The following is a 71,903-nucleotide window of genomic DNA, read 5'->3' as shown; positions in this document are numbered from 1 at the left end:
CAATCCCCCTAGAACACAGAAGGCAGTTCTGAATTTTGAAACACCGAGAAACAGCTGTTCCTATCTTTAATGAATTCTCTTTGCCATGCGACAGAGATCATGCCTCGGTAATTACAGCATCCATCAGATTATTTCACTGAAATCCTTAAGTATGGTTTCCATTCTGAAGGAGAGAGGACTGCACAGAGGATTTCTCGGTGCATGTTCTGACTAATTTCCCACTTCCACAGGAAATGCAGATCTCACCTCCGAACGATTCCATGGTGCGAGAAAAAGATGGCTAAGTGAGATTGCTGTGGAATTATGGGAAGGCTCACTTTCCCATGTCAAAGGGCCAGCAGGAGCCTCCGAAACACACCCAGATACAAGTATTTTGTTGTTGTTGTTATTATTCTGGCTCCCTTCCTTTCTTTCCTCCCCCTCCCCACTTCCCCTCCCTTCTTGCTTGCTTTCTTTCTTAAAACAGGGTCTCATGCGCCAGGCCATTGTACTCACTATGTGGCCCATCGCGACCTTGAACTCTGCCTCTATTCCCCAAGTGCTGAGGTTACAGACATATACAACCACACCAGGTTTTATGCCGCGCTTGGGAGGAAACCTAGGCTACGCGTGTGTGTTAGGCAAGGCTTCTCTCAACTGAGCCATATCTCCAGTCCACAAATACTTCACTTTATACCCCAGAAAACACTCACCATTTAAACATTAGTTCTTACTCAAAATTATTTCAGCATTTTTCAAGTGGCATCTGGAATATTCTATTAAAAGGCAATTAGCCTTTTCCTTCAATTTCCAATACTTAATATAAGCGAGATGGTTCTGTTTCGATTTATTAGGAGCTGGCTGAATGACGCTCTGAGCCGTCAAGACAGATAATCACAGAACTATGTGAAAATTAGTCTTTTTTCACTTAAAATATTGTCTGGCATGACGCTTCAAAAATACATTTGAAAAAGAAACCCCAATCTATGAAGGTTTATGATTCCTTCTGTAACTGTGATAACAGTTAGCTAAACAAAGAGCGATTACATTCGCCGGCTGACGCTTCAGGCGTGCGAAGCCACTTCCAGAAAACGTGGGAGGCTCTAGCGGCAGCATATTGCTAAAAATTCCCCCATCGTGGTTGATTCCCAAGTGTGTGGTCGGTAAGTGGCAGATTATATGTATGACTTTTGTTTTGAAAGGAAGTCAACTTTTGTTGATAAGGAGCTCTGAGATGTGGCTTCCTGTCTTGCAACCCGTTTACGTAGCACAAGCAGAACTCATGGATCAATTCTATAGCCAATGAGCGTTGGATTTAAACGGTAAAGGGGACTGGGGACCTGGCTGAGTGCAGAGGACCTGCTTAGAGCAATCTCCCGGGTCCCAGGGAGTGCTGAGGGGACAGAGCTCAGTGGAACAGTGTCCTAGAATCCCTCAGCACAGAGTGAGGGGCTCAGAGCATGGCTCAGAGGTAGAATGCTCGCCTAGAATGTGAGAGGCCCTGAATTCCATACTAAGCATCGTCAGAGCATCGGGCATGCCTGTCATTCTAGAGCTTCAGCAGGTGGAGGCAGCACAGATAGAAATTCAAGGTCATCCTTGGCTACACAGTGAGTTCAAGGCCAAGGTCAGCCTGGAATACTAGAGGCCTTGTCTCAAAACAACACCTGAAGCAGGAAAGGTGTGTCGGGGAGAATTAGGAAAAAGGGGTATTAGGGGAGAGACCGAAGAAGGTAAGGGGGTTGTCTGGATGGCTCAGCAGGTAAAATGCTTGTGAAGCACTCGAGCCTGAAGACTTAAATCCAGTCCTACTCAAGTGGTGGAAGGAGGGATTTGATTCTGACCTCCACCCGTGAGCTGTGGTTGTGGGGCGCATGGCACACATGCACCCATGCACCCTTAAAAAGAAAGGGATATGGAGAGAAAAGACTTAGACAGAGGGGAACAATGTTGCACTGAGTCTGAAGATTTTTTGGTTTTTGAGGTAACCTCCCACCAGGTAGACTAGGCTAGCTTTGATCTTGCAATCCTCCTGCCTCAGCCTCCTCAGTTCTGGGATTACAGGCATGTCTCACCAACCCACAGTCCATCTTGGTACTTTTGACAACTTGTTAGGGTCGGTACAATTCCCCCCTGGACTGTAAGGTCCCCACCTCACATCTTTGTCTTGTTTGGGACGAAAACTCCTGAAAGCGCTTTGGGCTTGTCAAAGTTAAAAGGGAAGAAATTAAAATATCAAGGCGGCAGAATGAGTATTTAAAGCACGAAGTGTACCCAAACATCAGTCTGAGGCTGAGAATCAAGTCTGACTTTCTTGAAACTGATGTTAAGAGCCCGAATGCTCTCCTTTCATGAAGGGGCTGCTTAAATATTGCATGCTAGGCCCCTCTCCTTAGGAATCACAGCCTGCTGCATTTCATCTCTCGCCTCCATCAAAGGCTGATGGCTTCATCACAGATTCAGAGGGTGCGTGTTGTGGGCCTCCTGGGGGACAGCTGGAGGAGTTAACATTTTCATCACGCAACTGATGAAAATGTAGGATTGAAAATAAGACAGACATGACAGAGGCAGAACACGTGGCTAAAGCAGGCAAGCTGGCGACCCACTCTGTGGCTGGAGCCAGGATGGGCTTCCAAGAGGAAGTGGGGGATTGGCCCTACTTAATAATGTAAGGCCCCCACGAATGGAGGATCTCACCCAAGCCTCGGGAATTCGAGGCCACCCATTAACTGTAAGACACCGAACTTGATGTAATCAGCAAGAGGTATATTTTAATCAGTATACTGAGGTCAAGACCTGTAGCCCACGCAGGGGCAATGGGGTCTGACCCCCGGGCTTTAGAGACAGAGAGAATTTAAAGCCCAAAATCACAACTCAGGGGGGAAACCACAACCCAGGGGGAAACCACAACCCAGGGGGAGTAAAGGAGGGCTATTGGAGAGCACCTGTGGAAAGTCCCAGCCCATTATTCCTGGTATCCAGGAACAAGTTCCCTGGTATCCAGGGTGCACAGGCACGCTAACTTGAACTCTCAGCTCAAACCCTATTCAATCTATCTTTTTTTGTTTTTTGTTTTTTTTTGTTTTTGTTTTTTTGTTTTTTTTTTTTGTTTTTTTTGAGACAGGGTTTCTCTGTATAGCCTTGGCTGTCCTGGAACTCACTCTGTAGACCAGGCTGGCCTCAAACTCAGAAATCCGCCTGTCTCTGCTTCCCAAGTGCTGGGATTAAAGGCGTGTGCCACCACCGCCTGGCCTATTCAATCTATCTTATGGTCAGTTTTTAGTTCCTGGTACCCATAGCACTTGGTCACACTGTCCTGAACTCCCAGCTCTGAACTCTTATCTTATTTATTTTGTCTTGTAGATAGCTAGTTTCCTAGGACCCAGAGCACAGAACAAGTTGATCTGCACTCTTGACTCCATCTGTGGAAGGTTTAAAAAGTTTTAACTCTTTCAATAACAGTCGTTAATAACGATGATGGTGTCTGTTGCAGGCTCAGTGTGGAGTGTCTCCCACTGGCTGATGTGTTTAAACACTTAGTCCCCAGCTGGTGGCGCTGTTGTGCGAGGTTGTGGAATCTTTAGCAGCTGAAACATCGAGGCAGAAATAGGTCCCAGGGAGCGACTTTTGGGGCCGGGGTTTCCAAGACAGGGTTTCTCTGTGTAATAGCTCTGACTGCTCTGGAATTTAATTTGTAGATCAGGTTGGCCTCAAATTCACAGAGATTTCCCTGCCTCTGCCTCCCCAGAGTTAGGATTCAAGGCTTATGTCACCATGCCAGGAGTGATCTTCAAAAAAAGAGATTTATTTTTTAATCTCGAGTCCGTGTCTGCATCTGTGTCCTTCTGTATGGGTATGTGCAGAGGGTGCACAGTGCCTGTGGACCCCAGGAGCTGAAGTTACAGGTAGGTGTGAGCCACCCAGTGTGGGTGCTGGGAACGGAGTTCCAGCCCTCTGAAAAAGTCATCTGACTCCACGAGCCATCTCTCCAACCTAGGCTTTGAGCTTTTAAAACTTTGGCCCCGTTTTCTATCAGCCCCCGGCTTCCTGATCAGCCCACGTGTTAGTAATCAGCTTCCAGCTCCTGCAGCCACAGTGAATTGTATCCCCACAGACTGTGAGCCAGAACAAATCCCTTTTCCCTTAAGTTGCTTCTTGTCAGGTATTGGGTCACAGCAAGGAGTAACACAATATCTTCATTCAGCTTTCTCGAATCAGCCCTTCTGTGAGGGTGTGTTGTTTCTTGTAGAGCATCAGAGAATGCCTAAATAGCAGTGTGGGGAAAGAGACAGAAAGGGTGTCCGATAAGATTGGTTGGTAACAAACCTGAAGTGGAAACGTCTAATTCTTTGGAAAGTTGGTTATGTCAAATGATGCTTTGCTGGGGCACACAGTTGAAAGGATGTCTTGCTAGAGCAAACATGTGAAAGACTCTTTTCCTGAAGCAGACACAGGCGAAAGGATATTTGGATATAACAAATAAGTGATAGAATGCTGTTGGGTTAAGTGTGTGGGTCCTGAGTCTGTCTTGCCACTGGGCTAGGGCCTCTGATGGAGACAGAGGCGTGGGAATTTGACTGTGTTTTCTGCACCAGCACTGGGCAGGCATCAGGCTATGTGACACCTGCAGGACCCTGCTGGGGGGTGGGGAGCACAGTCTGAGGTCCCTAGGGAGTCAGACCTAGCTAGTCTGGCTCTCGGGGTCTTGGGCTCCCAGGTGCCGCTGGAGGAGTGTGGAAGGGCCGAGAATGAAGTGGGGACGAATGGGCTGGATTGCCCGAGGCTGAAGGGGAGAGAAAGAGAGGGCTCCAGCTGCACCCCGAGGGGAGGGGAGTTCTTGGTTGAGGTGGCTCTCTTGGCTGGGTCACAGCTGGCTCATCTTGTTTGCTTGGGCTGGTGGTCTCCATGGCTGGGAATTCGGAGAGCTCTTCTTTGGAAGATTAGATAGACAGAGGCCTGCTCTACTATTCCCCACAGCGGATCCCGAAAAAGAGAAACAGTCCATGGTCTTAAGATGTTTATTGTCATGGTGGAAAGTAGATGAAAAACTATTTGTGGGGAAGAGGGTCTGGGAAGGAATGTTTCATTGGCTACGCCCCTCTGGCCTTTAGGTACCTCATTAATATGGAGATCTGTCTTGCCCTCTACCTGTGGAGGGGTTAGGGGCATTGTCCTACGTGACTGAAAGGACCCAAATCTATGGAGGGCTGTGGCCTCCTGTCAGGAGCCTGAAGTCTGGGAGCATGGCAAACGCCTACCCTGCAAGATCACCTGCTGGGTCACTGGGGTTTCAAACCTAGCTCAACCAGAAATCAGGCTGCCTTTCACAGTCCTACAGGACGCTTAATGAGGGAGTATAAATGTGACCCCACAGACAGTGGGAGACGAGCACTGAGCACTGGTTTGATTTGCTCCACCTCACTATTTTTCCACTAAAGACGCATGTATTGATTCACCTTACACAGCGTTGTGGAGCTCAACTTGTGATAATGCTGCCATCGAGAGAAACTTGCCCAAGAACTAATTGCTCGTGAAGGTCCTGCGGCAGCTTGCCACTTCCATGGCCTCGCCTCAGGCCTGTTGGCAAGCCTGGCGTTTTCTTCAGGATTGAACTACAGCTGCCTGGTGCCTGCCTGCCAAAAGGACTGGGCTGTAGCTGCTGAATTGTATTTGGTGTTTGCTACGGGACTGAACTGCTGCCCAAGAAGATCAAGCTCGCCCCCAAAGAACTATTGCTGAACAGATCCACTTCCCCCATGTCCTAATAACTTGTCTCTTTCACTACCAATGCTAGGTGGTGGGCCAGAGGAAAGGTTAAACCCTTATTAAAAATAGGTTGCAAAAAAGTTTATGCCTACACAAACCAGCCTCTAATGTGGACAATGGGGGTTTCCCTCCCACTGGGCAGCTAGGAAAGTCCTTAGAACAGTTAAAGCACTTAGTTACCTCACCTAGGCATGAGCAAGCCCTGTGTCTGTGAGCAAGCAAGGCATTACTATACAATTGGTCAAGCATTTTAGGGCTTAGTTTGGTTTCTTTATTGTTGTCGTTGTCATTGTCATTTTTGAGACAATGTATCTCGAAGTCACTATGTAGCTGTCCTAGATTTTGTTGCTGTGATTAAACATCCACCAAAACCAAGAGCAAAGTGTTTATTTCATCTTACAGCTTGCAGACCATGACGGAGGGAAGCTGAGGCAGAAACTGAAGCAGCCACAGTGGAGGAAGGCTGCACACCTGCTTGCTTCTCATGACTCATTCGGCTACCTCTCTAATACAACCCAGGACCATCTGCCCAGGGGTGGCACTGCCCACGGTGGGCTGAACCCTCCTGTGCCAATCACTAACAAGAAAATGTCCCACAGACAGGCCACTCTGATGGGGCGATTCCTCAGCTGAATCATCCTTCTTCCCAGGTGTCTCTGCATCTGACCATTCCACCGCAACCTCGATGCCAGCGTTCCTGGCTATGTGCTATCAAGCCCACTTTTACACAGCCCTGGGGGATTGAACCCAGGGCTTCGTGCATGGGAATCAAACACTTTACTAACAGAGCTACATGTCCAGCTGGGGTTACTTTCTTCCTTTCACTCCTATCTTGCCAAAGAGCACCACCGCCTACATGCCCCAGCTGTCGAGGAAGATCCAGATAAAAGGCCAGCAAGATGGTTCCGTGGATAGGGATACTTGTTGTCAAGCCTGACAGCTGACCTCTGTCCCCTGTCTGTGCACCGTGGCACACATGCTTGCATATGTGAATGTGCAAAAACAATAATAAATGCAATCTTCCTTCCTTCCTTCCTTCCTTCCTTCCTTCCTTCCTTCCTTCCTTCCTTCCTTCCTTCCCTTTCCCTCCCTTCCTCCTTCCTTGCCCTCTCTCCCTTCTTTCTCTCTTTCTTTCTTTCTTTCTTTCTTTCTCTCTTTCTCTCTTCCTCCCTCCCTCCTCTTTCTTTCTTTCTTTCTTTCTTTCTTTCTTTCTTTTCTTTCTTTCTTTCTTCTCTCTTCCTCCCTCCCTCCCTCTTCCCCTCCTTCCCTTCCTCCCTCTTTTCTTTTCTTTTCTTTTCTTTTCTTTTCTTTTCTTTTCTTTTCTTTTCGACAAGAGCTCACTGTGTAGCCTTGGCTGGCCTGGTATTTGCTCTATAGGCCAGGCTTAAGCTCACAGAGATCCACCTCCCTCTGCTTCTACATTGCTGGGATTAAAGGTATGACTAGTAAACAAACAACAACAACCTGAAATGAGCTGAGTGGTGGCATCACAAGCCCAGCACAGTGCTCTGGAGGCAGAGGCAGACAGATCTCTATGAGTTTGAGACCAGCCTGGTCTACACAGTGAGTTCCCAGCCAGCTAGGGCCACACAGAGAGATTTTTGTCTCAAAACAAAGACCAGATAGAGGGATGCAGATGGTTCGAGGAAGAGGCACGGTGACAGCCTTGCACCAACGGCTGGCACTCAGTGAGCGCCCAGCAAGGACCAAAGGCTAGACTCAGCTCTCTGCCTGTGCCTCTATGGACACCTGAGGGCACCCAACCTGGAAGCGTCACGTGGGGAAACTGAAGGTCTTAACCAGGAGGGAGAGTGAGATCGTGAAGCTCTTGTGCCGGCATGGAAGGACTGCCAGGTGAAGGCTCTTCCTTCTGTCCTCCATCATCATCCTCCCCCCATCCCCTGCCTTCCTTCATCCTGCACCTCTCCCTTAGACCATCTAAGAAGTCTCGGACAGATTTTAAGTCCTGAATGGGGAAACTGGGCACTCTTCTTGAGAGAGGACAGACACAGTCTTTAGACTTGAAAAGGCTAGGGACAGAAAAGGATGGACCAGGCCACATGTCAATCATCATGTATGGATAAACACAGAGCAGGGTATTCACAAGTCTGGGAAGTCTAGGCTCAGGAGAGGAGATGGGTGGTGTTCTGGTGTGCTGAGATCAGCAGGTGCCAAGTGAGGACTTCCTTCAAAGTTCCTAAATTACTAAATTCTACACACAGAAAAACCCTGTCTTGAAACCCCCCCCCCAAAAAAAAAAAACCCTAAATTCTACATTTGCCAAAGAAGACCACACTGCAGTCAGGTTTCTGATTAAACGTTCCTAAACAATCTTATGTCACAGGTGAAGCAAAAACGAAACGCCACATCTCACATCTGGAGAACTGCGTCTGACAACACATGCATGCATGTATCTGTGTTTATGTGTGTTTATTTTTTTTTTTTTTTTCCTGTGCTGGGACCTCTGCAAGCTAGACAAGTGCCACTGAGCTTCACTCCCAAAGCCTGTCCCTGGGGGATTCTGGGCAGACACTGGTTAAATTATGGCCCTAACTCCTCAGTGGCAGAGGCTAAGCTGGTATTTCCCCACTGTGATGGCTATGCTTGGTTGTCCCCCTGACTACATCTGGGATTGACTAAAATCCAAGCGCCTGGGTACACCTGTGAGGGGATTTTTCTTAATGAGAATAATTTGAAAGCCTTTATCTGGATCTTTAGAGGTGGGAAGAGCCACCTTTAATCTGGACCATACCTTCTGCTAGCAGCCTAGATGAAGGACGAGGAAGAAGGATGCTTGCTCTCTCTTCGTCTGCTTGTTCTTGCTCACACTATCACTTCCTTCACTGACATTAGAGCCTACTTCTTCAGGATCCCAGCTTATACTGAAGACCAGATGAGATACCCAGCCTTGAGTATTGAACAACTGGATGCTTGGACCTTCTGTTAGTAGACAGCCAGTTTTGGGCTATTTGGACCACAGACTGTAAGCAACTCTAATAAATTGTGTGTGTGTGTGTGTGTGTGTGTATGTGTGTATTTGTGTGTGTGTGTGTGTGTTTGTATATGTGTGTATTTGTGTGTGTGTGTTTGTGTATGTATGTATGTGTGTGTGTGTGTGTGTGTGTGTGTGTGTGTGTGTGTTTATGTGTATGTATATGTATGTGCATGTATGTGTGTGTGTTTGTGTGGAACTTTCTGTATAGCCTAGGCTGGCTTTGAGTTCACAGTTCTCCTGTCATCTCTCCCACAGTGCTGGGATTACAAGCATGCTCCTTGTGGTGGTTTGAGTAGGTATTACCCCCATAGACTCATGTGTTTGAATACTCAGTCTTAGGGAGTGGCACTATTAGGACTGTAGCCTTGTTGGAGTGGATGTGATTTTGCTGAAGGAAATGTGCTACTAGGGGTGGCCTTTGAGGTCTCAGAAGCACAAGCCAGTTCTCTTCCTGCTGCCTGAGAATCTGATTGGGATGTAGGGCTCTTGGCTCCTCCAGCACCGTGTCTGCCTGCATGTGACCATGCTCCCTGCCATGCTGATCATGGCATCTCTGAAACTGTAAGCCAGCCCCAATTGAATGGTTTTGCTGTTGTTGTTTGTTAAAGATTTATTTGTTTTACTTATGTGAGTACAATATCACTAACTTCAGACACACCAGAAGAGGGCTTTGAATCCCATTACAGATGATTGTGAGTCACCATGTGGTTGCTGGGAATTGAACACCGGACCTCAAGAAGAGCAGTCAGTGCTCTTAACTGCTGAGCCACCTCTCCAGTGTTGTTTTTTTTTTTTTTTTTTTTTTTTTTTTTTTTTTTTTTTTTAAATAAGAGCTTTCATGGTCATGGTATCTCTTCACAGCAATAGAAACCCTGAGCCACTTCCCCTATGCCTCGTTTCATTGTTTATTCTTGACGTTCATTTCTTTCCCTGAAAGTCATTTCTACCCTCCTAAATTGCCCACAGCCTCTCTTTCCTGGTGTCTTAAAAAGAAGAACATGTGTGTCTAAACTTTTACTGGGTTATGAGATCCTGAAATAAATTTCATTTGATGTTGTTTGCGATCTGACTGTTGCTGGTTTATTTCAGCAGATTCAGAGACTCACGGCTTCTGGGGGGGAAAGGGAAAAGGGCATTGGTTCACTTCTGCACATATGATGAAATATTATCCACCCATAAAAAGGAACGAGGGACTGGTTGATACTGCCATGTATATCAACCTTGAAAACATGCCACATGAAGGGCGACAGACGTACAGGCCTCGTAGGGTATGGTTTTGCTTATGTAAACTATCCACAACAAACAGAATCATTGTGAAATAAGGCAGATTTCAGGCTACCAAAAGCTCATAGAAGAGCTCGGAAGTGAGTTCGTGCCTAGCAGAAGGGGTGTGTGTATGTTTGTTTTGAGATAGGGTTTCATGTAGCCCAGGCTGGCCTGAAACTTCTTATGTTGTCAGGAATGACCTTAAACTCCTGATCCTCCTGCCTCCACCTCCTAGTCCCTTCGTCAGATGCTGTCACCACACCCACTGTCTGTGGTGCTGGGGATGGGATCCAAGGTTTCACTGGGTTGCTAGGTGAACCCTCTACCAACTGTGCCTCGTCTCCAGCCCCTTGTCAACAGATTTTTTGTAGGGAAATAGATTTTTGGAAACAGATGGCAGTGCCATTTGTACAATGTCATGAATGTTTTTAATGCCAGTGAATTTTGCCCTCAAAGCAGTTAACATGGCAAAGTTCATATTTTATTCATTTCACTACATTAAAAATTTCCTAACTAAAATTAATTAAAAATTAAGAAACCATTGAGTGTGGAGACCCATCACAAGCCTCTATTTCTATCCAATCTGCTCTTCTCTTTCAGAAACAAGAAAGATCCAGCAGAGGCCAGCCTGTCACCAGCCTCACTGGTAATGTATATTTGAGGCCGAGTTTCATATGCAGCCCATACTCAATTGATTTCTCAGTCTCCCTGTCTTCTCCCACATGCTGAGATTAAATATGTATACCACCAGGTCTTGCCATTTCTTTTCCTTCTTCATTTTTGAGACGGGGTCTCTCTCTGTAGCCATGGCAGGCCTGGAACTCACTATATGGTCCAGGCTGGCCTTCAACCTACAAAGATCTGCCTGCCTAGGCCTTCAGAGTACTAGGATTAAAGGAGTGTATCACCATGCCTGGTCTGGCATCTTTAAAAAATACTATTTGGCTGGGGAGAGGGCTTGGTGGGTGGGTGCTTGCTGTAAAAGCACAAGGTCCTGAGTTCAAATCCCTTGATCTCATGTTTTTTTTTTTTAAAAAAAGCCATTGTCCTAGTACTGTAATTCTAGTCAAAATGCCCATGGCTAGGGACATCATAGGTCCCAGGAGCAGAATGTTCTCTTCCACCTGTTTCTCTAAATGGTCATGCTGTCTAATTGCTTCTGAATACTTATGTTTATGCCTGTAGATTAGTAGACACATGGCAAGGGACGACTCTTCCCGTGGTGCTCAGCAGTTAATGGAGAGACTCATAACTGGCCACGGGGCTGAGAATAGTGACAGCTGAGTGCCCAGCTTCAATGGGACAGCCATAGCAACACCCCTAGGCTCAAGAAATATCTAGAAGATAGGGTGAAAGAAATATGACCCAGAGATTGGGGAGGAGTGCTGGCTCCGGACACATCCTGGCGGTTGTGCTCATGACCTAACTGCAGCTGTGAACACCTGCACAAAACGAAGCCAACTGTAACCAGACTTAGTGGGAGAAGACTTGAAGGTGGTGGTTGTGGGGATGGGCTGGATGGCTGAGAGGAGAGGGAGAGGGAATTAAAGGAAGATAAGATCAAGGTACACTCTATACATGCATGGGATTGTCAAAGAATAAATGAAAGATATTATCTTTCTTAGATTTATTTTATTTTATTTTATTAGTTTTTCTGAGGCAGGGTTTCTCTGTGTAGCCCTGGCTGTCCTGGAACTCACTCTGTAGACCAGGCTGGCCTCGAACTCAGAAACCCTCCTGCCTCTCCCTGTCAAGTGCTGGGATTAAAGGGGTGCACCACCACTGCCCAGCTTATTTTATTTTATATGCACTCTGAACATACATGAACATACGTGTACTATGTGCATGCCTAATGGCTTATGGAGACCAGAAGAGGGCATCAGAGCTCTGGAACCAGAGTTATGGATGGCTGTGAGCTACCATATAGTGTTGGGAATAAAACCTAGATTCTCTGCAAGAATGACAAGTACTCTAACTTGCTGAGTCATCTCTTCAGCACCCCCTCCCCAAGATATTCCTAAAATGCAAAACAATAAAAATAAAACTTTGGTGTGGTCATGTGCTCCTGTAGTCCCAGTGCTGTGGAGGTGGGGCAGAGACAGGAAGATAACTGATAACTGATAACTGATAACTGATAACTGCCTAGCCCCAGGTTCAGTGAGAGACCCTACCTCAAGGGAATAGGGAGGAGAGGGAAAGAGAAGGAAACCATACATACATCCTCCTTTGGCCTCTGTATACACACACACACACACACACACAAACACACTCATGCACACATACACAGAACATAAATATACTCTCACCTACATACATATACAGAAAGAAAGCAATTTTATGAAGACATAATTGAGACACCCCACTTTAAGCATAAACTTGCTCAACCTACTTTAATAAGCATTCAACCTCCCCGCTAGCCCACCACCCACTAGAAGTAGTGGAAAAGTTATTAGGACACAAGGGAAGTGAACCTGTTTACATATAGTTTTTTGGGGCTAAGTCCAATCTTCATTGTCAGGATATCAGCAGTTCAGTCCAGTACCAAACACCAAATACAAACCAGCAGCTGCAGTCCAGTCCTCTCGGCAGTCACCACAGGCGAACCAGCAAGGACAGTTCAAACCAGAAGAAACTACAAGGCTCACCAACCAGCCCAAGGCCGCAGAAGCAGCAAGTTTCTCTCTATGGCGTTACCACAAGTAGAACTCAGCAATGCAATGTAAGGTGAACCAATGCATGCATGTCATTAGTGAAGAATATGAAGGCAGAGCAAGGCAAACCACTGTCTGTGGGGCCATATTTATACTCCTTCTGAACATCATGTGTCCTTTCATGTGTCTGCTTTAGCAAGACATCCTTTCATCTGTGTGTCCCAGCAAAACATTGTTTGACATAACTGACTTTCCAAAGAAACCAGAAGTTTCCACTTCACCCTACAATTCACTGACTCTACAGAAGACCCTGTACTGTAGAGAAGAGTATGGTAGCCATCTTTGGATCCTAGTGTCTAACTCGGTGTAGCAGGATACTTATTCTGCTACATTGTATTCACAGTGGAGCTCGATGATTAGGCAGTAGAAAAGGAGGTGGAGCTGGGAGAGAAAGAAAGGAAGGGGAGGGGAGAAAATGAGGAAGGGAGGAGAAGAAGGAGGCTATGGACCATGGAGAACCACGGATGGGTTGAAAGCTGTCCTGGGTAGCAACTTATACCAAAAGGTTAGATATTGGGTAATAGCTCTAATGTGTGGGCATCTTGTTGATTGAGCATTTCTAAATACATAAATCCTTTAGATAATTATTAAGCTTTAAGAGTCTCATTTCTACTGGGTACTGCGAGGATGGCAAATATTGTCTGGGGTTCAGCCTAGCTTTGTGGATGCTGGCAGCTCGTGGGTGCCAGGGCCTGCGCATCTAGCTAGCCAGAGCCTCAGTCAGAGCCAAGGAACATGGTAGCTGCTTGGGAACAAGCCAAACCAGGTGCCGTTTTCTAAATATCACCCCTACAACTCAGGGTCAGTTTTTCTCTTCATTCGGACAGAACATGTGGCATGGACAACTTGGGAGAGGTTTATTTTGACGTAATATTTTGAAGAACTCTCAGTCCATAGCCTTTGAGATGAGCCATGGTAAAGTGGGACATCACAGTGGTGGGTGTCACATGGGCCATGGTGAGGTGGGACATCACAGTGGTGGGTGTCACAGAGCTGCTCTTTCACCTCTTGGTTGATGGGAAGCTGAGAGAGCAGCTCACGGCATGGCTGACAGGAAATTGGGTGAAATACCAGGAAGAGTCCAGACATGTGCCCAGTGACTGACTTCCTCCAACTAGCACCTACCTTTAACTGTTTCGGTCTCCCAATAGTCTTTCCAAAGTTTGAATGACCAGTGAATGAAACCATTGATTAGATCAAAGCTCCCATAGGCTTAGATTTTTCAAACCCTACTTTTAGTAAGGCTTCTTAAATGCTTCACCACCCCTCCTTCTGACCCACCATCCAAAGGCAGAGGAGAAAAGATGGTAACTAGGACAAGGAGATGTGGACCTGTTTCGAGGTCAGGATACCACGAGTCCAGTTCAGTAGTGTCAGGAAACCAAACACGAATAAGCAGGATCAAGCAGAAACAGCCACGCCTCAGCCAAATCCGTATGAGTCAGCAGGAGGGACCAGAACCAGCTGGGATGCCAGGAGTTCTCTGACGAGCCTCTCTCAGTGAAGATGTGAAACCAACAAAGTGTTCCAAAGCTAACTATGAAAGCGTGATATCACTGTCTGTTGAGTCCTATTTATACTCTTTCCAAACATCACATGTCCTCCCAGGGGTCTTTCCTCAGCAAGACACCACATGAGCCTGCATCACATGACACAACCAGAAACTTCCACGTCAGTCCATCCAATGTAAGTGCCCTTGAAAGCGATATGGACAGACCCAGAAATGAGCCGTATGAATCTCCTAGGTGAGTTTCAATCCATTTCAGGTCAACGGGCAAGGTTAACTATCATGGAGTGGGGAAATGGGTCAGGAGGGAATGCTCTTGCTGTGCAAGCATGGGGAACTGAGTTCAAATCCTCGGCACCCATGTAAGGGCAGGGTGGACATGGTAGCCTGTCCACCATCTTAGCACATGAAAGGTGGAGACAGGCTACCCAGGACATGCTGGCTGTCTAGACTTGTGGGCTTGTCAAGCTTCAGGTTGAGTGAGAGACCCTCCTTCAGTATATAAGGACAAGAGTGACTGGAAAAGACATTAAACATTGACCTCTGGTTTCCACATATGCACACCTGCCCACACCCACACAAGCACCAGTGTACACAGAAACACAGGGACACAGGTGCATGTATACAACACACACATACATGTGCATGTATACAAGACATACATACATACCCAAAAAATTAACTATCATAGCCCCCCTGGAACTGCATCTATGGCCACACTCATATATTCTAAATAAAAGGTTGTGTTGTATAGCCTCCCTTGAGGCCGTCTCTCATCTCTAGAGTTACTGAAGAGGCAGACACATGGCTCTGGGCTGAGAGTGAGTTGGGCTGGTTATGGGCCATTCAGACGGGTGCTCAAATATGGAAATATGTTTCCTCAGATACACCAAGCATAGGCTTAGAGCATTGGTTGTTTTTTTGTGGTGTGCATGCCTGCATGTGTGTCTGTGTGTCTGTCTGTCTGCATGAGTGCCCAGAGGTGTGTATATGGAAGACATAGAACAACGTTGGCTATTGTTCCTCCATATGTTGGCTTTTGTTTTGTCTTTTGATTTTGGGGACAGGCAAGGTCTCTCATTAACCTAGAATTTTCCAAGATTAGGTTGACTATCTAGCAAGCCCCCCAAATTTTCCTCTCGTTGCATGCTTAGCACTTACGATTCTAAGAGTGAGCCACCACATCTGGTGTTTCTGAAATGTGTGTTCTGGGTACTGAACTCTGGCCCATCTCCCCAGTCTTGGTTGGCTAGGCTCCTGCTATGTAACTCAAACTGGCTTTGATCTCAAGATTCTCCTGTGTCTCCCACCACCCCCAGTGCAGGGATCGTAGGCGTGCACCATCATGTTTGGCTTGGCCTTCTCTTCTCAAGGGGAGTCCTTTGACACACCTAAGCTTCCAGTCTCCCTAAAACATATTCAAGGCAAAATGGCAAGTGTAGCATCTATAGTTTCAAAAATACTTCTAGCAGATCCTGAAGGACATGACTTTGAGAAATCCACAGCCGTATTTTGGCTTTTGTTTGTTTATTTTTACCCTGCTGGGGTGACAAAGGTTAGGGACAGAGAGAGCAGCTAGGAAATGGGAGAGCGTATTTGCATGCTATCAGATTTTGGAAAACAAATAGTTATCATACGGTATTGATTTTCCCAATCCAAATGTAAATTAGGACGGAGATCCAAGCTGAGAAATGAGGTTGACTTTTACAAAAGGCAATTACTATATAAGATTTCATTTTTCCACACTGTCCCTTATTGTCCAGCCCTTTGGGGTGCATGTTGAAAGGCAGCTGGGCTTGTGATGGAGGTGGTACTGAGAAGACGGCTAGTTTATGGGCTCTCCCCTTTATAAAGTATGTTTTATATTTACTTACGTGGGGGAGGGAGGTTATGTGGTGCCACAGTGCTCAGTTGTTAGTCAGAGGCCCACCCATGGGATTCAGTTCTTTTCCTTCCCCTATGTGGGTTCCAGGGATTGAATTTAGGTCTTCAGGTTTGGTGGCAGGCATCCTCCCCCTGCTTAACCCTCTCGCCAGCCCATCGGTTCTTATTCGTAAGAGGTACACTTTCTCACTGAGAAAGTCGAAGCCATGGACGTCCCAAGCACATTAGCAATTTGATAAATTCATGTCTCGGTGTGGTTGTACATTGCTATCCAACCAGTGCTGCATCGTCTCAATGCTAATGCCCTGACCTCGAGGATTGGGACTGGGTGCACAAAATTCATCGACATTAGCAGGAAACTGCTAGAGCAGTTTCTTAGTTACTTAGCAGTAACTTAGTTACTTAGAGCAGTTACTTAGCGAGAGCACCCATTCACCTCCACAGCTGCCGGACCCCACCCCACCCTGCCGATGTCCATAGGCTTCACAACAACGCTTGACACAGATGGGCAGCTAATGGGTGTTACTGCTGGCTCAACAGCAGCTACTGCACCTGCCCGCCAGTAGCCAAATGGCCTCTCTTGGTTGCACTGGTTTGAGCTACTAGCTCCTCTGTTGTTTATATTTGTCTTTTTCTAAACAAAGGCCATGTGTAGTTTCATCTTTCCATTTTACATCCTGATGATTCAAAGGCTTTTCAGACATGTGACCTCACAGGCAAACGTCGCTGTTGGTCATTTATTACTCTGAATGAGTAGTTTAGTGTGTATGTGCATAGCTTTGCAGAGCTTGGTTTGGGCGTTAATTAGCCTGGTGGGCATTAGCAGGGTCTTCTGTTCTCTGTTTCTCTGTAGCTGGAGCTAAGCTGGTTCCAGGCGCCTTTAAGAAAACGAACCATCGGGTTTTATCTCTCATAGCTATCACAACGAGAAGAAGGATGTTCGTGGCCCCAGGTCTACAGGGAGCCATCTTGTGACCATGAGAGAAACCAGCATAAGGAGAAAGGCAGCAAACAGAAAGAGGAGACATGAGAAACCAGCAGGGAAACTGAGTCAAATTCTTCTCAGTATCTTAAAATGGCAAATGACTCTCACACTTTGTTCATATTGGCCTTTCAGCCATTTGCAAAGTAGGCCTTCATGAGACTTATTAAAGACAGTGGCTCCCCTCCCCCACCCCTCTCTGTTTACTCATTAGCACTTCTCGATTTGATACACAATGGATGGAACCATTCCTAGAATGAAAATCTGGTCCTTATCTTCCATGGCAGCCTTTACAACGACCTATCTTCTAGCCCCGGAGCCTGGCTCCATCTTTAATGTGTCAGCAATCCAGCTCCCTGGAAGAAAGTACCCAAGCCCGATTGTTGAGTCAGGCTAATTAAAGATGTGTATCGCTGGTAGGATTGTCTCTTCGGAACCAAGAAATTAATTATGTTTCTTTGGCCTGGTGACCAGATGTGGAAAAACAAACCAACAGATGCATCTTGTGTTTCTCTAGCTGCCGTGCTCCCAGTGAATGTGCTCCACCCCTGCTGGCTTTTGTCTCGAATTTTGTAGGGACAGAGAATGGCTGTCTGGTGAGATTGAAGGAAATGGACGTTCAAAAGTCCCTCAACGATGCTCATTCTGCTCCTGAGATTCCAGTCTAGGAAAGAGACATGGGGAGGGAGAATGGGACAGTGAAGCTGGGAGGGGGGTACATCCTGAAGATGGCTTAGTCTTCGACAGCTGGGAATGGGAATCAATAGAGTTGAGGCATGAAACCTGATCCCCAGAAATATAAGAAAGACAGTGTAATAATACACACTTGATCCTGGGGAGGCAGGAGCTCAAGCTTGCCAGCCTCTGGTCAGCTTCAGCCAATGAGAGACCCCTCTAAGAGCAAGTAGCAGCCTTGCTGAAGATACCCTAGGCTGTCCTCTAGCCTACCTATATATGTGCACACTTGTGTAACATACACCTTTCACACACGTGTGCATGGGTGAGCATATTTTAAGACTAGGAGATTGAACTGGTCTTGGTAGTACATACTTTAATCTCAGCATTTGGGAGGTGAGGCAGGAAGATCATTAGTTTGATCATGGCTTCACAGAGAGACCCTATCTCAAACAAACAAACAAACAACCCAAAATAAACAAAACAACAAACAAAATAGAGATTAAGAGATGGCTTAGCCAATAAGGTTCCTACAACTGTCTACAACTCCAACTTCAGGAGATCTGGTGCCCTCTTCTGGCCAACACAGGCACCTGCACTTATGTGCACATACCCACATAGAGAAATAACACAAAGAAAAATGACTTAAAAAGTTTTATTTTTATCTTTTAAAAAAGAGAACCACTTCCAGAAAGTGGTTTACACCTTTAATCCCAGCACTAAGGAGGCAGAGTCAGGTGGATCTCTGTGAGTGAGAAGTCTAGGCTGGGGCTCTACCACTGAGCCACACCCCAGCCCCTCACTGGGGGATTCTAGGCAGGGGCTCTACCACTAAGCCATGTCTCCAGCTCTGCTAAATTTTATTGCTGAGCAGTTGTCCACATGTACCTAACAATGCTGTATATCACCCACTGACCTCATGCTGGGCATCTGAGGTCATTGCAGCATGGGGGAAGTTATGATAAAGCTACTGGGAAAGTGTGTTTCCCTAGAGTATGATGTCTGTACATAGTTGTCTCTCATTAGTCAGTAGGCAGGATGGAGTTTAATAGCCACTGGCAGTTTTCAGAAGTGGTTGTTTTTATTTACTCTTTGGAAGCTGCTTGGAGCAATACTTTGTAATTGTTGCAGCCCGAGCTGCCCCACACTTGGGGGCCAGAAATGTTGAGAACTGCACTACCCCACGTTTGGGGGCCAAAATGTCATGGACCACTCTATTAATGTTGGAACCCACACTGCCAAAAGCCTTGGGGGCTAAACTGTTAGAGCCTGCACTGCCCCAAGCTGCTCAGATCCGCAGGTCGGGGTCCAGCAAGAGAGAGAGTGAGGACGAACTTGAGGAATGGAGACCAGAGTGTGATTCAATCCCCTTTTTTTTTTTTTTTTTTTTTTTTTTTTTTTTTTTGGTTTTTTGAGACAGGGTCTCTCTGTGTAGCCCTGGCTGTCCTGGAACTCACTCTGTAGACCAGGCTGGCCTCGAACTCAGAAATCCACCTGCCTCTGCCTCCCAAGTGCTGGGATTAAAGGCATGTGCCACCAGGTGGTGACCGCCTGGCCAATTCAATCCCGTTTATTCTTCAGTCTCTCTTCTTCTCTCCAAGTCCCAAGTCTTGAGTTCCGAGTCCCTAGTTCCTAGTCCCTAGTGCCTCCAAGTTCCAAGTTTCTTCCTCCAATTGCTAAGTGCCTAATGTCTAATTCCAAGTTCTTCTTCCAAGTGCCAAGTGCCTAATACCTAATAATAATTTCTTCTGAGTTCTCTAGTCCAAGTGTCTTCTTCCTCAATGCCTAATTCCTACTCCAAGTTGTACTCTAAGTTGTACTCTCTAACCTAATTCCTAGTTCCAAGTTGTACTTCTGAGTGCCTAATAATCTGTTGCTTTCTTCTGAGTTCTCTAGCCTTTTATATGTCTCACTTCTAAACCATGCCTCTAAGTCACGCCTTTAAGCCATGCCCTTAGGTCTTGTCTCTAAATCTGATCTCTAAGTCATGCCCTTAAGTCACACACCTTTAAGTCTCACACACCCAAGGGAAAATCCTGGGTATCTAAAGCAAGATGTTATCAGAGTGTGCTCAGCTGTTGCAGGCTGATGTAATCAAGTCTCTTTTCAGGGTATATGGCTCACGATGGCTGCAAGGATGATAGCTGCCTTCTGTTGGCTCTCCACGTGAAATGAGTGGGGATATAAGGCCCCCACTAATGGAGGACCTCACCCAAGTCTCGGGAATTTGCGGCCACCCATTAACTGCAAGACACCAAATTTGATGTAATCAGTAAGAGGCATATTTTAATCAGTATACTGAGGTCAAGACCCATGACCCACCCAGGGGCAGTGGGGTCTTTGGAGACAGAGAGAATTTAAAGCCCCAAATCACAACTCAGGGGGGAACCACAACCCAGGGGGAGTAAGGGGGGGGCTATTGGAGAGCACCTGTGGAAAGTCCCAGCCCATTATTCAGTTTGTGACAGGGTACAGGGAACAGGCTATTCTCCAAGAGCCTATACATAATCAACCATCTATCTTGTGGTCAACCAAGTTCCTGGTATCCAGAGTGCACAGGCACGCTAACTTTTTTTTTTGGGGGGGGGGGGGTTGAGACAGGGTTTCTCTGTGTAGTCCTGGCTGTCCTGGAACTCACTCTGTAGACCAGGCTGGCCTCGAACTCAGAAATCCGCCTGCCTCTGCCTCCCAAGTGCTGGGATTAAAGACGACAGGCACACTAACTTGAACTCCCAGCTCAAACCCTATTCAATCTATCTTATGGTTAGTTTTTAGTTCCTGGTACCCATAGCACTTGGTCACACTGTCCTGAACTCCCAGCTCTGAACTCTTATCTTACTTATTTTGTCTTGTGGATAGCTAGTTTCCTAGGACCCAGAGCGCAGAACAAGCTGATCTGCACTCTTGACTCCATCTGTGGAAGGTTTAAAAATTTTTAGCTCTTTCAGGGACAAGTAGATCTCAGGTTTTGGAGAAGTGAATTCCTGTGCTGGGACAGATCTGGCATCCTTGTGCAAGCACTAAGGGCCCCAAAATCAGCTTGTTTTATAGTTGGCTCTTGGGAAAAGATATGTAGATGAGACCTATGTAAATCAGACAGACCAAACTCAACATCTGTTTTGGCTATTCATCTGGTTGCTATGGCAAACATTCTGGTAGAAGTAACTCAAGGAAGGAGGGGTTTGCTTTGGCTTACAGTTTGAGGCTACACAATCCATCACAGCTGGAAAGACATGGCGGCAGGAGCATGAGGTAGCTGCTCACATTGCATCCTCAGCCAGGAAACAGAGAGAGATGGATGCAGGGGTCTGCTTTCTGCTTTTTATTCAGTGTGAGATTCCAGCCCAAGAGAAAAAATGCCACTCATATTTAGGGTGGATCTTCCCACCCAACCTAGAAACTCCCTCATAGGCATGCCCAGAAGTTTGTTTTTATGGCTAGTTTAAATCCTTGCAAGTTGAAAGTCTATATGGACCATCACTTGTCCCCAAACCCCAGTCAATCAAATGCAACACACACACACACACACACACACACACTGTGTTTTGTGATACTTTTTTAAGGGAGACATTACCACAAACACTTATTCACCCCAGATAGGGAATCAGTTGTAGACCAAAGTAATGATGACATCAACGTCCAATTGGTGACTAAGTGACTTTATTGGGGTTACTTACAGAAATATGGAGGGGTTACTCATAGGATCAGGGATGATTTAAAGACAGCTACATTGAAAAAGCCCACCTCAGTACAGACTCATGAAGGTGCAACAGAAGGAATCTCAGGTCTCAACCTAAACTTAAAAATTAACTTCTCCAGACATGCTCCGGGAGAAGCGCATTCCAAAGACTTACACACATTCCAGGAAGGGCCCGTGATAAGAGGATTAAAAGGTTATCAGGAAGCTGGGCCCTTAGCACATTAAACCTGGGTAAACATGAGCTATGGTAAGATAGAGTTAGCTAACACTCATTGTCATAAGATAATGTGCAAATGTGAGTTGCCAAAAAAAACCGGACACAGCCATTTGAAGTTAGCATTGTCTAAGAGGTGACTGTAAGATTGCCCTCGTAAACCGTAAACTCGTAAAATTGTATAAAAACTGCTCTTACCTGTAGCTCGGGGTTCCTCTAGCCTTCGTGCAGGGGAACCCCAGTGCACTGGATCAATAAACCTCTTGGTTTTGCATTGAACCCCCTGTCCATGAGTGTTTCTGTGGGAGCGTGTCTTCCAGGTTTGGATCTTCGGGTCAACACAACCCTGGAGCCCATGACTTGCAGGTAGCTCAACAAGTCAAAGATAGATCCTCTTCCAGGCGTGTTGACCCCTTACCTTATATACACATAAGCCTGAAGACAACTTTGTGCGTCTGGTCAAATTCCTGAGAGTCATGAGTTTCTCACTTGCTGCAGAGTCTCAACAAACCTTCCTTTAGAGTTCCCTGAGTCTTTAAAAAACAAAAGATGTTTTTATTTTCACTGGTGTGCATATATATGTGCCTGCATGAGTTTATTCGTGTGCAGAAGACTTTGGAGTCCAGAAGAGGGTGTCAGATCCACTAGAGTGTCTAGGAGTTGCCATGTTGGGGCTGAGATCCTCTGTGAGGGCAGAAGATGCTCTTGCCTGCTGAACTATCTCTCCAGTCCCAGAGAATTCCGAGTCAACTTGGAGGGTATTGCTACACAATGCAGTAACACACACACACACACACACACACACACACACATATACACATTAACTTTTCTCTTTGTGTGTCTCTTTTTCTCACAACACACACACACACACACACACACACACACACACACACACACACATTTCTTGGTGCTTTGGGGCAACAAAACACCAAGCAAATGGGCAATAAAAAACCTCTTTGTCAAGTCCAGAGAACACACACAGAGGGTCTAAAACATGCCCCACGTTTCTTTATCTTATCAGATCCTGGATTAGTTCCCTCCAACTGAATCGGAGTTGGTCTTGGAAGTCATATTTTTGGGAGTAAATTAAAGTTTTTGGATTTGGGGGGACTTAAAAAGAGAACACAGTGGACAAAACCCGTCATTTATGGATAAAGAATCCAACAGGGGCGGGGGGGTGGGGACAGGCTCCCTGCCAACTCCTCTCTGCTACAGAGCGTCTGTTGGCAGATAGGATGAGGTGGTTAAAGGTTTACAATTAATGTAATGAATGTCATTCCGTGGGCACCCTGCAAAATTGCCAGCTTAGGAAGACTAAAGTGAGATCTTGTCGGCTCACATTTTAAGCTCCATGATTAACCAACTACATGACTTGAAGTCATAAATAAAAAGGTTTGGAAATACAGTCTGGGAGCCCCGAGGACTCACTGGCATCTGCAGTGGGATGCAGGAAGAGGGTTAAGAGGTGGCTGCTGCCTGCCTGGCTTTAAAGAGTACAGGGCACGAGGTCAGGGAGCTGTCTTGGTGGTTAAGGCACTTGCCATGCAAGCATGAAGACCTGAGTGTGAATTCCCAGAACCCATCTAAAGCTGGACTTACAGTGTGTATATAATCTCAGTACTCCTAAAAAAAAGATGGGAGCGGAGAAGGAGAATCCTGGGAGCCCCCAGGACAGCTAGCCTCGTATGTGGAGTTTAAGAGACCCTGTCTCTCTCAGACAAGGTGATGAGGTCATGCACCAAATGTCCTCTGACTGCCACATGCACACTGCAGCACGTGTGCACTTGCAAGCTCACATGAGCACACACACACAGAGACATGCACACACATGGAATGCACATGCACACACACATGGACACACAATACACTTATGCACACACAATACACACACTTGCACACACAAACACACACACACACACACACACACACACACACACACAGATGATTTTAAAAGGAATAATAACATGGGATAAAACCAAACAGTAACACACTAGGTCCAGATCTCTGTTTGTGGACCCAGGATGTCTTTGTCGCTGTGGCTTTCACATGTTTAAGTTACATATTTTTTAAAAATAAAAAATTAATTAAAATTTTATATAAAGGTATGATGTATGCATATGGTTCATGAATATGAATATGCAGGTGTGTACATTTGTGCAGAGGCCAGAGCAGGACTTTGGATATTTTTTTTTCTGTTGTTCTCTCTCCACTTTCTATCTTTCAGACACTGTCTCTCACTGAATGGGAAGTTGCTTTCATAGGTAGGCTGGCCAGCCAGTGACTTCCTGGAATCAGACTGTCTGCACCCCTAAAGGCTCCACCCACACAGGGAACATATGCACACTACCATGTCTGACCTTTTACATGGATACTGGGGATTTGAACTCAGGTCCTCATGCTTGCAGAGCAACAGCACTTACTTACTGAGCTATCTCCTCAGCTCCATTCTTGTTTTGCATTTGTTTCTGAAAGCCCACTCTCAGCTCTGCATGCAATTTATGGGTGTGCACGTATAATCATGCTGGTGTTCCATATGCTTGCACTTAAAACCTGGCTACCTCAGATCTCATCAGTTTTCAGTTTTGGAAAAATCTCCTCCCAGGATTAACCTGACAAAAAAATGGTTTGTTCTCTAAGAATCTAGTGAGCACACATCTGCCTTCTGGAGCATTCGCTTAATTATTAAATACACTTAGGGCTCCTTGGGAATTGACTTTCCATCCTTCTGTTTGGCAAGGAAGCATATCCATTGGCTACGATCATTCTCTTCTGTTTTGAGAGTGAGATGTCCTCCTGTCCTGTGACTTCTCCTGGAGAGATGGGAACAAATATCTACTCACCCCAGATAGAGAATCAATGATAGACCACAATAGAGAATCTACGAAAGTCCAACTTGATGAGTTTGTTGGGTTTATGTACAAAGAGGCTGGATGACTCAAAGGCAACTGCATCACAACAAGCTCACCTCAGTATGGGTGGTGGATGACTCATAAAAATCGCATCTCCTTGGGCTGGAGATGTTTCAGCAGTCAAAAATGTCTGTATCCTCTTGCAGAGGACCCAAGTTCTGTTCCCAGCAACCATGTTGGGCAACTCACAACCATCTGTGATGAAAGTTTCACTAATCCATCTAAACAGCAATAGAACACCGAGTAAGACAATGAGTGGAGGGAGACTTACAGGAACAGGGAAGACCCAGAGGCAGCCGCATCACTGAAGCCCACCCTAGTGTAGGAGGCAGCTCACAGAAGGTGGAATCCTGGCGCTCTCTATACGACTTGCAGGCAGTTCAGACAGGCGAGAGTCTTCAGTCTACCTGCCTCTTTTCTTGGGCGTTGAGAGACTCTGCTCATTTGGTTTCTGTTGCTATGGTAAACACCAAGACCAAACCCAGCTTGAGGACAAGAGAGTTTATTTTAGCTTACAGGCCTTTGTGGGGCAGTGGACTGTGCCAGAAAACTTGGTAAGGTCAAGTTAGATTCAGAAACCTCAGTCCCTCAGACCTACTCCTGACCATGTTCCTTCCTGTCCTGGAACATGTGACCATGACACCCCCACGGAGAGGATTGTAACAGTCAGTCATGTAGGGGCAGTGCCTGAAGCCCCTCCATATTCAGATGAGGCATCCCTAACATCTCAGACCAAGCCAATGGAAAGCATCTGATTTTAGACCCCACCCACCCCAAAATGTACATAAGACCCTGTCCACAAGGAATAAAGCACCACATGAGACTTATTTCATCAAAGATTGTCTGAGAGCATCTGTCATATAGGTTACTTCCTGCTTGGTGACCCCAACCTTGGCTCCTATCCATCACACAGCACCACTCCAGAGCAGTAGCAGCTGCAAAGGAGACCGGCAGCTCACCCAGATCTGACTCCCCTTCCCCGGCTTGTACCCGGCCCGCCCACCATGCATCACCAAAGACTGACTTCCTCTCTCCTTCGGAGAGTGCAACTGTTTGGCCATTCTGGCTGGATCAGAGCCCTGAAGATTTCCACAGAAGATCTCTACAGATAGCGTATGGTACACAGACCAGCAGACCATAGACCATTACTGAGAGAGGCAGAAACTGAAGTAGAGGCCATGGATCAATGCTGCTTACTGGCTTGTTCTCTCTGGCTTTCTCAGCCATCTTTCTTATATAACTCAGGCCCCCGTATCTTGTCATGGTCACTCTGGTGAACAGCCCATCAATCATTGACTCCATCCAACAGCAGACAGGCCCTGAAAAGACTCATTCAAGAGTGTAGAAGATGAGAAGACCTAAGTGGAAGAATGTCTTGTGCTTGGGGAAGGAAAAAGGACTGGACAGAGTAGAAGCAATTCGGTGAGTAAAATCTCATACTTCAACAAGTAAACTCTCTTTGTTCACACTTTGCTTAACAAGGGACTTGAAAATATCACTTGGCTTTAGCTGAGTCTAAAAAGCAAGCCAAGGCTAGTTCTCATAGTTCTGAGATCTATGGAGGCCACACACACAAAAAAGAGACTACACATCAATGGTAGTGACCAGCAATAAACCCTGCATGCCGTTAACACCCATGAACACAGAAACTCTTAGAAAACATTTAACTGGGGCTGGCTTACAGTTTTAGAAGTTTAGTCCATTATTGTCATGGTGGGGACACAGGTGGGCAGACATGATGGTGGAGCAGTTCTATAACTGGATCTGCAGGCAGGAGAGAGAGAGAGAGAGAGAGAGAGAGAGAGAGAGAGAGAGAGAGAGAGAGAGAGAGAGAACGAGAAAGACTGGGCCTGGCTTGAGCTCTTGAAACCTCCCCCTCCCCCCACTATGGGACATTTCCTCTAGCAAGGAATACCCACTGTACCTTAACCAGGCCAACCCAAGTAAGTAGTACCACCCCCTGATGACTAAGCATTCAAATATATGAGCCTATGGGGAGGGGATTCTTTGTGAATTTCATATCAAGCACCTCAATCCCACTCATCTCCTTGTCCCTTCATATCCTCCCTCCACTCCTGCAACCTCACCCACCAAAGAAAATAAGAAAGAAAAATAAAAAACAAAACGAACAAACAAACAGACAAACACCATCCTGTTGTGGAAGCTATAGTCTGTCCCACAGAATACCCTTTTGTCCACACATCTTGACTTGCAAATGTTCATTGCAGTGAGTCATTGCTCTGTTTTGAGGCCTCGGGCTTCTGCTGCACTGTCAGTGCTGAATCCTCACCAGGATTACTCTGGGATATCCTGATGTCACCCTGTGTGATGGAGGTGCTACACTTTGAATCTGTAGGACTGAGGTGGGGGAAGTGCATTCTTATTCAAACCACCACACTCATATTTCTATATCACCCCAATAAAGTCATTGGTTCGCCAAATTGGACTTTGGTGGCATTGTTATTTTGATCATCAGTTTCATATCTGGGATGAGTAGATGTTTGTTTACGTCTCCCCAGGAAAAGTCACACAACCCATAACCTCTGTGCACAAACCATAGCCAGACTTCTGAAGGACCTGGGCTTCCACGGACAGCAGATAGAAGCTTGGAATCCAGAGGCACGTCTGACATCTCTCTGGCTGGGACCTCCAGAAAACCAACTCTGGGCTAAGAACTTGAGATGGTTGGTGGATATGAGAGGTGGAAGTCAACATGTGATATGTTCACTTCCTGAAGCCGTGTATCTTAGTTAGGGCCTTACTGCTGTGAACAGACACCATGACCAAGACAAATCTTATAAAGGACAACATTTAATTGGACCTGGCTTACAGGTTCAGAGGTTCAGTCCATTATCATCAAGGCAGGAACATGGCAGCATTCAGGCAGGCATGGTGCAGGAAGAGCTGAGAGTTCTACATCTTCATCTGAAGGCTGCTAGCAGAATACTGACTTCCAGGCAGCTAGGACAAGGGTCTTAAAGCCCACACCCACAGCGACACACCTACTCCAACAAGGCCACATCTTCTAAGAGTGCCACTCCCTGGGCCAAGCATATACATACCATAACAGCTGGGCAAAAATGCCTGACAAAATCAACTTAAGAGAGGAAGAGTTGGTTTGGGCTCGTGGTACATGATGGAAGGGAAGGCATAGCATCTGCAGTGTGAGGCAGGTCACATGGCACATGCAGACAGGAAACACAGTGGTGCATCCTAGTACTCAGCTCACTTTCTCTTTTTTATTGAGTTCAGGATCCCAGGGATGGTGTCACCCGCATTTACACCTCAATTAACCTAATCTAGAAACTCCCTCACAGGCATGCCCAGAGGTGTGTCTCCTAGGTGACTCTAGACCCTGTCAAGTTGACAACCAGCATTACCCATCACAGTATATTATTAGTTTGTCGCATGGACGTGCTCAGATAACAGACAGAAGCAACTCAAGAGGGCAGAGGTTTATTTTGGTCTGTGGTTTCAGAGCACACAGTCCATTGTGGTGGGCGAGGCATGCCTGTCAGCAGCAGGAGGTAGAGGAGGCTAGACACGTAGCAGCACACACAGAGGCATCAATTCTCAATAGGCTCCAGTTTTATTTTCATACTCCTGCTCAATCACTGACAAAAAAACAGGCATCCAGGGGCCGAGGAGATAGTTTAGTTGGTAACACACCTGCCGCACAGTCAGGAGGACCTGAGTTTGATCCCTGGATTCCACATAAAAAGCTCACTGTGGTGGTGCTCACTTTAATTCCAGGGTGGGAATAGGAAGATCCCTGGAACTTGCTACACAGCCAGTTTAGCCTACTGCCTGAACTTTCAGGTTTAGTGAGAGACCCTGTCTTTAATAGGGGTAGGGGAGCTGAAAAAATGTTTCAACAGATAAAATGCTTGCTAATACCCTAGTGAAAAGAGCCTGTCTCAGAAAAGGTGGAAAAATGAGAACTTCACCAAAAATTGTCCCCTAACAGCCTTCATGTAAGTTGTGGTACCAGTGTACCTACTTATACCCACAAAAATAAGCAAACGCACTTGCAAACATTATCACACACACCAAATAAATAAATAAATAAATAAATAAATAAATAAATAAAGTGGGACAGCCCAAAGCTGTCCTCTGACATCTATGAAGATGTCACACACACACACACACACACACACACACACACACACGTCTGTCATCCCAGCAATCAAGAGGCTGAGGCTACCTAGGCTACATGACAAGATTCTGTCTCAACAACAGCAAAACTGTCCCAGAGAGTAAATGTGGATGGTACAGGGTCCCAGCCCCACAAGGGAGAAGAGAGACCAGGGTAGGTCTGAGGGGATCACTGTTCTGTAAAGCCTGGGCCAGATGGACTCTTGACTATGGCCTCTGGGACTCAGGGGTCAAACCTGCCCTCTGCACTGTTTATTCTCCATGGTGTTCCCCTGACAAGTCCCAGAAGAAAAACACATTATCACATTCTGGTCCCCGCTTCAGCCTCTTCAACTTATATCCTGAGCTAGCTCTGTGGGATTTACTTATTTATTTATTGTAGGTTGGGGGAAATATATTTCTATGTGATTTGGGATCATTCAGTAATTTTCCAGAAATGCATTAATGCTGCCTGCCTTTTTATGTAAATATTGTTTCCCCATTATAATAACGATAACGCTATTTACTGTTTATTAAATACACGCTGTATACCAGGCGCTGCATCCTAGGGAGGATGAATGTCGTTATTGTCTTCATTTTTCAGATGAATAAACTGAAATTCAAATAAATATCTTGTGCAAGGTCACTTTTGAATTGATGCTGTCAAATCTATCTATCTCTGGGAGACAGAGAGAATTAGATATATGGAGCCATTCCCAGCCCCACTTGCCTGGTGTGTGTGTGTGTGTGTGTGTGTGTGTGTGTATTGTGTTATGTGTGTACATGTGTGGGTGTGTTATGTATGTATGTGTGTGTGTATGTGTGTGTGTATGTGTGTGTGTGGTGTGTTATGTGTGTATGTGTGTGTAGTGTGTTATGTGTGTATGTGTGTACATGTGTGGTGTGTTATGTATGTATGTGTGTGTATGTGTGGTGTGTTATGTGTGTATGTATGGTATGTGTGTGTGGTGTGTTATGTTTGTATGTCTGTGTATGTATGTGTGTGTGTGCATGTGCTTGCCACAGGTCAACATCAGATATTTTCTGTAATTGATTTCCACTTTATCTTTTGAGACAGAGTTTCCTGGTGAACTCAGAGTTCATCAGCTCACCCAGGTTGGCCGGCCAGCACACTGCAATGATGTAGCTGCCTCTGCCTCCCTATCCCTGGGATGAATAAGGTAAATGGCACCGTGCCTGGCTTTTTCTGTGGGTGCTGGGGATTCAAATTCAGATCCTCGTGCTTGCTTGCATGAGAAGGACCTTCCTGGGTGAATTGTCTCAAAGGCCTTTGTGTTCCCTTTCCAAAGAGTGTGGAAAGTTAAATCATTTATTGACATCTTTTGTAGCTGGGTGTGGCCAAGGGTGGTTCCAGTTTTGGCCATCTGATATAAGCACAAAGGACTGAGAAGAGACGTGAGGGCAGAATCTGCCATTCACATTTCTCTCTGCACTCTGCCTAGAATATTGGCCCAATACCAGAATCATAGCAGCCATGTTGTGGGCAGGAACTTAATGCCATAATGCCAAAGATGGCAGAGCAGGAAGTAGAAGCAATCTGGATTTTTAAATGGCATCATGAGCTACTCACCCTAGGATGATTATTTTATAAAGTAATTAGCTCGTTTAATATAGCAATTATTATTGGCTGGTTTTCCTTAGGCAAGCATTGAAACTAACTTCCACTGAGTTATCAATTAATCTCTCTCCTCCCTAGTTGTCTTTGGTCAGTGTTTCTCACAGCAACAGAGAGACTGAGCTGGAGCAGAAGGGGAGTTAGTTCCGTCAGTGGTGTAGCTACTGGTACATTGTGTGTGCTTCTGTGAAGAACCCCCACCCAGACTCACACAGGCAACCTCAACTAAACCCAATGGGTGTCAAAATAACAGCAACAATATTAAAAACACCCCTAGCAAACTGCAGTGTTCATCATTAAAAAGACTTTAAAATAGAAATAAAGATATTATTTATCTCCTGACACTTTAATTGAGATCAAACAAAGTGAGACCTGTAACAGCACACAGCAAATGCCTATTAATTGTTACGCTGATGATGACGCAGTTACAGTGCTTATATTTCTTGTTGCGACAAAAATCTGACAAAGGCAACTTAAGTGGGAAATGGTTTGGTTGTTAAGAGCGCTTGCTGCTCTTCCAGAGGGCCTGAGTTCAGTTCCTAACATCCACATCAGGTGAATCACAACCATGTGCAACCCTGACTCCAGAGGATCTGACTCCTTCTTTTGGCTTCTGCAGGCACCTGATCTCTCTCTCTCTCTCTCTCTCTCTCTCTCTCTCTCTCTCTCTCTCTCTCTCTCTCACACACACACACACACACACACACACACTACCTTAGTTAGGGTTTCTGTTATGTGAAGTGACACCATGATCACAGCAACTCTCATAAAGACGACATATAACTGGGGCTGGCTTACAGGTTCAGAGGGTCAGTCCATTATTATCATGGCAGGAAGCATGGCCAGTATGCAGGCAGGCATGGTGCTGGAGGAAAATAAATATTTAAAAACATAAAAAAATTAGAGAACAACTTAAGGAAGGGAAGGTTTGTTTGGCTCGTGTTTGAAGGAACAGTCCATCATGGTGGGGAGGGCAGGGCAACAGGAGCCTGCAGCCATGGCATCTACCTACAGTCAGGAAGCAGAGAGAGATGCTCACCTCACTTTCTCATTTTCATTCAGTCAATGACCCCAGCTGGTGGGAACTGGGGCCGCTAACCTTCAGATAGGTGTTCCCTCTTCAGTTAGACTTTTCTGGAAACTCTCCCACAGACAGCCCAGAGGTGTGTCTCCTAGGTGATTCTAAGTTCTGTCAGGCTGACAGTCAGGATTAGCCCACAGGAGTGATGACTAATGTCGTAGTCGGTGGATGACAGCAGAAAGAGCATACGTCTAAGGCTGGGGGTGTATTCCTGACACCAGTGCTCGCTGGCAAGATGACTGGATTGCTCAACCTATGGAACCTCCCTTCTGTAAGAGGAAAAATCAGGATTAAAAATGTCATGATTGCTCAGGGGATTAAGTCACATCAAGCCTGCTAAATGTTGGCACTGGGACCCACTCGCTGAGGATATCTCCCCTGGGAATTAGGATCTGTTTTTGGCAAATACAGAGGAGCAGGTTTCAAACTGAAGATATTGATTCAGAACTTATTTTAATCTCAGCCCACAAGGAATGCTAACCTACCTTTCTTTCTTTCTTTCTTTCTTTCTTTCTTTCTTTCTTTCTTTCTTTCTTTCTTTGTCTCTCTCTCCTTCTTTCTTTCCTTTTTCTTTCTCTCTCTTTCTCTCTCTTTATTTCTTTCCTTTCTGTCTTTCTCTTTACCTTCCTTCCTTCCTTCCTTCCTCCCTTTTCCCCTCTCTCCTTCCTTCTTTCTTTCTTTCCTTTTTAAATCACTGGGTCTGATTTTTGCCACCTAAAGTACATGGTAACTAATCACACGGGTGCCATCTCCCTTCAGAAAGAGTGACTTGGTTTGAGTGTGATGGTGCCTACTTGTATTCAGACCACTGGGGAAGTTGAGGTAGGAGGATTACAAGTTCAAAGGTAGCCTTGCTTACATAGTGAACACCTATCTGAAAAACAACAATGAAAGTAGCTCAGGCTAGCTACTCCAGAAATACCATTCCCAGGTTCAGGTGCTGTCCCACTTATACCCAGGGCAAATGGTGCCATCTGGGACAGCTGACTTTATCCTGAGGTGCCTAGGTTGGCCCATTGGTAACATTAGTGAGGACCACTCAAGAGAGTCTATCCATAATACCCAGAGGCCAGCATGATGCTGGGCTGGTGTAGACTCTGGCTAATGTGACATTCTTCTGGGATTCTGATTCTCAGAAATACTTTTTAAAGACTAATTATGTGTGTGTTGTTGTATGCATATAATTATGTAGGTGTTTATACTCATATGGGTGTGGAGAGGCCTGAGAAAGACTGGGGTGTCTTCTATTGCTCTCTACCTTACTGCTTTGAGACAGGGTCTCTCACTGAATGGAAGTTCCCTATTTTGGCTAGGCTGACTGTCTTAGTGGATTCCTGATATGCTCTGGTCTCTGTCCCACTAAGGCTGGGGATACAAGCACTTGAAGCCATGTTTTGGCTTTTTTACACTGGTGCTGAGGATTTGAATGTAGGTCCTTATGTCTGCATAAGCCACAAGGCCATCTTCCTGGACTCCTAATTGACCTTTAATAATTATTTTTATTTATGTGTATGTATTTGTCTATGTGAGCATGTATGCCACATGGAGGCCAGAAAGAGGGTGTCAGACGCCCTGGAGCTGGAGTTGCAGGTGAATGCGAGCCACAAAATGTGGATCCTGGAAACCGAACTTGGGTCCTTTGGAAGAACTGCAAATACTCGTAACCACTGAGCCATCTGGCCCTTGATTAACCTTGTGATGTGTGTATGTACGAAGGAGCAGGCATGTGCATGTGTGTGTGCATGCCAGAGGCCAGAGGCCAACTGCTGGCACTATTCCTATAAAGCCACCTACTTTGCTCTTTGAGACTGGATTTCTCACTGGTTGGGGCCTTGCCTGGTTAGACTGGCCAGCCAGTGAGCCCCAGGAAATCCACGTGTCTCTGCTTCCCTGGCACTGGGACTGAAGTTCATGCCATCCACGCCTGGCTTTTGGTGTGTATTTCAAGGATTAAACTCAGGTCCTCAAGCTTGCAAGACAGACACTTCCTGACTGGCCACCTCCCCACATCCCGGTTGTCACAGGATTTTCATTTGTTTTATTTATTGTGTGTAGGTGTGAGTATGTGCACATGTGTGTCATATTCTTTCTCTGAGTGTCCTTCTTCCTACTAACCCAGTGATTAATTCTATATTAAAATCTCCCCTTCGCTCTGCTTTAGACTGGCTCACCCTGTACTGTCTTCACCTATGGCCCAGCTCTGGGGTCTCTGGACCACATCCTACTGCTGCTGAGAGCATCAGCCTCTGCAGGGGTTCATGTGGTTATCACAGAACTCTGGTGAGTTTCTTAAGAATGAGTTCTCATCAAAATACTGACCCTGGTCCCGAATGCCTCTGGCTTCCTGTTTCGAGGTATGATGTCCCCTATGAATTCTTTCCATCATGATATCCACCATATTGATGTCACCAGAGGTAGAGCAGAAACACAGCCATACTGTTGAAGACCCCCAAACTCGGGAGACCCTTACTCAAGTCTCGGGAAATCACAGCCACCCCAAAATCGCAAGACACCGTACCTGGATGCAATCAGCAGAGGTTTATTAGGGAGAGTTGGCTAGCCAAGGTCAATTCGGTTCACTCATGCAGGAGTTGAATTGACAAAGCCAGTCAGTCTGAGAAGGGTTTTTAAAGGGGGAAACCACAAACCTGGAGAGTGAGGAGGGGGTGAAAGGTTGCTAAGGAAATATAACAATAAAAATAGTGGAGAATTCCAGAGGATCGCAACCTAAGTGAATCAGGGTCACGTGGAAAACACTCTGTATACTCATTCTTTTCAAAATGTGGTCTTGCCCTGTCACTAGCTCAACTATTTCTCAGTTGTTGCCCTGTCACTTTGCCCAACTATTTCTCAGTTGTTACCCTGTCACTTGCCCTGTCATCGAGGCTACTAGCTTCCCATCCCCACCTAGATGACTTGCATCTTTTTGTGGTCAGGAATGTGTCTTCCTGCTTTGGGCCTTCCCCACCCACAGGTGGGTTCTCTTCTCTGAGGCTTGAGGAATGTTAATCTAGCAAGTGTCCTTTGACTCAGGATAATGTCCTCCTCCCAGAATGTATCCTGGGGCAGCAGAGGCCTGAAATCTTACATTCAGTTCTGCTTTCTGGAACCTGCATTCTTTTGCTCAGGTCTAGGGGTAAAGAAAAAGCCTGTATATATTTTATAAAATCGTCTTTATAATTTTTCACTCTAGACTGCCAAACCTCCAGAACCTTGAATAAGGTGAACAGCTTTCCTTTACAAAATACCCAGCCTCCGTCATTTTGTTATAGCAAGAGCAAACCAACTAATACACTGTCTTCCAACCTCAGCCCACAAATATTTGTGTGTGTACATGTGTGGATGTGTGCATGTTCATGTGTGTGCACTTGTGTGCATGTACCCATGGGAGGTCAGAGGATAATCTCAGTTGTTATTCCTCATATGCCATCTACCTTTGCGACAAGGTCTAGTACTGGCCCAGAACTCACCAAATAATTAGATTTGCTGACCAGTGAACCCCAGAGATCCTCCTGTCTGCCCAGCCCTGTGTTGTGTGTGTGTGTGTGTGTGTGTCCATGTCTGTGTTCCCTCCCTCATGGCCACTATGTACAGTTTCTAATTTTTTTTTAAAGCTTATTCATTTTATTTTCATGAGCTCTGGGATTGAACTCAGGCTACTCCCCAGCCCCACAAGTATTTATTATACACATGCTTTATTTTGGGACCTTGAGATCCAGCTGTGACCAGAGGAGTCTGGGTTCTAGTCACACGTGCGAGACTTTCTACTGTGGGGAAGAGATGTACTCAAGACATAAAGTGTGTAATTGTTACCAATGACAAATACTAAAAAAGGAAGAAGGAAAAACAATTGCCGTGTGTGTGTGTGTGTGTGTGTGTGTGTGTGTGTGTGTGTGCACCAGTGCCAGATATGGATGCTGGGAACCAAGCCTGAGTCCTCCTGGAAAGCAGCATGTGCTCTTAACAGCTGAGCCATCTCCCTGGGCTCCTAGATCTACCTGTGCGTGGTGAGAAAGGAAGGGTCGCTCAGGGACTGAGCCTGGACACTATCATACTAGCTCACACAACCAGCCTGTCTTCCAGGAATGCAGGAGGTTCAAGCAGGTCAGGGGTGGTGTGGTGGTGTGGGAGTGGTCATGGAGAGAGGCCAGAAAGCCCCAGGAGAGGGGGCAGAAGCCCCTTGGAGCTGTTTTAATTGAAAGATCACCTCTTCTTGGTGTTCTCTGAAGGCAGCAGGGTGGCTTTGAATTAAACATGAGCGCTAATTTATTTATCAAGTCTTTGAAAATGTGTCTCTCTCTGACTCCGATTCTGTGTGCTGCTCCTGTTAACCCTCACCCAGCTTCTGACCAGGGGGTTACTCAGATCATTCTCTGCCAAGTCATCTACAGAGAACATGTGCCTGGAGCAGGAAAGGGATTGATGTAAATTCATCTGGAAGTAGATCAGGGAGGGTGCAGAGGTCATGCGGCCCTTACATTTCCTGGTGACTTGTCCCTGGGGGGGGGGTCATCTTTTTTTGGGTCTGCAGATGATCAGAGTTCCCTTGTTGTGAGGCCTTAAGGGACCCACAGGGTGTGAGCTCCTCTGCCTCTGTTTTCCTGATGTTGTGATAAGCCACCAAACAAAAACCCACCAGACAAAAGTAGTTTAGGGAATGAAGGGTTACCTGTTCTGGCTCACTGGGAAGGCAGGAGTGGGAGGTGGCTGGTCAGGTGTATCCACAGTCAGGAAGCAGGGAGGGGGAGGAGGAGAGGGAAGCGGAGAGAGGTTAACCTTGGTTGACTTAGTCTAGTCAGACCTCCAGTGGCAGGCCCAGAGGCTTGTCTCCTGATTTTATATCCTGTTAATCTGACAATCAACACTAACCGTCACAATCCCTTCCCCTCAGCAAGCACCCAAGTGAGGAGAGGTTTTAGGACCCATTAGGGTTTGAGTCTGAATCTGTTAGGATTTGAATCTAAATCTGTTAAGATGTGAATTTGAATTTGAAGGCTGGCATTTTGAATATTTGTTCCCTTGCAGATGGCACTCTCCTGGAAGGATATGAACCCTTCAGGAGGTGGGACCTGACTGGAGAAAATGAGTCACTAGGGGTGGGACCTTGAAGGTTATACCAGAACCTGGTTGCCAGCTCCCTTTCTGCTTCCTGGTCACCATGATGTGAGCCAGCTCCTGCTGCACACTCTTATAGCCATCTGCTATAAGAGCGCCCTCCCCCCACCATAGTGGACTAAAATTGTCTGAAACGATGAGCAGAAATAAGTCTTTCACCTGTAAATGTCTCTCCGGTTTTGCAGCCACCGAGATACAAAAGTAACGAATACTGGGTCAGAACAGAAAGGGACCATGTAGACTCCCTTTGAGGTGTCCTTCAGATGGTGATGCCCCAGGCTACTCAGAAATCTTGGGTAGAGTCCTGGTGTCATTTCTTTTACGGTGATAAAATACCCTGACTAAAAGCAGGGTCTGAGAGGAAGTTTGTTCTAGCCTAATGTTCCTGGTTATTCTCCACCATGGTGAATGTGATGTTCTGAGTGAGAAAGTCTCCCACAAGCTCAGATGTTTCAGTATTTTGTCCCCAGTTGGTGGTGACATTAGAGAGGCAGTGTGTCACTAGGGGTGGGCTTATAGCTTAAAAAGCCACATGCTGTTCTTAATTTGATCTTTCTGCATCCTGCTTGTGGCTCAAGATGTGAGCCCTCAGCTTCCTGCTCCAGTCACCATGCCTTCAGTGTGCCATCATGGACTCCCCCCCTGGAACCATAAGCCCAAATAAACTCTATCTTCTATAAACTGTCACAGTTCGACGAGACAGGATGATTCCACGACAGGCTTCAAGTTGGCAAGTTAGGAGACTAGGCCTAAGAACTGGGCAAGTCCCTGCAAGCCCAGTCAAGTCAGTTACTAGAAAAGCCCCCAGGATTCCTCAGCAATAGTTTCCAGCCACTACATCTGGGTAATGGTTCTGGAAAGCCTAGAGATAGAGTAAGTTAAAGCCCACCTACCCCCAGGGATTCCCCTAGTGTGCTTTAAATCGGGCCTGCGAGCTCACTTGGTTGTCTCTCTATCTTGATAATGGGAGACCCCAGCATGCTGGACTTCTGCAGCATAAAACTCCCCACATGTACATACTATTTGAGTCCTGGGTATCATTCTTCTGCAAATCGTGGACCCTTCCACTGTAAAGCCCAACCAAAAAGGACCTCACGATCCGTGGAGAACTGCAGATGCACCCCAAATCACTCACGAGAAATACAACTCGATGCAATCGCAAGAGGTTTATTAAAAAATAAAAAAAACAAAAAAAACCTAGCTAGCTAGGGCCTCCTTCACTCATATCCCATGTAGGGGTAGAGGAGTTCAGCCTCGAACAAAAGAATTCTTACAGTATTTAAGGGGGGAAACTACAAACCAGGTGGGGGTGGAGTTAGGGAAGGGGGAAGGAGGGGGAACAGGTCACTATGTCATCGATATATTTGATCTCAAATTCTTAAGATGGATGGTGAGTCACTTTATAATTGGCTATTTCGGACTTGTTTCACACTATCTATCATGGGCTCTGGTTTAGGAGGTCAGGCTTATCCCAAACTTTTAGCATCCTGGCACCAACTGTCTCAGGGCTGTTAGTTCAAAGCACAGCCAGGCTAATCTCAGGCCCATAGCATCCTGACACCATTAATCTTAGGGCTTGTTTAGTTAGGGCCATCTGTTCGAATGGTCAGCTAATTTCCTGAGACTGAGGCACCAAATTGTTTTACTTACAGGTTTTGTTTTTTTTTTTTTTTGTTTTTTTTTTTTTTTTTTTTTTTGTCTTTGCTTTTAAGAGTAAGGTTCAGGGGGTCAACTTAGATTTTTCTATCTTTCACCACCTTTGTCCAGGTGGACTCACAGATGAAAGGAAACGGGCAAACTCAAAGGACTGGTCACCTCTGCTGACACAACACTGGTACCTGAGCCATCTCTGTCTGCTGGAAGTAAATTCCCGAGAGTGCCAGCGTGGTGAGCCCCAGGGGGAAGCAAGAGCCTGCTTTCTGCTGCTAATACCAAAGGTGCAAGGAGAAAGACCACAGACCTGAATTATCATGGCCAAATTAAGTAAAGCAAGCTTTTTTATTTGAGTGCATGAGCTGTCTCCCCCAAGGCAGGGTTAAAAGGTCAGCCTTAGATATGGGGAAGATAAATGTCTTGGTTGGGTTTTATTGCTGTGAAGTGACACCTTGACCTAGGCAACTCTTATAAAGGAAAACACTTAATTGAGACTGGCTTAGAATTTCAGAGGTCCAGTCCATTATCATCATGGAAGAAGCATGACAGCTGTAGAGTGAAAAATTATAAAAATCATTTTATAAAATGTGTATAGGCTTTTCTTTAGGCCTCACTTTAAAGGACATGGAAAATTTTCTCTAAAGCAAGCTAAAAATGTAGACTAGCCGGTTTCAGGAACCGGCTAACCACAAAGGTGTCATCTAGGTGGTTCTGAGAAACTAGTGACCACGATGACAGGGCAGGGCCATGTCCAGAGCAACTGAGAAATAGTTGAGCAAGTGACAGGGCAAGACCACATTTTTGAGAAGAATGAGTATACAGAGTGTTTTCCACATGACCCTGACTCACTTAGGTTGGGTTCCTCTGGAATTTTCCGCTATTTTTATGTTATGTTTCCTTGGTAACCCCCTCACCCCCCTTGGTTTGTGGTTCTGCTCTATGTAAACCCTCCACTACCAGTCCACAAGTGGGTCACAAGTCTCGGCCTCAGTCGACTGCCCCCCGAAATATACCTCTTGCTGTTGCATCAGGAATAGTGTCTTGTGAGTTTTTGGGTGGCCTCGAATTCCTGAGGCTTGAGGGAGGTCCTCCCTTCGTGGGGGGGGGGGTCTTACACAGCCTACAGGCAGACATGGTGCTGGAGTTCTACATCTTGATCTGAAGGCAGCAGGAAGAAGCTCACTTCTGACCTGGGCTGAGCTTGAACACTAGGAGACCTCAAAGCCCACCTACCCAGTGGCACACTTCCTCCGATAAGGTCACACCTATTTCAACAAGGTCACACATTCTAATAGTGTCACTTCCCATGGCCCAAGCATATTCAAACCACCACAATAAGGTCTTTTATAGCTCAGGGATAGGGAGCTTCCAGATTGGGAGGGGGGAGGTTCCAAATGGGGCAGGCAAATAGGTGGGGCTACAGAAGCGGAACAAAGACATAATTGATCCTAACAACCTCCTGAAACAAAGACATGTGAAACCATGGGTGGTCATAGCAACCTTTTAAACAAAGACATGGTTGCAGCACAGAATCATTTGTAGTTAAGGTTACAGGTGGGGCACAGTCCAATCCTTGCCAAACAGAGATTTTCACAAACAGGAATGAATCTAGTTTGCCTTTACTATAAGGTGGTTTTTACGCTCAAGATGGAGACAGGTTGGTTCATCAATGGCTCTGGCATCAAGACACTCTAGGGAGCATGAGCCTCTGTCATTGAAACAAGGAACGTGTGTATTTTTCAATAATTGAATTTATAGAGATGCTTTTACCAGCCTCCCCCGACCCCATAGATAAACAGTTGGCTTACTAAGTTACCCTGAGGCAGTGGGAGCCTGGAGTCCCAGGCAGTTCAGGAGAGAAATGTTCTGCTAACCCTTGCCTGTCTCTGCCTGCCTAGACTATCAGCTCTATAAGATGTCAACTAGCCCTGACGATCCTGCTCTCAAGACCTGTGCAGAGCAGACATGTGCATCCAGTGACAGCCCCCATTTTCTCTTTATACAGGTTAGAGATCTAAGGTTGCTGTTTGGTGGTGCTTACTAACACCGCCTCCTCCCAGACTGCATGACAATGCCCAGAATTCTCTTGGATACCAGTTATTTCAGAGCTCTGACCTTGAGGGAGCCAATTTCTTTTTGTTTGTAATGTGTATACATTTGCTTGCTTGCATGTGTATCAATGTGTGTGTAAATCAGGTCACTATCAAACTTTGACCACTTTCTGTTTTTTGAGACAGGATCTCCCACTGAAACTGGACCTCACAAATTTGGCTGGACTGGCCCAACAAGCAGGCCCCAGGATTTCTCTTGTCTCTGCCTCCTTAGTGAGGTGGGTATATGTGCCAGTCTACTCAGCCTTTAAAAAAAAAGACATTTATTTCATTGTTTTGTGTGTGTGTGTGTGTGTGTGTGTGTGTGTGTGTGTGTATGTATGTATGTATGTGTCTGTGTATGTGTTCATGTTTTCATGGATGGATGGACATGTGCACATGCCATGGCAAGGATGTGGAGGTCAAGGAAAATTTGGTTGGTGCTTTCCTTCAACTGCGTGGGCCTCGGGAATTGAACCCTGGTTGTTAGGCTTGGTGGCGCATGCCTTTACGGGCGGGGTCATGTTGCTAGCCTTGCACTCAAATGTTTCCTGTGGGTTCTGGGGCCTCAAACTCAGGTCTTTATGTTTTCACAGCAAACACTTTGCGGACCATCGCCCCATCACTTTCTTCTCAGTACTCTTAAGTACTTCCAGCTGGGGACAGCATGGGGCAGAGTGGCCAGACAGTGACCTGAAGCATCAGGTCCTAGCTGGAAAGCTGAATTAACTTGCCTAATGAACTGTAAAATAACTCCATTCCCCCCACCCCATGACAACTGTATTCTTTCTCTAAAATTGCTATTGATTCTTCATGTGAGGAGACATAGCAGAACGAGAAAGACTGTTCTCATCTTTCAGCTGTAAGTTGCAGGGTGCGAGTGTTGCTGTTTAAGTAGCTGTATTAGTGAAAGGGGCTGGTCCAGTTCTGCTAAATTCTGTACCCCAAGATCTGGTTGCTCCCAGTGAGGAGATCCTCACATACACCAAGTGAGGCTATGTAACTTTGCTCCCCACAGTCAATAAAAGGCTAAGATCTGTGTTTAGCTAGTAGATGGAAGTAGATGGGTTATCAGTTACCTGGTGGTAGTGGCGAGGGGAGCAGTTGCATGCAGAGAGGGAATGAGAAGAAGGAGGAAGAGGAGGAGGGAGAGGAAGAGGAAAAGGAAGAAGAGGAGAAGAAGGAGGAGAAAGGACACAGAAAGAGGAGGAGGCCGCCCTGAGAAGAGATGGACCGTGAGCACATGGCCAGGAGAAACAGCAAGTAATAAGGGATGTATGCCTGGGATATAAGTTAAAATAGCTCCAAACCTGTCCAATCTAGGCTTACAGTTTGTAAATAAAATACCTGGATTGTATCTCTTTTATACAGCTAGCAAGAATTTATAATTCTTTTGTATATTAGCTACTTTGAGAAAGATTCATGTGTGTTTATGTATGCTGTGTATGTGCAAGTGCTTGGAGAGGTTAGAAGGGGTTGTTAGAGCCTCTGGAGCTGGGGTTGTGAGTGGTCCAACCTGGATGCTAGGATTTGGACTCAGTCCTCTGAAGAGTAGTGAGTGTTCTTACTGAACAACGGCTCCAGTCCCCGTGTCTGATACTTTTTTATCACCGTGATCAAGATATACCAGAAGCAAATTCATTGGAAGAAAGATTTCTTTCTGCTCCTTGTTTTGGAGGAATCAGTCCATCATGGCAGGGAAGGCATGGCGGACCATCCTCCATCTCAGTGGGCAGGAAGCAGAGAAGGGAGTGTGTTGAATAGCTCTCAAGGACAGACAGCCTCTAAGGACAGCCCAGTGACATGCTTCCTTCAGCTAGGTTCCACCTTTCACCTTTTACCACTTCCAAATAACGCCTTCATACTATGAAGCCATCAAGGATTAGGCCAGAGACCTCAGACTCTGAAAACACATCATCTCTGGAAACACATCGTGAATACATTGCTTCTTCTTTTTTTTTTTTAAATTGGATATTTTATTTACATTTCAGATGCCATCCCCTTTCCCCATCCCCCCAACCCCCCGAATATATTGCTTCTAGAATTCACTCTCTGGGGAGATATAAGCAATGTCTAGCCCCTCCTCCTGTGGTCCCACTCATAAACCAGAGTACTTACGATTCCACCAAAGTTTACCCATGGGAGCCAATGAGTGTGTTGGGCTTATTTACAGGAATAGGTAAAAGGTTATTGATAAGAGTGTGGGTCTGTGGCAGAAATTTTCCTGTCCAATCTATTTGTAGCAGGAGGCTTGTGATTGGACAGGCCTAGAGCCGTGGAGGCTGAGGTTGGCAGTGGGCAGAAGCAGCGACCTCGAGCAGGCGTCACAGAAACCGCCAGCCGTGTTGAGCTTAGTGCGGGAATATGGCAGCTAAGCCGAGAGCCAGCCAGTCGCATCTTTATTAATACCTTCCGCTACATGGGTGAACCCAAAGCAGCCACCCTGCAAAGTCTTCACCCAGAGTGGACAACTGCTTCCCCGGAGCTACATAGATGGATCTCTTTTCTAATCATCCTGCAGCCCCCAGCCCATTGAACTCCAGAACACCCATGCAATTAGGACAGGATTGAATACGCATGGCTGGGAAGAACAGATGGAAGCTCAGGGGAGGGTTCAAGGGCCTTCCCATCCCTTCCTACTCTGGGGAATGTTAAGAGTCCCTGGGCCTACCAGTGATGGACTCCAGCAAACAGTAGGCATAGCTGACCCGGTGCTCTTGCTGGGAGGACCACGTTCTATAACACACTCAAAGATGAGCTTCGACAATCCCTCAGGTTTGACGAGGAAGACTAGCCACTACATCCGCTGTGCTTTTAGACTCACCTGAACCTGCCATAGCCTTATCTTATCTAACTAGATCTGCAAATTGCCCATTTCTGAGGAACTCTCATTCTGAGGTTCCTGAGGATGTGAATAGGGGAGATGGGAGGGGTAAGAGGCAGGGGTGGACCCTATTTTATTTACTATATCATCCAATTGCATTGGTGGGGAAGACCAAATTTCCCTCCCTTGAAATGCTTTCTGAGTTTGTTTGCTGGGTCTCTCCATTTACTTCAGCTTCTCCCACCCCAACCTCAGTGTTAGAAATGGTAGCCAGGTCCAATTAATGCTAGGCAGATGCTCTACCACTGAGCCACACCCCAGCCCCTCACTGGGGGAGTCTAGGCAGGGGCTCTACCACTGAGCCACACCCCAGCCCCTCACTGGGGGATTCTAGGCAGGGGCTCTACCACTGAGCCACACCCCAGCCCCTCACTGGGGGATTCTAGGCAGATGCTCTACCACTGAGCCACACCCCAGCCCCTCACTGGGGGATTCTAGGCAGAGGCTCTACCACTGAGCCACACCCCAGCCCCTCACTGGGGGATTCTAGGCAGGGGCTCTACCACTGAGCCACGCCCCAGCCCCTCACTGGGGGATTCTAGGCAGGGGCTCTACCACTGAGCCACGCCCCAGCCCCTCACTGGGGGAGTCTAGGCAGGGGCTCTACCACTGAGCCACACCTCAGCCCCTCACTGGGGGATTCTAGGCAGGGGCTCTACCACTGAGCCACACCCCAGCCCCTCACTGGGGGATTCTAGGCACATGCTCTACCACTGAGCCACACCCCAGCCCCTCACTGGGGGATTCTAGGCACATGCTCTACCACTGAGCCACACCCCAGCCCCTCACTGGGGGATTCTAGGCAGATGCTCTACCACTGAGCCACACCCCAGCCCCTCACTGGGGGATTCTAGGCAGGGGCTCTACCACTGAGCCACACCCCAGCCCCTCACTGGGGGATTCTAGGCAGGGCCTCTACCACTGAGCCACACCCCAGCCCCTCACTGGGGGAGTCTAGGCAGGGGCTCTACCACTGAGCCACACCCCAGCCCCTCACTGGGGGATTCTAGGCAGGGGCTCTACCACTGAGCCACGCACCAGCCCCTCACTGGGGGCTTAAGGAAGTCATAGCCCAGGCCTCTTGGCCTTGCCCTCCTGCTGCTGGTCTTTGCTGTGTAGTTCTTGCTCCTCCCGTCTCTAACCCCCTACCCCCGGCCTCTACCCCAGCATTCCGTCTTAGTGAGTGCTATCAGCAGCCCAGGCTGTGGCCCAGGCTCTGAGTCATCTCTGGCCTCTCCCCCACCTGCACCCACAGCCAATCTGCCGGGAACCCCTGTCAGATCTGTTTTCAGAAGAAATCTAGCTTCAACCCCTTCTCACCACCTCCACCGCCATCGCCCTAGCTCTGCCCCCACTGTGTGCCTCTTGAATTACTAAAATAGGCTCCTTGGTCCCTGATTTCCCCCCCCCCCGGCCCCCACGGTCTGTTCCCACAGCAGCCAGGACTCTCCTATTAGCACCCAAATGCGATGATGTAATTTCCACTGCTGGGTTTCTAGCAGCTTCTACGAGACTAGAATCCTGACACGGGCGTGTGGGATCAGAAGCTGCAGCTCCACGATGTCTTGTGTTCAGCACTTTGCTTCAATGACTCCTTCCTGACAGCCACAAGGTGAACAGACTTTCCCTAACACATGCTCTTCATCACATGGGGCCTGGGGATGTAGCTCAGTTAGCATGCATGAAGCTTTAAGTTCAATCCCAACCACATATAGGGTGTGGGGACATGTGTCTGTAATCCCAGAGGTAGAGACAGAATGATCAGAAGTTCAAAGTTATCTGGAAAGGAGAACCCCAACTGAGTTCAAAGTAGACTGGATAGTGAGTGTTCTGGTGAGATTCTTGTCACTTTAACAGAAGCTCCAGTTATCTGGAAAGGAGAACCCCAACTGAGAAAATGCCTCCACAACAGTGGCCTGTAGGGAAATCTGTAAGGCACTTTCTTGCTTAACGATTGATCTGGGAGGACCCAGCCCACTGTGGGCGGTGTTAGCCCTAGGCGGGTGGTCCTAGGTGTATAAGTAAGAACACCGAGCAGGCAATGAGGAGTAATCTAGTAAGCAGCATGCCTCTGTGATTCCTGCATGAGTTCCTGCCTTGTGTAACTCCCTTCATGACAGGCTGTGATGTAGAACGTAGCTAAACAGACCCTTGCCTCTCCAAGTTGCTTCTAGTCACGGCGTTTTATCACAGCATTAGAAGTTTAACTAAAACAGTGAGTTGGAGGCCAGCCTGGGCTGCCATAGACCCTGCCTCAAACCAAAAACAAAGCAACACACCCCAAGAATTCGTGATTGTTAATCTTTGTCAGCTTGATGGAATTTAGAGTCGCCTGGGGCACATGCCTCCAGGTCCACCTATGACGGCTTTTCCTGAGGGGTCTAAGATGGGAAGACCTGCCTTAAATGCGGGCAACGTGTATCCACGGGCTGGGAGATTGGACGGAGTCAGGAGAACTGAGCGCCAGCATTCTTCTCTCTCTTCCTGACCAGCCACCTCACAGTCCGACTGCTGCAGCTTGCCCTCTCTGGCTTCCACATCATCCACATCCGGACGGACTGCACCCTTGACCCATGAGGCAAGGAAGCCCTTCTGAAGTAGAACCTTAAGGGTTCTTTGGAAAGCCAGTTGGATGGTGTTGCTGGGGCAAACACATGAAGGAACATTTCATTAAACTGGACATAGGTGTGAAAGGCTAAGGCAGACTCTTGAAGGAATGTTTTGCTGAAGCAGACACAGGAGAGAGGATGTTCCACTAAAGCGAGCACGTGAAAGGACATGTGATGAAGGATTCTTTGCTAACAACGTGCATGTATTGGCCCGCCGTACATTGAGTAGTTGAGCTGCATTTGTCGGGACTCCATAGAGAGAAACAAACCAAAAAATGTCTGGTGTTGTGCTGCAGCTTCTTGCCACTTCTGTGAACCTGGGCTGATTGCCTGGGTGATGTCAGCTGAGATGGATACACGTGTGAAGCAAGACCCTTGGAGGACATGTGACACTTGGAGGGAGTATACATAGAACTGGATAGACAGTGACAGAGGCTGAGCTAGGCTTGCTTATAGCTGTGCAATGCTTGTGGGTCTCACGTCTATGCCGATCTTTTCTTCCCTAAGAGAGGCATAGCCGAGAACTTCTGGCATTTCTCCTGGTCCCTCCTGCTGACTTGAGCCGAGGCTGAGGCCTGGCTGTCTCTGCTAGGTCATGTTATCCCTGTTGCTAACCCGACTCTACTGAACGGGACTGCTCGCATATCTGTAAATTGTTGGTGAGTGGATTGAGCTACCTTGCTAACCTGTGAACTGAGCTGCCGATTTCCAGGCAACACAGACAGGAGTTGCTCCAAGGAACTTTTCTAAACAGGTCCACTTCCCCTGTATCCCTTCTTTTCCGTTACCTCTGGTGGGTGGTGGGCTACAAGGGAGGTTAAAGTGTTTAAGAACTGTCCTTGAAAATAGGATTTGAAAAAATTAAAGTTACCCCCGTCCACTGTGCACTGTCTTCTCAGGTGTTTGTCACAGCAACAGGAGTATATAACATCTTTTTTAAAAAACACAACAAGTTGTCCTATATTACAAGCTAACTTCAAACACTCCCTATAACTGAGGATGACTTTAAACAGCTCATCCTCCTGCCTCTACCTCCCGAGTACTGGGCTTATAGTTATCTAACAACAGCATCTAAACCAACCATTGACTAAAACTTCAGAAACTGTGAGCCAAAAGAAACTTTCTTCTTAATGAATTGATCATCTCAAGAACTGTGTCACAACAGAACGATCCCTGGCACCAGGTATGGTGGTTTGAATATGCTTGGCCCAGGGAGTAGCACTATTAGGAGGTGTGACCTTGTTGGAGTAGATGTGGCCTTGTTGGAGGAAGTGTGTCACTGTGGGGGTGGGCTTTGAGACCCTCATCCTAGATGCCTGGGAGTCAGTCTTCTCCTGGTTCCCTTTGGAACAAGATGTAGAACTCTCAGCTCCTCCAGCCCCATGTCTTCCTGGATGCCGCCGTGCTCCTGCCTTGATGATAATGGACTGAACCTCTGAACCTATAAGCCAGCCCCAACTAAATGTTTTCCTTTGTAAGAGTTGCCTTGGTCATGGTGTCTGTTCACAGAAATGAAACCCTAACTAAGACACCAGATTAGCAGTCTGTTAGTAACCTCTCACACTGGGGCATACAGCACATACACACAGCGACATAGAGAAACCTGAACAATGTATTCAGAGACTGCATAAGATGCCTGGGAATTCTCAGGACCAGTAATGACGGTACCACAGGCAAGGCCAGCAATTATGGTAATAGGCTCTGCTGGCTAGTCTTTATGTCAACTTGACACAAGCTAGAGTCATCCGAGAGGAGGGAGCCTCCGCTGAGAAAATGTCTCCATAAGATTGGACTGTAGGCAAGCCTATAGGGCATTTTCTTAATTGGTGATTGATGAGGGAGAGCCTAGCCCATGGTGGGTGGAGCCATCCCTGGGCTGGTGGACCTTGGTTCTATAAGAAAGCAGGCTGAGCAAGCCTTGAGGAACAAGGCTTCTCTATGGCCTCTACATCAGCTTCTGCCTCCAGGTTCCTGACTTCAATAAAGAACTGTGACATGAAATTGTAAATTAAATTAACTCTTGCTTGCCCAAGTTGCTTTTGGTCATGATGTTTCATCACAATAATAAGGTCTGGGGATAAGCCCAGTGCAGGAGCAACCTGGATCCTTAGACCGGTAGTATTTCCTCGGCCACAAAGTTATCTCTGAAAAAATTTTTTTTGCAAAGCAATTTGATCTGTTTTCCAGGGTTAGCATTCCGTGTGCACACACCATAGTGACCATTCTCCTTTTATGGGGCTGGTACCCACCCAACAGCTGGAGCTGTCCCCTCTGTCACTGTTTCTACAGGAAGGTTACACTTCATTCATTCATTCATTAACTTTTTATTTTGGTAGGGGAGCAGGTGAGTTGAGAAAAGGTCTTGCTAGGTAGCACTGGCTAGCTGGGAACTCACATATAGCCCAGGCTAACTTCGAACTTGTGGGCAGTCCTCTTATCTCTGCTTTCTGGGAGCTAATGGGTGTCATCATAGCTGGCTCAAGGGCACAGTTCTGTGGGGTGTGCATAAATGTGTGTTTTCATTTATTGTTTTCCACCTTGTTTTTGAGACCTGGAGGTCTCTGGTTGGGCAAGGCTAACTGGTTTTGAAATCTAGGAATCCACCTGCCTTTATCTGCTGGCAACTGGGATTCCAAGCGTGGACTACCACAGCTGGCTTTTAATATGGGTTCTGGGAACCAAACTCAGGTCCTAATGCTTGCAAAGCAATTTTACAGGAGCCACCTCCCTAGCTCCCCAGAGGGCACACTTCTGAAGACCTGCTGCCAGTCCGTGGACAAACATGCTGGGGACACTGAGGCAGCCCGTGCCCTGTGAGATGCTGGAGTCTTCTGGTGAACAAGTTTGCCTCCTCAGTCTTGGTTAGACCATTCTCTTCCCCACCATGAACTCTCTGGATGGTTGTAATGCATGCTTGCAGATGGAGTGTCCTAGATGCCATTCATTCTATGACAGTCAGGAGGCTGGGAAGCTGAAATCAAGTTGTTGCCAGGTTGTTTCCCCTGAGTGCTGTGTGGGTGGAGCCTTCCTGCCTCTCCTGCACCAGCGGTTGCTGATTCTAGGTTCCTCTCCCTCCTCTCCTGTGGTTGCGTGACTCCATCTTCACATACACCGCCTTCTCTCTCATCTATGTGCCTTGAACACCCCTTCCTTTTTCTCAGGGGCTACCCTACATTGGGGATGACCTCATCTTGAGAGCCTTCATCGTTTACGTCTGCAAAGAACTTGTTTCCAAATAAGGTCACACTGGCGGCAGCAGGGTCAGGGCTTGGCTGTAGGCAGTTCCTTTTTTATTTGGCTTTATGTTTTCTGTAAGGAATGTGCTTGTACGTTGAATCCTGTAAAATCTTACGTTGGTGTATGTTTTCCTCAGAGAACCTGAGCTGACTCATATTTAAAGAAAAAAGGATCCTGTATTTCCTTGCTTTCTGTTCCTGTTGCTGTGATAAAATACTGGGACAGAGGCATCTTATGAGAGAGAGGGTTTACGGTGGCTCATGGTTTAGGGGCACAGTCTATTACTGCGGAAGACATCACAGCATAAAGTTGAAGGAACTGGCCATATCACATTCGTAGTCAAGAGCAGAGAGCAATACATGCCAGTGCTTAGCTTGGTTTGTCCACTCTTACACAATCCAAGGTCCCAGACTGCCCAGGGAACTGTGAAGAGTTCAAGGCTATCCTCTACTATGGATTGTGAACCAGTATTCTTGGAAACAAGTGTGTGGAAAGACTGTAATGCTGCAGGCGTACAGCCTGATTGCGATTTATCTTAGGCTAGCTTTAGGCCCCCAAAGTGGCTCAAAGATTATGTTAACTAGGTAGGAAAACATGGCTGGGATCCTGGACTGTATAAGTGGAGGAGGGGAGCTGAGCAGCGCCTGCATTCACCTCTCTCCGCTTCCTGAGTGCAGTGCAATGTGACCCAGCTGCTTCCAGCTCCTGCTGTCTTGGCTTCTCCGCCATGATGGACTGTACCCTTGAACAGTGTGTGAGCCAGAATGAACCCTTTTTAAAATCAGGCCGTGTGTGTGTGTGTGTGTGTGTGTGTGTGTGTGTGTGTGTGTGGTGGTGGTGGTGGTGGTTGTTTTATCGCAGCAATAGAGAAAGATACTAAGATGAGACGAATTCATTTACCAGCCACCAATCCTTTCCCACTACCAGAGTGGCTGACCAATCTACTGTAGAGTCCCATCTCAACTCAGTGTCATTAGAGGCTGGGACCTCCCGGAAGAGTCCCCTTCTCAAGGGAGGCTTATGTGACCTCTCTTCTCTCTACAACTCCTGGGGGTATAGGCTAGGGCTTTCTAGAACCCCACTTTTCTTTTCCCCAGCTAATCAGCCCACAAAGGAGTTGTAGCAATGAGATACGTTACTTGTGAATTTAGTCTTAAGAAGCAACCCACTTACTCTGCTCTTGAATTTTGAAGTTGAAAGTCCAACTTGGACCCTCAGCTTCTAAGGATGCTGTAACTATGGCAACAGCTCTCTAAGCAACAGTAAATATTTGCAAGAGAGGAGAGAGAGAGAGAGAGAGAGAGAGAGAGAGAGAGAGAGAGAGAGAGAGAGAGAGAGAGGAGAAGGAAGAAGAGAGCCAGGGCTTGGGGAACAGAACTTTGCCCTGGGCACTTGCAGATGATTGGAGGCTGTTCCTGGCTCCCAGGGGCCACTCAGAGGCTTGCAGTAATAATTGCTAGGGGCAGGCTGGGTAAACACCTGCTTTGTTTCAGTTCTATTCTCCCAGGTCTCCAGGACAGGTGTTCTTATGATAGGAATTCAGGGCCAGACTCCAGGGTGAACCTCCTCTTTTCTCACTGTGCATGCATACTTTGACACATCCCGTGTGTGTGTGTGTGTGTGTGTGTGTGGTGTGTGTGTGGCATGTGGAGGGCAGAGAACTACTTGCTAGAGTCAGCTCTCTCCTTCCATCATGTGGATGCGAGGGATGGAACTTGGGTTGGTAGGAGGCTTGAGGGCAAGCATATTTACCCACAGAGCCATCTTGCTGCCTCCCTAGTTCGGTTTCTTAAGCCCCAGCCACCTCATTTTTGTAACGGCCATAAAGGGCCATAAAGAACTGGTTGCCTTGGTGGGGATGGTATGTGGCTAATCCCAGCCCTCCTGGAGCAGAGCTGTAAAGAACCCCAGAGTTCCAGAGCAAAAGGTTATCAAGAGCTTCAGGTTGGAGCCAGTGGGATGGCTCAGTCAGTAATCTGCTTGGTGTACAGGCATGAGAACCCAGGTTCAAGCCTCTAGAACACCCTTAACAAGTTAGACACGGCAGCACACAATTGTGATCCCAGTATTAGAGAGGCAGAGACAGGTGGATCCCTGAGGCTCATTAGCCAACCAGCCTAGTCCCCCCCCACACACACACATGCACGCATGCATGCATGCACACACACACACACACACACAAACTGAACCAGACTCCAGCTGGGTAGTCTTACCATCTCCTCAGACCCTGGAGGCTCACCTTTGCCCAGCTGTGGCCAGCTGTGTAGTTGTGCAGATGGCATGGCATGCTTTCCTGAAGACATACTCAGGCTTAACCACAATCTAGGTCAGGGCTCTGAGTGCACCAGGCCCAGGGACGGTGTGTGTAGATCGAGTTTCAGCAGAGGGAAGGCGGGATTCAGAGTCCTGTGTCCCTCAGGGCCAGGCAGTCACTTCAGTGTCCCTAGTGCTAAGGGAAGCTTGGCCCTGGACTTTCCCAATTCTCCAGCAACACAGGTTTCCAGGTTAACTGATCCCTGTACACACCTTGCTTTATAAATAGGCCAAATGGTGCATTTATTTTTAAATTACATCTCAAGGGGGTGTGGAGGTTTGCATGTATTTTATTAGCAAGAGAACGAGGTAGGCCTGCACAATACACTGCTGAGACAAATGTGGTTGGGTCTTGGCTTTTTTTTTAAAAGAGTGTGGGCCTCAGTTTCCCATCATATAAATAGGTGGTCTCTGGGTTCCAGCCCTCAAAGTGAATCTGAATATTCCCCATGGATGTTTCTGGAAACTCTCCTGGGAACTGCCTCCACACTCACGGCAGAAGCTCATGCCTTTTTTTTTTTTTTTTGCTTGTTGGTGCCTCCTGTGGCTTCTATATTTGTTTATTCTGTGTTGGTCGCACTGGGAACCCCTGAAATAGAACAGGAGAGGAGGCCATGAGGAGGGGTCTCGGTAGGTGGATATGGGCTTGCAGAGCACTGTGATATGACCTGGACACATCCATTCACCCCTTGGGCTATGCAGAAGCATGAACTTCATGCAGGGAAAGATGACTGATCCAATGACAAAATTCAGCCAAGAGGGGCTGAGAGATAATTCATTTGGAAAAGCATGAGAGTTGTGAGGATCCCCCGGAAGAAACATTAAAAAGATGCCTGTGGTCCCAGCCCTGGGGAAATGAAAACAAAAGCAGCAGACCAGGCTAGCCCAATTGGTGAGCTCCAGGTTCAATGAGAGACACTGACTGAAAAAATAAGGCAGGGCAGAGGACTTGATGGATAAAATGCTTGCTGTGCAGGTATGAGTGTGTGTATGTGTGTTTATGTGTGTGTTTGTATATGTGTGTGTTTGTGTGTATATGTATATGTTTGTCTATGTGCATGTGTATATATGTGTGTATGTGTGTTTGTGTGTAGATGTGTGTATGTATGTTTATGTGTGTTTGTCTATGTGTGTGTATGTGTATATATATATGCTTGCCTATGTGTGTATATATGTGTATGTGTGTATATATGTTCACATGTGTGTTTGTATATGTGTGTATATGTATATATGTGTGTATGTGTGTATATGTGTGTATGTGTATATGTGTGCTTGTATATGAGTATGTGTATATATGTGTGTTTATATATGTGTATATATGTGTGTATGCATATATATGTATGTCTATGTGTGTATGTGTGTATGTATGTTTGTATATGTGTGTATGCATGTATATATGTATGTATGTGTATATGTGTGTGTTTGTCTATGTGTGTGTGTTTGTATATGTGTATATGTGTGTATGTATGTGTGTATATGTATGTTTGTCTACGTGTATTTGAATATAATGTACACATATGTTTGTCTATGTGTGTGTATGTGTGTATATGTATGTTTGTCTATGTATATTTGTGCATATATGTACACATGTGCTTGTATATGTGTGTATGTGTGTATGTGTGTATGTGTGTGTGGTTTGTATATGTGTGTTTATATATATATATATGTTTGTCTATGTGTATATGTGTTTATATATGTGTGCATGTGTTTGTCTATGTGTGTGTATTGTGTATGTGTTTGTCTATGTGTGTATGTATGTATGCATGTGTGTGTATGTATATGTGTGTGGGTTTGTATTTATATGTATATATGTGTGTGTATATGTGTGTGTGAATGTGTGCATGTGTGTGTTGATGCCAAGTGTCTTCCTCAATTATTCTCCACTTTAGTATTATTTTTTTAAAGATTTACTCTTATTTTTATTTGTGGGTGGAGGGATGCCACTGGCACGCAGTTGCTCCTGAAGGCTAGAAGAATCTGTCAGATCCCCTGGAGCAGGAGTTACAAACTGTTTTGAGTGCTGGAAACTGAACTGGGGGGTCCTGTGCAAGAGCAGTAAGTGTTCTTCACTACTGAGCCATCTCTCCAGCTTCTCTCCACCTTATTTTTTGAGACAGGGTCTCTCACTAAACTTGGAACTCACTAGCCAGTAAGAAACAGGAATCCTCCTGTCTCCATCTTCCCAGTGTGGGATCACACATGGGAAACCATGTTGAATTTTTTTATGCTGGGGAATCTAAACTGAGTTCTAATCCATTATCCTAGGCCCAAACACACACACACGCACATTGTGGTGTTTCGTTTTGTTAAGTTGACAAACTTTGGTTATCTGAAAGGAGAGAACCTTAATTAAGAAAAAGTCCCCCTAAGATCTGTCTGTAAGGTATTCTTAATTAGTGATTGATAAGGAAGGGTTCAATCCTTTTTGAGCAATGACATCCTTGGGCTGGTGGTCCTGGGTTCTACAAAAAAAAAAAAAAAAAAAAAAAAAAAAAAAAAAAGCAGGCTGAGCATGCCATGAGGAGTGAGTGGCTCCCTCCATGGCCACTGTATCACCGCCTGCCTCCAGGATCCTTCCCTATCTGACTTCCTGTCCTGACTTCTTTCAATGATGGACTACAGTGTGGAAATATAAGACAAATAAACCCTTTCCTCCCCAACGTGCTTTTTTAGGTCATACTGTTTCATCAAAGCAATAGAAACCCTAACTAAAGCACACACACACACACACACACACACACACACACACACACACACACTTACTTTTGAAAGACCTGAGTTCTGAGCTGAGATGTGGCCCCTTCATAATCTATGCCAACCCCTTAAGCACAGAAATTCAGGGTTTGACTATGTTGTTCCCTCAGGGCTTGTCACTTGTGTATGACAACAGGTGACAAGGAAATGTCAATGTACCCCCGAGCTGCAAGCCTCTCTGATTACTTCTGCTTGAACGGGTTTTTAAAAGTGCTTGAGAATATTTGCACTGACAACGGCACTGAACAGGAGCACTCCTCAGAGCAGGTAAATTTGCTTTGTGTTTCTTTGAGAAAACAAAGGGAAAACCAGCAGCAGCCCGTCAAGGCCAACGTGATAGGACAGAGTGTGTGCAGCCCTGGCCTTGATAAGCTTCCCTAGGCATTGAGCTCTCCAGTGACTGTCAAATCTTCTCTGTGCACACGTCCCCCAGCCCACACCCCGCAGAGTTGAGGGGCTCCTCTGAGCTGTGGCAGCTTAGTTCAAGGGCTCATCTTAGTTGGGTCATGTGGTCCCAGGGAGCAATAAAGAAGTCTCTGTGCTGCAGTGTGGATGCTCAAAGCTGTCACCCAGCCTTCTGGAGGCAGAGGATGGGAGACTTCAGGTTGAAGATCAGCCTGGACTACATGGTGAGTTCAAAGCCAGCCTGGGCTACAGAGAAAAGCCCTCTGTCAAACAAACAACAAACAAAAAACAAAACAAAAACCAGTCACTGTGAACTTTGGGAAAATGGCTCAGTAAGCAAAGCGCTTGCTGCACAAGGATGGGGATCTAAGTTCAAATCCCCTGGTGTACTACAAGAGCTGGGTACATGATACATGCTTATAATCACAGAAGTGGTGAGGTGGAGACAGGAGCATTCCCCGGGGCTTGCTGGGGGAGCCAGTCTAGTTTAATAATCAAGCTCCAGGTTTAGTAAGAGACTCTGACTCATAAAATGAAGTAGATTGTGATTGAAGAAGACACCAGATGTCACTCTGGTCTCTATTCAAATGTGTGTGAACACACACACACACACACACACAATGGAAAATGTCCCAACCCAAAACTACTCAGATAAAGGTTTTCTGAGGTGATAACTTGCATCGTCTTTGGCTTAAAGCATCTCTGTCATGCTAAGTTGTGATGTGAATCCCGGGATCACTCCACACAAACAGGATCTGGAAATGCACACAGGATTAAGCTGGCTCCTGCATGAATCTGGGTAGAGCCAGAATGGAACCAGGTAGGACATGATTGCATGTGTGAGGATAGACTTGATTCTGCTTCTTCATGTTTGCTTTTAGAAGCTGGGAGGTGCCAGAGGACAGGAGGGGTGGGGTTTTGCTTGGCTTTGGGTTTCTTTGTTCAGTTGGTTAGTTTTGTTTTATGTGTGTATCTTAAAGCAAAGCACAAGGTGGACCTCACTTGAGGAACTACAGCTGAAGTCAACTTCTGCCACATGAGAGAAAGAGGGAGAGAGAGAGACAGAGAGAGAGAGAGACAGAGAGAGAGAGAGATCATTGGCATTTTACTTTTCTCAGATCTATTTATTTTACTTTATTCATATGAGTGTTTTGAGACTCTCTCTGTCTCTGTCTCTGTCTCTGTCTCTGTCTCTCTCTCTCTCTCTCTCTCTCTCTGTGTGTGTGTGTGTGCATGCCTGGGGCCCCTGGAGGTCAGAAGAAGGCTTTGCATTGGGTCCCCCAGAAATGAAGCTATGTGTTGGGGGCCGACTTTTAGCAGAAAGCGGCTATCAGCTTTGCAGCCATCTTGAGCCATATACCCTGACATGAGACTTGGATTACAATAGCCTACAACAGCTGAGCACACTCTGATAATCTTGGTTTAGATACCTTGAGATTAAAGGTGTGTGAGATTAAAGGTGTGTGAGATTAAAGGTGTGTGAGATTAAAGGTGTGTGAGATTAAAGGTGTGTGAGATTAAAGGTGTGTGAGATTAAAGGTGTGTGACTTAAGAGTGTGACCTAGAGATCAGATTTAGAGACAAGACCTAAGGGCATGATTAAAGGTGTGACCAAAAGGCATGGCTTAGAAGTGAGATATATAAAAGGCAGAGGCAGACGGTAGAGAATCAGACTCTTTAGATATACTCTTTAGGGAGACTCTTTAGAGAGTACAGCTAGACTTGGGACTTGGACTAGGAAGAGAGACTGAAGAATAAACAGGATTGAATCACACTCTGTCTGGTCTCCATTCTTTGTCCATCCTCAACATTTTGCTCGGGCTGCGACATTTTTTGGCCGCCTGAACGTGGGACTAGTGCGGTTCTCAACAGCTATGGATGGTTGTGAGCTACCACGTGAGCGCTGGAAACCAAATCCAAGTTCTCTGCAAGAGCAACACGTGTTCTTAACTGCTGGGCCATCTCTCCAGCTGCCACTTGAGACAGTCTTAAAGTCACTCTGTGCCATCTAACCTGGTGACATCTGTGTATCTGTGGAGGATGATAGGCCTGGATCTTGACTTCAACTTCAGCATAGGCTACGGCCGACAACATGATTGGGGGAATGACTCTTCCTCCTCCTCCTCCCCCCTCTTCAAGATACTGTGCTAGGGATGCTCTGGGGAGAGACACGGGCCCTGTGCAGTGTGTAGGCTTGGAGCCTCGATTGCCACTGCCACCACCAGCATCACTACTGAGTGGACACTGGGCCTGGAAACTGTAACATCACTGAAAGAGCAGTCAGTACTTTTAACTGCTTATACAACTCTCCAGTCTTTCTGTCTTTCCTTCTGCCTTTTTTTTATTCCTCTTCCTCTTCTTCCTCCTCCTTCTTCTTTGTTTTGAGGGTTTCACTATGTATCCATAGCTGTTTTAGAACTCACAGAGATCCACCTGCCTCTGCTTCCCAGGTGCTGGGATGAGAGGTGTGCACCACCACTCCCAGCTTCCAGGCCTATTTCTTCCAATGCATTCTTTTGAGCCGCTCTCTTAAGTGGTTTTCTGGGCACTATAATTAGCATCTTAATTTATAGCAGTCTAGTTCGGATTAGTATTAATTTAATTATAATAGTGCCTGAAATTTTGCTTTTACAATAGCTTCACTCGCTTCCCAGTGCTCTGTTATTGTTACACAAATGACAACTTTGTATACTTTGCCTGGCATGCAAATTTATAGTTATTGTTTTGTGCAATTGTCTTTTAAATCACATAGAAGAAAAGAGCTACACACACACATTGTATTTATACTGTCTTTCAGTTTCCCACACAGCTACACTTAACAAGTGTTCTTTGGTTCTGTTTTCTCTTCCTCCTCCCTCTCTCCTCCCCTACCTCCTTGACTTCCTTCTCCTCACCCACCTCTACTCCTCTTCCTTTCTTTTTCTCCTTCTGGTTCTTAGCATAAAACTCAGGTTGCCCTTAAACTTAAATTCTCCTGCCTCAGCCTCTCAAATGTCACAATTACGGCTATGGCCTCATACCTGGGTGCCGTGCATTTTCTAATGCAGATCTGAGTCCCGTCCTGCAGGACTTCCCTCCACATTCTCTCATGGAGTGGGCCCTGCCAGTGTTAACTTTTGTCAGGTCTTTGTTTGAGTACTTAGGATTTTCTTAATTTGCCTTCAGCTTTGAAGGAATAGTTTTGGTGGATGTCATATCCTTGACTGACAACCTGTTTCTCTCAGCACTTTGAATATGCTATTGCTCTGGCTTGTCGATAAAGATTCTGATAAGATTCAGCTGTACTGACTAAGGATCATTGTTTATGGTGAGTCTTTTCTTTCTTGTTTTTATGATTGGTCTCTGAGGGGTTTTTCTCCCTATGTGTATGTGTGATGTTCATATATGTGGAAGCATGTGTGCTTGGGATGTCCTTGTGAAGGCCAGAGGACAACCTTGAGAACCAGGCCTTGTTTTGTTTTTGAAACGGGGTCTCTCATTGGCCTGGAATTCAGTAACTAAACTAGGCTGGCTAGCCAGCGAGCCCCCAGAATCCCCAGCGTTGGATTACACGTGTAATCCATTACACCTAGATTTCACATTTTTTCCACATGGGTTCTAGAGATAAAACTCAGGGCCTTCTGCTTGGGCACTTTGCCAACTGAGCTGTCACTTCACCCTGTCTGTGACATTTCATAACTTGGTATGAAGTTTCTGGGGGCTCTCCTCTCTCTCTCTCTCTCTCTCTCTCTCTCTCTCTCTCTCTCTGGGTTTATTTTATTTGGGATTTAAGTGTTTTAAATTTCAAATTTGATTTCTGTCTCCCAAGCACCATATAGCAGCAAATCTTGAAAACTCTGTTTCCAAACAGATGTTAAACCCTATTTTCCCACCTCTGCTCACCATGACCTCTCTCCTTGACACATGTTGCTGTTCCTCACCAGTCTTCCTGTTTCTAGAATCATCCTAGTCCATTTTCCAACTATGGGGGGGGTGGTGGTGTTAAAGCATTATTCAAATAACCAGGCTGGAGAGATGGCTCAGTGGATATTTTCAGTACAAACACGACACCTGACTTAGAATCCCAGCACCCACCTAAAAATCTAGCCATGTATCTTAGTTAGGGTTTCACTGCTGTGAACAGACACCATGACCAAGGCAACTTTTATGAGGACAACATTTAAATGGGCCTGGCTTACAAGTTCATAGGTTCAGTCCATTATCAACAAAGTGGGAGCATGGCAGAGTCCAGGCAGGCATTGTGCAGGAGGAACTGAGAGTTCTACATCTTCATCTGAAGGCTGCTAGGAGAATACTGGCTTCCAGGCAGCTAGGATGAAAGTCTTAAAGCCTACACCCACAGTGACACACCAACTCTAACAAGGTCACAACTACTCCTACAGGGCCACACCTTCTAATAGTGCCACTCCCTGGGCCGAGCATACAAACCATCACAGCATGTGTGTGCTCCTGTAACCCCAATGTTACAGGGAACAGAGACTGGGGAATCACTGCTGTCTACCAGGCTATCTTCAGGTTCAATGAGAGACTAAGAGACTAAGGCAGAGAATGATAAAACGCACTATGCCCTCCTCCAGCCTCAGTGTATATAGGCAATTCACCTGCATGCACATGTGTGTTCATATACCACACCATACACCCCCCACACACACACAGACACATACACCACAAATACATATCATTCCACATACCATTCTCCATAGTTCCCAGTGTAACCTCCACCTTTTTCACCTCACCTTGAGTAAGCTCTTAGCTTGAGCCCTTTGCCATCTGGCCCTGCCTCATCCCCCTCCTCCGATTTCTCTTCTGTGGCCACATCTCTGGCTGTGGAAGCCTGCTTTTCACCACCGGTGACAAAAAATGCCTAAGGAAAATCACTATAAAGGAGGAAGGCTTCTTTTAGTTTCAGTTCTTGTGTTCTGAGGGCTTAATCTATGGCCACTTGGCCCCAGTGCTGCGGGCCTGTGGGGCCAGGGAGAAGGCCTCACCCCTGGCCTGCATGTCCTACTGCACATAGCCCTGTGTCCCTGACTTTGCCTCCCCTGAGGAGGTCACAGCCAAAAGGTGCATGCAGGCAAGAAGAAAATGTATTCCTAGGCTTTTCTGGGGCCACTGGGGAGACATACTGTAAACCCCTGTATAGGGCAGTTGGGGTGGGGGGTGGGAAGACTCCACTATTGGCACTGTGGCCATTCACATCTCACTTCATGAACCCCACGGGCACAGGAAACTTACAAACCTTCCTCCTTTAATCTATCTCTCCTTCCCCCTTTGCCTTGTAAGGTCCTCTTCAAGGGTCCCTCCTACATGTTCCCACAACATCAAGGTCACCAATCCAATATGTGCCAACCTCCCTTTCCTCCTCTGGTGCAACAACATGAGCGGTCCCTGAGTTAAACCCCCTTTCAAGGTTTCTGCACTCCCTAATGATTGTGCCCCAGGCTTTTCTCTGTGAGCCTGAAGAACTTGCCTTGCAGCTGGAAGGGGACCAAAAGAAAAGGGAAATCTTCATCTCTCTGCTCGTCAGTCTGGGTCTCCCCGTCCTGGGTGCTACAGGAGCCGCTGGAGCAGCCCTCACCCAAACACACCATCTGACTGGAGTCTTCCAGGATAAGCTTGACCAGGTCATGTCTCTCACCACGGACAGTCTTGAGTCTCTCCAGTGACAGATCATTTCCCTAGAGGGAGTTGTTCTACAAAGTGGGAAAGCTCTGGATTTACTGTCTGCTGAACAGGGAGGGACTTATGTTGCACTAGGGGTGGGGGGTGGGATGCTGTTTCTATGTTAATGAATATGGGCTTGCAGAACAGAACATACAGGTGATTACGGATCTCTACTGAGATCTCTGAGCTCGCCATTCCCCAAGTACCTTCGCACCTTGGTACTTAAACCCTCTGGTGGCCTGGCTTCTTCCCTTCCTTGGCCCCATAGTGGCCATTGGGGTCCTTCCCCTACTGGCTCCCTGTTCCCTCCAATTTCTAAAGCAGCAAGTAAGCAACATTGCCAAAGCCACTACCAACCAGGTTCTGGTTCAGTACCAAACCATTCCCAACCTAGAGGCTGACATCTATGATACCTCCCCTTTATAAAACAAAATGGGGTAGAGGTAGGGCCTGGGAATCATGGGACCAGGAAGAGCAGGCCTGGAACAAGAGTGGGGTCAAGGTGTGTCCAAAACCTGGAAATCTCATCCTGGATTGCCTCCCTCCATGCCCCAGGCCTGCATGTCCCAGCACACTTAGTCCTGGAGGAGGAAGGTCATGTAGCAGGTAGCCAGGTTAAACTTCCTTCCCCCATATAAGGTCATGTTCAGCAGCTCCTATAATCCCTCCTCATGCAAATGAGGCGTCCCCAGCACCCTGGCTGCAGCCAATGATACACTCCAGTAACCCCTACTTATACCCCAAAGGTTTAACTAGTCTTTGTTCTCCCCAGTAAGCTGAACCATTCTCTGAAGCTCTTTCCAGATGTGTGTTCTTTGCCCTCACACTCACTGAAGACCAAGATCCTGGCTGCACCCACCCATACCTGTCTGGCTAAGCTTCGTGCCCTCCAGTCCAGTCCCCAGTGAGCATCAGACATGGGCCAGGAAGTGGCAAGGAAAGAAATCATGTCAAAAATTGTATGTGGGAGCAAAGTATCTCTCTTGTGGTAGAGGAGAGAGAGAGAGGGACAGAGAGAGAGAGAGAGAGAGAGAGAGAGAGAGAGAGAGAGAGAGAGAGAATAGTGAATCTATCTACTGAAACGTGGCTCTGCCTCCTATAGTCTAGTATCTCCCAATAATACCATCAAAATATGGCCCCTGAGAGCGCTCAGCAAGTGAAGGTGTCAGGCAAGCCTGACAGCTTGAGTTATATACCAGGGACCCACACTGTTAGGAGGGAACCAACCTCCCATAAGTTGTCCTCAGCTTTCCACATGAATGCTATGGAGCTTGCATGTGATCGTGCACACACGTGCTCATACACACACACCACACATACACACATTGATAAAATGAACAATACCTGTGCTCAAAAGGGAGGTCTGTTCTTTGCAAGACCTCCCTATATCGAGAGCTGGCACTGGGTTCCTGGATCTGAAAGGACCAGCAGCCTGCCTCCTCCCCGACAGACACCTGGTGCCGGTCTACCTTGGTTTTTTATCACTTTCTGAATAATGGATCATTGATATCTGGTTTCCATGGTGATCCTTAACCAACAAGACAATTCAAGGGGTGTCCTGTTCCACCTTTATTAGAAGAGCAAGTTCAGTATGGAGATAATCTTCAGCCTCAAGCAAAAGTAAGTATTTTGTGTTGGCAGACTGAGTCCATGGGTCTTCCTCAGATGGGTTGCTCAAGACACGAGGAACTCACTGGATCCTATGGCTAATTGTATGCGTGAGTGTGGAAGTGTGTGTGCTGGTCAGAGGTCAACTCTGGGTAGTATTCCTCAAGAGCAGCCCAACTTGTTTTATTTATTTAGTAGAACATCTTTTATTTCTTCTGTCATGTCATATAAGCAGACAGTATATCTTGACCATACCCACCCCCATCCCTACCCTCATCCACTGGTTACCCTCGGGTCATATCCACCCCTACCCCTGTCCCTCAGCACTTTCCCCTGGCCCCTTCATGTCATCTCTGGATCCAGTGGTTGCTGCTTGTTGGAGTGTTGACTTACCTTCCTGGGATGATCCTGTGCAGGTGTTGTGTAGGTAACTGGTGGTTTGAATGAGAATGGGCCCCATAGGTTCCTGTTTAAATACTTGGTCCCCAGTTGGTGGACTATTTAGGACAGATTAGGATGTGTGTCAATGGGAGTAGGCTTTGAGATGTCAAAAGCCCATGCCAGACGTGCTCTCTCTCTCTCCCTCCCTCCCTCCCCCATCTCACTTCTTCCCTTTCTCTCTCTCCCTCCCTCTCTCTCTCCTTCCCCCATTCTCTCCTTCCCTTCCTCCCTCCCCTCCCTCTCTTCCTCTCTCTCTCTCCCTTTTTCTTTTTCTCCCTCCCTCCCTCCCTCCCTCTCTCATTTCCTCCCTCTCTCTCTCTCTCTGCCTCTATCTTGACGATCCGATGTAAGCTCTCAGCTACTGCTCCAATGTTATGCCTACCTGCCTGCCACCATGCTTCCTCCTGTGATGACTATGGGTTGATCCTTTGAATCTGTAAGCAAGTACACAGTGAAATGCTTTATTTTTCTGTAAGTTGCCTTGGCCATGGTATCTCCTCAGAGCCATAGTAATCCTAAGACAGTAAGTTCAGCTGCAGCGAGTTCACTTTTGCAGTACCTACGTCAGGCCCAGAAGACAGCATTCCACAGAAATACTGATCTGACGGCTCTTACATTCCTTGCTCCTTCCTTCAGCGATGTCCCTTGAGTTGCCCAGTCTTCCCTTTTGAAACAAAGGCCTCACACTGGCTCTGAACTCTTAGGCTAGACTGGCTGGCCAGGTAGCTGAGATTACAAGTGTGTCTCTTCATATTTTTTAACTTCTTTTTTTCTGAGCAGGGGTCTCCCTGTGTGTTCTGGGTGACCTCAGACTCAGATAGACCTTCCTGCCTCTGCCTCCCAAATACTGGGATTAAAGGTGTGGGCCACCATGACTGGCCCCATGCCCAACTTTTAAAATGTGGGTTCCGGGAATTGAACTCAGAACTCAGGTCCTTTGTGCTGCTTGCTTTACCAACTGAGCCATCTCCTTGGCCTGCATGGATGATTCTTCTCCATGCAGTCAAATGTATGATAGGACCAGTAAGATAAAGATGGGGTGGGGGAGGGGGGCTCTTGTCTTTAGGGCAGGTCGTCAGGGACTGATCCTTTGTGACCCCGTACTCTGGATTCCCAAGCTGCCTCAGTCACAGAAAGGAAGCAGTCTGGCTGAGCAGGGCTTCTGGAGAGGCAGCACCAAGAGACAGAGGTGAGTCAGCTCAGTACCTGGCAACGAGAAACTCCCAAGGCACCTTAAGTGTGTGTGGGGAGTGAGGTGGTTGTGCACCCAAGAGTGTGCATGCAGACCAGAGATGAATATAGTCTCTTTCGTTATCACTCTCCACCTTGTATTTTGAGACAGGGTGGCTCGCTGAACCTGGAGCTCACTGATTGGCTAGGCTACCCAGCCAATGAGCTCCAGAGATTCCCGATTCCCACTCCCCCCAGCTCCCACTAGAACTGGTGATAGAGGTGCAGAGTGAGACCTTGTGCTCAGCTTTAAAAACCACGGGCGATGGTTAGGGATCTGCTCGACACTTGCTTGCACAGCACTTTATAGAGTGAGCCATCTCCCCATTCCCCACTAGGTACCGTTCCATGGAGAGCTGCCTGGCTGGTAGTCTCAACATGAAAGGGATTAAAAATAAACTGCTCTCCACCAGCCTAATCACGTAGAACTCCAAAGGCCCCCAAGCAGGGCATCTGGCCTAATTTCATGTTCTACCCAACACTAATGATGTTCAGTCTGCCAAGTAATAATTCACATTGAAAATAGACTTCAGAGACCTCTATGACCCAGCAGTCTTGGTTTGGGAGGCTGAGTCCCACTGAGCCTCAGAATGAAGTATAAGTGGCATATGACGTCAGGTGGCCCCCACTGTTAGATGCCACTTCCATATAATTGAAAATATTGCTCTGCAGGTGCCAAGAGTAGATACACAAATGGAAAGTGGTGGCAGTAAAGAGACTGTCACCATGCCAGCCGGAGCCAGGTGGGCACACAGAGGGGCCTCTGGGAGGATGCGGTGGCATCTGGGCCTGCAGAACCAAAGACCGGAAGGCAGAGGTGAATAGGAGTGAGCAGGGGAAGGCAGAAGGCCTCCAGGTCCAAAGGCTGCCTGTGACTCCAGTCTGCCTTTCACTAGCTACAGAGAAGCCCAGAATCTGGGATGAAGAGCACTCGCTTGATAAAGTGCTTGCAAAAGGACATAGGTTCTATGCCCAGTGCTGAAGAGAGACAGGCAGCCAAGCCTACTTTGGGAGTTCTGGGTCAGCAAGAGTCTTGACATTAAAAAGTGGGGAGGGGGCTGAGGAAATTTTCCAGTAGACAAAGCCTGAGGACCAGAGTACAGAGAAGTGTCAGTAACCCAAGCTTTCCTAAGGTGAAATGAGAAGTTAGCTAGCCTGAACGAAGAGGCAAGCACGAGACCCTGCTTCAAACCAAGAGGAAGGAGAGACCAACACCTAAGGCTTTCCCCTGACCTCTACACACAAACCCAATGGTATACACACATGCATGTGTACACACGTACACACACAAAGATTTAAGGTGGATAATCCTTAAAGAATGACAACTTCCACACAGCCATCAAAGGGGACAGACAGGAAGCACACATGAGACACCAAGGATCCAAAACGACAGGCAGGGCTGGGCTGCATTAGCATTTACAGGGACTGATGGAGAGGCTCACAGACCTCACAGACGTCACTAGAAACCCCAGTAGGAAGTGGCTCAGGACTCTTCCCAGGGATTCTGTCACTACCCCCCCCCCCCCCAAAAAAAAACACAACACAACAGTAAGGAACAAATGAGCCTAAGCCAAGGTGGCCACGCGCGCGCGCACACACACACACACACACCACTTTTCATTGTTCTTTGAACTCACCCGTGGATTGAGATTGGCTTTCAGAGAGCTTGTTAAAGAAATTAAATGAGATGCGGCAAGAGCACCTGCAGAGAAAGGGCAGAGGAGAGCTCAGGGGCTCCTTGGATGAGCTGGGGACAGATAGTCTGCTGGGCTCCCATAGCATGATGCTGAAGGAGGGGACCCACTTGGACAGTGTCCTACCCCAAGTATCAATACTCCATGTTCTTCAGATACAGCTGTGACTCTGTCCACTGGGGTTAGGTCTCGGTAAAACACAGCAGCCAGGCATTAGCCAGGAAGCACAAAGCCCCACCCCTCCCAGACTAGCTGGGTTCCAGTTGTGTGTGTAAGAGAGGAGGGAGAGAGGAGAATAAGAGGGGGGAGGGAGAGGACACGAAGCTCAAAGCATCTTCCGGTGCACTTTAATCAAAATTCCATCATCACAAGAGCTCTTGTGGCATACAATGTCAGGATGGGCACGTCAAGCTGATCCTACAAACGGAACATCCATGGATCTGCACTTCAAACATGTATGAAAAATAAAATATATAATATTTATAGCTTTATAAATTTCCCCACTGAATCATTTTCTCTTTAAAATAAATTATGATATCTGATGCAGCCTGGAGTCACTAAGCAAGTAGCAGCCAAATGACACCCTAATCTCCAGGTCCGGGGGAAATACTTGATGGGGGACGGTCAGATGCTCACGGGAACCAATGTGGCTTACAAAACAAGCTCACTCTTCACAGTGGGCTGAGCATCAAAAGGAGGGGAGGCTTCTAATGGCTGTTTCATCTTTTGTGGGGACTAAAGTAAACCCCAAACCACACGGAATGTTGTAGAAGCTGCAAATGGACTTTTGGCACCAGATGAGAAGAGCAGCTTTTCAAAGCCAACCCAGCAATGGTCCTTAGAAGCGTGGGTCTGAGAGGGGGAGGGGGAGGCTCTGGGGGACCTTCTCCATGGTGGGGGTCTGCTTTGGGGATGCTGGGGACTGTCTGGGCAGCTGGCCCTCCACCAGCTGCAACTCCCTCAGAGGGAAAGACCAGAGTGCACATGACACTGAGGGAGAGACCCTATTTCAGGGGCGAGTAGCTTCTGTGCACTGTGTTCAGTCAAAAGCAGGGATGTGCTACACACACAAGGGACCTAGGCCACCCTAGTAGGATGACCACACAGCCATCAAAGGGGACAGACAGGAAGCACACATGAGACACCAAGGATCCAAAACGACAGGCAGGGCTGGGCTGCATTAGCATTTACAGGGACTGATGGAGAGGCTCACAGACGTCACTAGAAACCCCAGTAGGAAGTGGCTCAGGACTCTTCCCAGGGATTCTGTCACTACCCCCCCAAAAAACAACACAACAGTAAGGAACAAATGAGCCTAAGACAAGGTGGCCACACAGCCTGCCTTAGAGGCTCCGGCTCTTTTCTGTTCAGGCCAGAGGTTTTAGTTGAACTGGGGAATTCCGGGGCCTTGAACTCCCCAGAACAGCCGGATCCTGGCCTCTGGGACAGGAAGAAGGTAGCTACAAATCCAGGAGACGCTCTTCACACGTCTCCACAGGCCACTTGGAAGCCCCTCCAAACACATCGACGTTGTTATCCACCCATGGGATGATGTTTCCAGGCATGTTCGTGGAGCAGTTGGCGATGTTGATGATCTCTTGTGCCCGGAGGACACGGTCCCATATGTTGAACTGGCTAAGTTCTCCAACAAAGGCCTGTGTGGCATCAAATCTGCCTCCCACAGTGTCCTGGAAAGTGGAGACAGGCACTTTGGGATAGATTCACAAACAGAACTGGCCTCCTGACTCTCCAGGGAAGCAAAATGGAGGGAACCATGTATTCCACAGGTCCTGAAGCCCCATGGCATTTTGAGGTCTTGAAAATGGCTTTACTCATACGACCCACTTTACACAGGGGAAACTGAGGCAGAAGGGGAAGACAGTTGCCTAAAGCCTGACTCTGTCCCTTTCAGGGGAGAAGCAGTGGACCTGAGTGAGGAAGGAGGCCATGCATGAGACTGCAAGCCCCTAAGTGCTCAGTGATCACTATGCTAGCTCTTCCCTGCCTGGGACCTAGTGACTTCTTTGCCACCCCTCACCTGGACAGCAAGTGTCCCAGATCATCTTTCTTCCTATGTCCACCACCCCCTGACTCCCCAAGGTATACTAGATGTTTCCTAAGTGGCCTTTGCTAGATTCTAGGATCCTGAGCAAATAGTTCCAGGAAAATTTCAGTTCTACCACTGTGCACCAGGCAAGGCCAAATGCAGGGACTCACAGGACACTGGTGATGCCTTCCTATAGTGTTTACCCCACAAGGCAGCTGGGCCCGAGACACTAGATGACCCACCCTGTGACTACAAGGACGTTCCCACAGCTCTCTGTCATCACACAGCCAGGGAGCTTTCTCATGGGGCAGGCAGGCTGTCAGGACACAGTGGCAGGGTCTGGAAGACAGGAGGTACCTTGGGCAAGAGCAGGGGATCCCGGGGAGTTGAGTGGGGCAACCTCCTTTGTAGCTTCTATGACAGAGTACCCACCTGCTCCTGCCCCAGGATGAGCACACCCCCTGGCTTGATGGGGTGCCAGGGTGCCAGGTTTTCCCCAGTGCCCAACTTCTCCCCATCCTGGAATGCTTCCCACATGCCGTCTCGAGTGGTCCAGGTGATGCAGATGTGGTGCCACTTGCCATCACTAACAAACAGGGGCAGCTGTGCAACCTGTGGATGTCAACATGCAGGTGAGGACTTGCCAGGTCCGGATCCATGGATTCCTCCAGGGAAGCGGGTGGAATGTCACCTGGCTTAGTCTTCTTTTCACAGTTCAGGATTCCTGCTGGGATTCCCTTCCCTGTCTTGTGAGTAACACACCCAAAGCCCACTTGCCTTGTGTGTGTGACAATCAGGAGACTGGGCAAAGCCTCAGGACACTGGACACTCTTGGTTCTGGGCCTGGCTACTGACTCCCATACTAGCCTGGGCTCTGTGTGGAACCTGACAGGCAGCACTGAGAGACCTGTGCGTGTACCAAGCATTGCCTGTGTCAAGCGAAGTCAGGAGTGTATGCATGTCTGTGTCAGCACAGTACAGGAGTGTGCACACATAGACCCTACACTCAACTACAGGCAAGTCTCAGAAGCCTGTGAGCACAAGGCTGTGCTGTTGTTACTGTTGGTCTCCTAGCAACCTGAAGTCTCCCTCCCAGGACTTGGATGTTTACAAGAGGTCTAAAGGGAGAGGAAAACAAGACTCTCAGGGATTACAGTGTTATTTAGAACAATAAATCCTTGGCTCAGGGAAGCTATTCCTGCTAGAAGCCTGGAAAGCTCACTCCATTCCACAGAACTTCCAACTTCTCCGCAGTGCTCCCAGAGTAGACAAACTCCATCCAGTGGCAGTTTGATAAAGATCAAAGACAGGCAAGGGTCCTGTCCATCCAAAATGGAGGCTGGACCTGGGCCATCTACAGCAGGGGCAGCCATTCAAATGCTGGACTAAGGACATTCTTTTATCGTGTTGGATCTGACTTTAGGAGAAAAGTTTGATTCATTTGTTTTGTTTAAAGACGGGGTTTGCACTTGGTGGCTGAGTGATCAGAGGCTCAAAACCCATCTTTCAAAGAGATCATACTACTCACTGCCTGTGGAAACGGAACATCTGCTCTGAGGAGGGCAAGGCTGTGGAGCAGAAAGAACAGTTGCCAGGGGCCAAGAAAGGCTGGGCAGGAGCTGACTACAAGGGTACATGAGGGAGGGTGGCAATGGGACTGTTACATGTTTATTGTGGTTGATTATACAGCTGTCTGCATTTGTCAAACCCAGCAAAAACTGAGTGTACATTTTAAAAGCTCAGTTTTGCCAGGGGTACATTTTATCCCAATAAATCGGATCCCTTTAAAATGTATATCTACACCTTCACACAGGTACCCTCGAGCAGAGCATTTAGGGAGAGCCACAAAGGCTGCCTCTGTAAGGGGTCCTGCCTTCCTACTCCTTCCACTCCTGTGACCTGGGGATCTTCAACTGCCTGTTGTTGGCCAGACTAGGGTCTCCATAGGCTGCAGATATCCTCTGCCACCCGCACCCCATGTCAGCACTCTGGAGAGGAAGTGCCTGCTCCACGCTGAGGGCAATCACCACACTCCTAGTCAGTAGCTGAAACAGACCGTAGCTGGCCAGGATCTGCTCTGTGTGCTACTGAAAGCCAGCCAAGTGCTGACTTCCTCCAGTGTCCACTCCCCTGGCCACCAGGGTCCAGCAGGCCTCACCTTGTCGTTGATGAGCAGCTCGATGGGGTTATTGCCCCACTCTATCAGCACAATCTCATTGGCTTGTCCAGGCACAGCATAGGAGAATGGCGTGCCGATGCCTGGCGAGGCACTGGACCGAAGCCACAGGCAGATGGTAAAGGCATACAGCTCCGGCAATGTCTTCTTGATCTTGCCATACAGGTAGTTTGTGCGGAGAGGAAGGGACACTTTGAATGCATCTGGTGACTTGAATGCACTGTTGCCTGGGTGGAAGGAAGACAGGTTACAGAAGGGCAGCCTGGCCCAAGTTCCTCTCACTAAGACCCATCATTCAGGCAGGGCTAGCACCCCAGCTTCTGGTCGAAGTGCCCAAACCCAGCAGTCCTAGGGACAGTCCTTGACTCCTAGAAGCTTACACTCTGGTGGGAAATCAGTCCAAAGACAGTAGAAGGGGAAGAGGGAGAGGGGGCGGGATTTCCTCTAGCACAGTGGCTAGAGGAAGACTGAAGGGTGGGGAAAAGAATCACGAAAAGCATGTGACATAAGAAGACCTGTGGTGAGAATCCAGGCAGAGGTACCCGCAAGTACACGGCCTCCAGGATGCTCCCAGAGGTGTGAAGGGAAAAGAGCATTTTGTGAGAAACACATTAGACACCTTAGAGAACTTGTCTCTACCTTTCCTATTGTTTTCTTTCCTTTTGGAGACTGTCTCATTGTGTATTTTTGTCCTGTAGTTCCTACTCAGACCAGCGATCCTTCTGCCTCCTAAGTGCTGGGATTGAAGGTGTGCACTCCCATATCCAGCCTATCTCCATTGTTTAGGATAGGAAAAGAGGCCTCAGAGCTAAAGAGATGGCTAAGTGCATTACTCCTCCTCCAGAGGACTCAGGTTCAGTTCCCAGTAGTCATATAACAATTCACAACCTCCAGTAACAGGGGATCTAATGCTCGCTTCTGGCCTCCACACAGCATACATACATATGCCTGTGCACATATACATACACATAACACACAAAAAATTAAGAGACTTCTTCATTCCTATCTATTTCTGAGTAAAGGCCTTGCTATATAACCTGTAGCCCAGGCTGGCTTTGAACTCACAATCCTGCTTTAGCCTAGCCAAGTACTGGGTTTGTAGATGTATGCCACCACAGCCTGCAAGATGCTTCTTGGAATCCACAGGTAAATGAGACAAAACCAAACACTCAACTCTGGTCCTTTCTGATTACCACTGAGCCTCACAGTCCCAATGACTAGAAAGGGGAGGGAGGGTTTAGAGACACTGGATTTAATTTTCCTGTTCTTCCTCAACCCAGTCTTATTTCCTTCCGTCTTTCCTTGAGCACTTCGTCTGTCTCTCTGTCTTCTTTCTTAAGGGCAGGCTTTGAAACCCAAGGGACCAGGGCTTGGAGGAAGAATGTCTCTTGGGACCTGAGCACTTGATAAACACTTGTGGACGAGTGAGCCTGCATCACTTGATTAACACTGCTCAGGCACAGGAGTCAGGCTTGAGGTCCACACTACAGCTTTCCTCAGAAGTGACAATTTGTCTTAGTCCCTGCTGGGAAACCCTTCGCTGCTGACACAACCCTTCCTTCTCAAGAGAAGGCTGCATAACTGGACTGTTTTCTGGACTATGGAATGGGGGTGGGGGAGACAGATGCATGCAGAGGTGCTGCCCCCCTCAGGCTAACACCTGGCCAGACTTTTAGACCTTCCAGACTTTACTGGTAGTGATATGACACCCCCATGTTCCCCCCATCTCAGGCTGTTCTCATGGACATGGCACTTCTGAAGTCTTTGAAAACAAACTCTTACATGGCCTGTAACTTTCGGCATCATCTTGATTTAAGCTCAGATTAATGTAACAGTTGTGTTACCCAAAGTTTGCAGGAAACAACATAATTTTGTGAGCGGACGTAATGGCAGCTTCCCTTGTACATAAGGATCAGATCCTGCCAGTGAAGGAACCTCAGTTCCTCACTCATTCAGCAACTCCTTACCTTTAAAGGGCCAGACAGTCAGACAACCTTACTCCATCATGATATACCAAAGTCACAGAATTGAGGCTTATCTAAGGAGGTCTCCTGCACAGCAGCAGCAGAGTCCAGGGTCACCTCTCTGGTCTCTCTGGGTTTTCTAGCTAGTATTTGCTCCTGCTACTGTGGTTATGCCATCCCCCTGACTCATCCTGACCTGCCATGGTAGGCATCTCTCAAAACAGGCTGTGGGCTATGGAGCATCTGTCCAGACTTGGAGACCTGACTCTCTCAAGCACCTGAAAAGGCAAGCCACTGTAAAAGCAAGGGCTTGACCCTCATTATGCTGAAGAAAAAATACAGAACCAGACAATACCTGCTCCGATTTTGTAGGTTGTATTGTAGTGTTGAGGCTTCAGAGAAATGACTTATCTAAGGTCACCCAGCTACTGAACCAACAGGACCAGAAGTCCTTCTTTTCACTACAAGTAGCCACTGGTGCTTAGTCTTCAAGTGGCAAATGGCCATGTTCTTAATGAAGGCATCATTATCTAATAAGAAGAAATGGCTTTTATGCTCACAGGTGGGCAGGCTTGCCAAT

The 71,903-nt window shown here is 47.1% G+C and overlaps 1 protein-coding gene and 2 long non-coding RNA genes across 3 annotated transcripts in view; 1 reads left to right on the top strand and 2 right to left on the bottom strand.

Annotated features, from left to right (window-relative positions):
- Positions 1–26,915: 26,915 nt before the first annotated feature.
- LOC143438105 (uncharacterized) lies at positions 26,916–51,394 on the bottom strand. The gene is made up of 3 exons (XR_013107167.1): positions 51,267–51,394; positions 36,109–36,146; positions 26,916–31,708 (listed from the first exon to the last, which is right to left on the bottom strand). It is a non-coding gene; the product is annotated as an uncharacterized LOC143438105 (long non-coding RNA).
- LOC143437488 (uncharacterized) lies at positions 39,768–41,564 on the top strand. Its single transcript, XR_013106935.1, has 3 exons — positions 39,768–39,864; positions 40,445–40,536; positions 40,894–41,564. It is a non-coding gene; the product is annotated as an uncharacterized LOC143437488 (long non-coding RNA).
- A 14,067-nt stretch (positions 51,395–65,461) lies between the features above and the next one.
- The window catches only part of Nptx2 (neuronal pentraxin 2), an 11,571-nt gene continuing 5,129 nt past the window's right edge, over positions 65,462–71,903 (bottom strand). The window contains exons 3-5 of the mRNA XM_076923639.1: positions 69,342–69,586; positions 67,616–67,795; positions 65,462–66,824 (exon numbers count right to left, since the gene is read on the bottom strand). Of these exons, the coding sequence (XP_076779754.1) occupies positions 66,597–66,824; positions 67,616–67,795; positions 69,342–69,586 (653 nt within the window). The 3' untranslated portion in view covers positions 65,462–66,596. The remainder of the gene's footprint in view (positions 66,825–67,615; positions 67,796–69,341; positions 69,587–71,903) is intronic.

Source organism: Arvicanthis niloticus, chromosome 24 (assembly GCF_011762505.2).
Source record: "Arvicanthis niloticus isolate mArvNil1 chromosome 24, mArvNil1.pat.X, whole genome shotgun sequence".
Taxonomy (NCBI): domain Eukaryota; kingdom Metazoa; phylum Chordata; class Mammalia; order Rodentia; family Muridae; genus Arvicanthis; species Arvicanthis niloticus.
The sequence above is the reverse complement of the archived record's forward strand: the minus strand, read 5'-3'. Positions and strand labels throughout refer to the sequence as shown.